Consider the following 72,089-nt stretch of genomic DNA (forward strand, 5'->3'; position numbering starts at 1 on the left):
AGCTATCAATCATCTCCTCAAATATTATGATCCAATTTTATATTTTATGCTAACCTGGAGAACTATAATTGTTTTGTGCTAGATGAATATATTAATATCTGAAAGGGCTACTAAAAATGGTAATCTTGATTTTTGTGAATTGCTTTTTACTCGTTTTTAACACCATTTTATTTATACTGTTGATTATTGTAAAATTTTGGAAATAAAATTCTTATTAAATAAAAGATTGTTATCACTAAACTCTTCAACATCATATAATTTCATCATGGCAATGGGATGATGGAAATCCCTCCATATCTAGAACACATAATGCATTGCCCAGATATAAAAATGAGATACATATTTTAATGATATGTTTGTGTAGAACCAGAGATTACTTGACAACACTCGACAGAATTAACCAACAGAATCCCTTCCAAACTATTTTCAGAGATTTCCAGTCCATATAACATATTTTGCCATGATCTGACAGTATGAAAGGAAGGCACACATTTACCAGAAGAAGGAGAAGGAAAAGGAGAAGTAGGAAAAATGAGGCAAGGATAGTTTAGGTTTATTCTTTCAATCCTTTCAAGAAGGGGGGAAAAAGTATTACTTGGTATGGTGCAACAATGTATATCTAAAAAAAAATTGTCAGGCTGCAAAAGTATAATAAATGATCAAGGGAAGATAAACCTATTTCTCAGCAAAGCTATGGAGTATTCACAAGTTTCAAACAACTATAATTATTTCTATTGCTTTCCAAGGTCCCTGTTGATTTTATCACAACTTGTTTACACGTATGACAGCATATCCTTGTGTAGTTGTATTCATACTATGTGTGTATGTATGTTTGTGTACAGGCACACACATGGACATTTGTAACAAATATATATAAATACAGGACTAAACATGATTTACAGATAGGTTTTGAGTCAGATCATTCCAAACATATGCTTTTTGTGATTTAGTAATAATATTTCAATTTTCATTTAAATCCATCTTTTGTTTTCATGGATGTAGTTATACATGTATTTGTGTTTTAGTTTAGAGGGTCAATTTGTACTTAGTATGTTGATAGTAATAGCATTGTTTGTTCTGCTGCTGCCTTGCGTGACATGCCAGATGAATGTAAAGTGTCGAACTGTGGATCACCATCACATTTTTCACATGTATCTTCAGCCAGGGGATCTTCTCTTTGGTGGCCTTGTTTGTCAAACCTTCTTTGTCTCCAGCTCAAAAACTTTTGATAAACCACCATCTCCAACATACTCTGAAAAATACCAGTAAGGAATTGGGTTTGCCTTCAGTAAACTTTTGCACAGATTGTATGCAGCAGATCAATTTTATTGGTATGATTTATTGCAGCAAGGAATGGAGTAGGTTGTTTTGCTAGAAATCAAGTAAGATTTCAAATCTGATTTTGTTCCCCTGCTTCTCCATAGAAATATTACTTATATAGCCAGTGTTTAAGATATTTTTAATGAAGTCAAAATGTTACAGACTGAATAGTGTTTAGTTAGATTTTAAGACAATTTAGTAAGATTGCTAAAGGTAGCTAGGTAAATACATAAAAGAGCAACATGCACATTTAACTTTTTACTAAGGAATGCATTTCCTTCATTTAGACCAAGATTCTCTTAATTCAACAATTGTTTCAAATTAGAATTCTACTCTGTATAATTGTTTTTGAAATTATCCCTCTACAGGAACCAGAGATGTGTAACAATCTTAAATTAATCAGAAAATGTCTTTAGATACAAATATAAACATACATAAGGTAAAAAGGCAATGTAAATTTTATAAAAATCAGGTTCAACTCCCAAAGATTTCCCATAAGTTTGATGTAACTTTCTTGGTAGAAAGTAATGTATAGAAGGGGTCCACCTCAGCCTTTCTCTTGGACTCTCTGAAAGTAGCATTTTGGGGTGATTGGCCAAAATTGACTAGTGGTCTGAGTAGAGATACATCAATAAGTTACATTTTTGAATTCTAAAATCAACCTGTGAGTGAAAGAAAAGAAGCTTGCATATTAGAAAAGTATAAATCATCTCCTTAATGTGCAAGTTTTGTTTTGTTTTAGAAATAGCCTGCCATAAATGATAAACCTTGAAAAGTAAATCACATCCTTTAGCTTGCTGGGGGCCCTCAGGCTGAGGTAAACTTTTAAAATATCATACCAAGCATGACTCTTAAACTACAGCCTAGAACTCACCTTTATGGCAGAGAATCTTATTTCTTCCAAAAAAGATAAATCCTTAATTTGCCTTACTCTAGAAATTTCACACACATTTTATATAATTTTATTAGAAACTACATAGATGGGGTCCATCCCTGTCTTCCTCTAATCGATAGATCATCTTTGGGGTGATTGGTCAAGTTTGTGTACCAAGTACTATATACCTTTTATACTATGGCATATAAATTAGTCTGACACATAATGGAAATCCCACTGCAGGGTTATGACTCAGAACTACCAGCATATTCTGGCCTTGGTCTTTGCAATAAAGAAAATCAATGAAGATCCCCAGATCTTACCCAACATTACCCTCGGATTCCATATCTATGATAGCCATATCAATACTAGATGGGCCTTTCGTTCTGCAATGCAACTTATTTCTCCAAAGAATCATTTTCTCCCCAATTACCATTGTGATAGTAAAGACAATCTTCTTGCAATCATTGAAGGACTTGGCATTGAATCTTCCTATCAAATCCCAAATATTTTTAGCATCTACAAGATGCCTCAGGTAAGATATATGTATGGATTACAAGCATTTAGTAGTAATCCAATCATCATTTTTTTCTCATAAGTAATTTATGTATTCTCTAAACAGAGATTGATATTATTATTATTATTATTATTATTATTATTATTATTATTATTATTATTATTTCATATTAAGCTTATTGGCGTGGCAACATAGCTAATCTGTCAGCCAAGAGAGTTCTGTCACTTTAGAAGTGATCCAGTTATCTTTTTTAATGCATTCTCTAGGTAGATATGGATTTACTTCCTGTAATCATATCAAATTTATTGGTATGTCAATATAGCTGATCTGAGAAGTTTCAGCCAGAATATTCCAGTGTTAAAAAGGTTTTCAGTGCTGCTGGTATTTTGATATGTTTTATATATTTGCATATGTTGGTACATATTTTAAACATTTTAAAAGTCTGACTTTTGAATGGCTTATCACAATCTGTTTTGCTTCCATGCTCTTTTTATTGAATGATGTTAAATGATAGTCAAAAGAAAATGGAAGTACTTTTTTACCCAAAAGTATTTTCAATATTTTTAGGAAATATAGTTTATCTCTTTAGCATATTAATGAGGTTTGGGTTCTAACAAAAGGATACACTCTATCGTTTTAAATACTGATAGATATGCATTGCAGAATTTTAAATAATGGATAAAGAAAGAGCAGAACTTTCCATTCTCAGCCCCTGAAGCTCTCTAGGTGACATTGGGCTAGTCACTGTCTTTCTGTTTACTATTTTTCTTTTTAGGGGAAAAGGAGGAGAAAGCATTGTAGATATTTCCCTTGAACCTGGAAGAAATGTGAAATAATAAGAAAAAGAATAAGCAGATGGACACAGTAATATTGCCTCATTCCATTTTATTCGTTGTCTCTTCTCTTATTACCAATCTTTATAGCTTTCCTATGGCTCTGCTCCACTGACAATGGATCATACCCATACCACTTACTTCTACCAGATGGTTCCAAATGAAGCCCACCAGTACAGGGAGATTCTCAAATTACTTCTTTATTTCAGGTGGACCTGGGTTGGATTTTTCACTGCAACTGGAATAAATTCTGAATGGATATTTCAAATTATGGTTCCAGAATTTGTTACTCGTGGCATTTGCTTTGCTTTTATAGACACGGTCTACAATATAGGAATGAAAATTGAATATGGGAATATAAAAAAATGGAAATTTAAAGTATGGAATAGAATCATGACCAGCACAGCTAATATATTTCTCCTCTTTGGTGATATTCGCACTCCAGTGTTTTTGGACAGGTTGTTACGTCTAGAAAGGGATACTGAAAGAAGGTACAAGATAAATGGTAAAGTGTGGATTTTGACTGCTCAACTAGAACTTAAATTCTATAGCAATAAACGAGGTCAAAAAACTGCTGAACTAATCTACCCTGGTGATTAGGAAGGTAACAGCGTTCCGTGCGCCTTTGGCGTCTAGTCATGCCGGCCACATGACCACGGAGACGTCCTCGGACAAACGCTGGCTCTTCGGCTATGAAACGGAGATGAGCACCGGCCCCTAGAGTCGGAAACGACTAGCACGCATGTGCGGGGGAACCTTTACCTTTACCTTTACTGCTTTATCCTTGGCTGTTCATTCCAACGGGCTGCCAGGATTTCAAGAATTTATTCAGGACAGAAAGCCTTCCAATGTGAAAGAAGATTTTTTAATGAGGGACTTTTGGTCCTCTGCTTTTGGCTGCAACTTTCCCAAATGGATTCTGAACCATAGATATAGTAAGCTCTGCAGTGGGCTGGAGAGTTTGAAGAACATTTCTGAAAACCTTTTAGAGAAAACCATTACTGGGCATAGCTACAGCATCTATAATGCTGTCTTTGCTGTTGTTCATGCTTTGCATGCCATGTATTCCTACAGATTCAAGCACAAAAGAATGGTGGAGAGATGGAAATGGACATTTCTTACTCAGCACTCATGGGAGGTAATGTAAATTTGAAAGACCCACTGATTCCTTATTCTCAGTGGTGGGGCTAATAATACCGTAAAAACATGCTAGTAATTATTTAAGTAAACTTTAGTGAGCAAACCTGCTAATAGGAATTCATATATTAGTATAATGCTTCCTGTAACAGTGTGGGTACATGATTTTGATCAATATTTATTCAACTTATTACACTTATTAATAAACAGTTCTAGAAAGGTTTTCATAAGATGCAAATCTTTTATTAAGTTCACAATCCATTCTTTAACATAAAATTCTTGAGTAGCCTATATTAAAAAGTTGTTACATGATTAATGTTATATACCGGTAAGCAGAATTTGGGCTAGTTTCTCTTGTTTTTTCATGCTCGGTATAAAGTTAAAATGGTTTACTCACAATTATTTTCTACTGAGTTAAATAGATCTTAATCCCAAGTAAGATGTAGTTTAATTCAGTTTAATATAGCCAGTTCAAGGTAAGCACCTACTTGATTAATTTGAAATTTAAAATTATGTTCCACAATAATTCATTAGTATTCAGGAAACATATTCCTACAAAGTTTAATTTAAATATTTAGGGTTTAGGTGCATGTGGGTTTCTTTGTGTATGTGTCTTCTAGTCAATCCTATCTCCTTGCTACTGAACTTTTCATGGCCAGATTTTTGGAAGTCATTTAACATTGCCTTCTTCATAAGACTGGGAGGGAGAGACTGGCCAAAGTTCACCCACTTCACTTCATGCCTAAGGCAGGATTAGAACTCACAGTCTTGTTATTTCTAGCCTGGTGTTTTAACTGCTAAAATGCTCTTACATGAAGTATTTAGGTTTCAGTTGGAATGAATCTTGTTCTTCAATGAAAACTACACAGTGAAGTTCTCTACAAACTTCAGATCGTTATTGTTATCATTCAGTCATATCTGATACTTGGTGACTTTATAGGCAAGTGCTTTCCATGCTATTCTGTCAAATACAGTTTCTTTTCTTTGTTTGATGTTCATCTTTGTATCATATTTGATGTTATCAAGCCAACGTGTTCTTTGCTTGCTTCTTCTCCTTGTTCCACTAACCACTCCTAGCATTAATGACTTCTCCGATGAATTTGAATGCATGACATTGCCAAAGTAAATCAGATATAATCTTATAATTTCAGCTTCTAGTGATGTGTATGGTTTTATATGATTTAGCACCTCTCTATTAGTTACTTTGGAAGTCCATGATATACGCAATAATTTACCCCAGCACCACAGTTCAAAGGCAAAAATTCTTTGATCAGCCATTCTTACTGGCCAATTCTCACACCCATCCATCATTATAGGGAAGACTATCCCACTCTGGAAGTTTTTAAGAAGAGACTGCATAGCCATTTGTCTGAAATGGTATAGGGTTTCCTATTATTATTATTATTATTATTATTATTATTATTATTATTATTATTATTATTATTATTGTTGTTGTTGTTGTTGTTGTTGTTGTTGTTGTTGTTGTTGTTGTTGTTGTTGTTTGTTGTTGTTGTTGTTGTTTGTTGTTGTTGTTGTTGTTCTTCTTCTTCTTCTTCTTCTTCTTCTTCTTCTTCTTCTTCTTCTTCTTCTTCTTTTCTTCTTCTTCTTCTTCTTCTTCTTCTTCGTATTGATCTTGTTGTTGTTGTTATTGCTGTAACTAGCCTGCTTTTTATATTTATACCAATATCTCTGCATGTCCTGATCTTATAAGTGTTAACCATTGTGGTGAGGCCTAAGTTTGATTTCAGAACTGTCATTGTGAACAACTTTTGATCCAAGGAAGATAAATTCTTGAACTAATTCAGTTTTCTTATTTTTGATTTAAACATCTCACGTCCATCTGCAGCTGTTGTCAATATCTTTGTTTTTCTGATGTTAAGACTCAATCTTACTTTTTCACTTTTGTCCTTGATTTTCCAGATCATTTTTCCAGGTCTTTGTTATTTCCAGCCAATAATGTTGTATCATCTGCCTACCTCAAATTATTTGTGGTTCTTCCCCCCATCTTCACTCAGACATCAAGGAGTTCCAGATCTAATTTCCACACGATCACTTCAGCATACAGATTGAGCAAAAATTGTGATAAAATATATCCTTGTTTAATTTCCTTATTGATCTGGGGGCATCAGAAATCTTCCTTCCTTCCTTCCTTCCTTCCTTCCTTCCTTCCTTCCTTCCTTCCTTCCTTCCTTCCTTCCTTCCTTCCTTCCTTCCTTCCCTCCCTCCCTCCTTCCTTCCTTCCTCCCTTCCTCCCTTCCTCCCTTCCTCCCTTCCTCCCTTCCCTTCCCTCCCTCCTTTACATGTTCCCTGTTTCTTCCCTCCTTTCTCTTTGTCCCTTTCTTTTGCTCTTCCTCCTTCCCCTCCTTCCTCTTTCTCCCTCCCTTCTTTCTTTCCTACATTTTACCTGTCCTTCCTTCTTTTCTTCCTCTTTCCCTCCCTCCCTCCCTCTCTCCTTCCTTCCCTCTCTCCATCCTGGGTTCCCCTTTTGTTGTGATAAGCTTACAAGAAAAAAAATCAGTGAGAAAGTAATAAGTTATACTAGTATGCTAGCTATAGTAGCTACCGCTTCACCATTTCTCCTTAAGACAACCTGATTTATTGGGTTAAAATCAGTTCAGAGGAGACAGAATTTAATAGTGTGAGAGAGACAGTTGGGGCTGACTCTTATATTAAATTATCTCACCCTCCAAGGAAATACTGTATGCAGTACATGTTGTGTCTGGAAGTGGATAAGTGAAACAAATATTCACATCTTTGTTCAGTTCCCTGAGTTGGAACACTTTCTTAGGTATTTGTTTTCCATTTCATCCTCAGCTTCTCTATTTCCTAAAACAAGTGTCATTTAACAATACAATAGGGGACAAAGTTTCCTTTGACCAGAATGGTGTATTTCTAACAGCATTTGATGTTATAAATTGGGTTTTGTTTCCAAACAAGTCTTTTTTGGGAATAAAGGTTGGAATGATCAACTCCCAAGAACCAAGAGACCCAAAATTGACTATGAATGAAAATCTCATTGTCTGGAACAGTTGGTTTAATCAGGTAAGATATAACTTACACTCTTTGGGTACTTGCCTTATTATTAATAAAGATGTAATTATTGTCCTAAAATGTATCATTGCTCATAATGTATCTGCCAAATATAATGAATCTACCAAATATTTTCCTTTTTTTATATCTTCAAATCATACATTTTGGACTTGGTATACACATAAAAATATATTTTCACCTGGACTTCTCTAAAATGCATATTTCTGCAAATCATTTTTTTAATGGGACACACATTATTTGCAGTACTTTAAATTAAATGAACGATATGCGTAGACATTTCTGCTTGTGAATATTTTGCCAGGTGGTCTATGGGAAAAATGCTTTATTGCTGTTAGGAAGACTGCATTGTTACCTGTAAAGATAATATCTACCACTAATATTATCAATATCCTATCTTTCCAACTTTTTCTGAAATTTAGCTGGCTGCTTTCAGGTACTTGGCAGATTAAATTTATTTATTTATTTATTTAAATTTATTAACAATTTAATACATTTAAATTTATTTGGTACTAGTCAGGAAAAGATAATTATGTTTAACTTTTAATTTTGTCCATTTTCAATTTTGCTGCTATTTTATAATGAGTTATAATAATTAGCTTCTTTTAAATACATAAAGAAATAAACTTTTTTTGTCAAAATATCTGAAGAGGTGATACATTTTATAAATTGACAATATTACTGGTGAGAAATATTTAGTAATTTTAAAAATGGACTTTTGAAATGAGCTTAAATTCAAGGCAGAATCAAAATTCTAATGATTACTGAATCATTAGACTAGAAAGCACTTTTGAGAAGAGGACAGAGGCCTTCAGGAGTCCCCAACCCTCAGTCCATGTACTGGTATCAGGCTGCAGCATGCCAGCAACTGATCTGCACAGACAAGCAATGCCCCATCCGTGGGATGTAGGCAGAACACAAAACCTTGTACTCTCAGGTCCATGGAAAAACCTCTCTCCACGGAAATGGTCCCTGGTGCCCAAAAGGTTGGGGACCTCTGCTGTAGATCTTACATTATATCTTGAATTTTTGTGCATGCTTCTCCTCTTAGCAAAAGCATTTTCAGAATGCTTTTGTGAAAAGGCGAGATGCCTGCAAGAAAGAGAGATTTATTGTTGCCTTCCCTACCCAACAATTAACTCTTCTAGTGTAAGTTTCTAGGGACGCGGTGGCTCAGTGGGTTAGGATGCTGAGCTTGTTGATCAGAAGGTCAGCAGTTTGGTGAGTTGAATCCCGAGTGCTGCGTAACAGAGTGAGCTCCTGTTACTCATCCCAGCTTCTGCCAACCTAGCAGTTCAAAAGCACGTAAAAATGCAAGTAGAAAAATAGGGACCACTACAGTGGGAAGGTAACAGCGTTCTGTGCGCCTTTGGCGTCTAGTCATGCCGGCCACATGACCACAGAGACGTCCTCAGACAAGCGCTGGCTCTTCGGCTTTGAAACGGAGATGAGCACCGGCCCCTAGAGTTGGAAACGACTAGCATGCATGTGTGGGGGAACCTTTACCTTTACCTTTAGTGTAAGTTTTGCAAAGCTAATGGGGGGGCAGTAGGGAAGGATAGCATCTAGCAATGAAAGGAAAACAGCTTCACCAGTGTTTAAGAAAAAGACAGGCAAGGGTGAAGATTCGTTCTCTGAGCTTGTGGGTTGGTTTGCAAATGTTTCATTACCAGGCTAGGTAACATCTTCAGCAGTGTTTAGGGGATGTCAGAATCAGTGTACTTCTGCTTAGAAGGGCTTCAGGTGAGACAGGCAATTTTGTACCACGTGGCCCAGCTTGTTCTCCTTTTCTATCCTGACATCTTCAGCTTTGGAGATCCTCAAAAGGTAAGTGAGTGATCAGTGACAGGGGGTTGGTATGGAGAAGGCCCGAAGCAGCAGTGGGAACCCAAGGGGTGGGAAGCAGAGCATAAGGTATATCAGTGGGTGGGGAGAGGCCTTAGGTGGCCAGAAGTAGGTTATCATGTTTATTCACTAGCCTCTCTCCCCATGGTCTTCCCTACCCCTGAGTTACCCATGTGCAATTGATAACCTGTGCATTTGATTAACAAATGCATTGGAAAGAGAAGGGATGGGGGGCATGTTCACTTAACATGGTTTGCTTAACATCCTCCTGGGTGACAAGCATATCGGGCAGCTGCCATTACAGTTGTAATTTGAGGACTACCTGCAATGTGCATAACCACACACAGACACACAAACACACAAATACACACATACAAACACAGTCATATGTGCATGCACATGCATGAGTAAAGTTTTTCATGAAATATATAACATTATATTATATTGGTTGCGGTAAAAGATTACCATCTTCAGTTTTAAGATTTAATAAATAGTGTACATCTCCAAGCGACTTATTCCAAAAGCAATTCAGGGAATAATTGGAGTCCTGAATTGGAACTAATGTTAAAGGACAAGCCTTTTAATAATGAGTGAATTTCCAAGAAGGTTGGATTACCCTGTAACTTCTCCAGTAATATGTGTCCTTTGGACTGTAAGGATTCTAAAGCTTTCCTTGTGAAGGTTTATGTTATCTACTCTCATTGATGAATTAGGTGGAACCTATCTCTGTTTGTAATGAAAAGTGCCAACCTGGTTACAGGAAACAAAAGAAAGAAGGGGAGCCATTCTGCTGCTATGACTGCATTCCCTGTCCAGAAAGCAAGATTTCTGAATGGGAAGGTAAGAGATAAAGTGCTTTTCTCAAAGACATGAGCCATTACTCCAGGGGTGTCAAACTTTCAGCCTACAGGCTGGACGCATCATTGGGAAACCATGCCCACCCCATTGCTGGCAATGGTGAAAAAGCTCTGATAACATTGAGCAATGTTATGTGACGTCATGTGTTTGACATGTCTGCACACTGGACATATAACTTGCTTCCCCAAATTAAAGTTTCTCAGGCTTATAATGGAATTGTTATATCCTCAATCATCTTGTTTTTTATTAATTCATTCTCATTGAAAATAGGAGGCTGAAAATATACTTGATTGTTATTTTGTTAAATATAAGAATTTTCACATGTCAGCTTAAGGAAAATTCTACCCTTTAGCCTATATTTCTCAGTAAATTTCATTTTCAGTTTTAATTTTGTTATTTACTCATGAAAAAACAAAAACAAATGCAAATCAGATTGTTGGAATTCTTTGACATTAGTTTTTGATTGCAGTGATTTTGTTAGCCTAAAGATATAATGGGTGGTACCGTATATAGTTTGACTTAGATAAATGATAGATAGCTGGACAGCTAGACAGATAGATAGCTAAATAGTTAGTTAGACAGACAGACAGAACTACTCTGTACACCAATCATAAAGTTGAATGAATTTCTGTAAAATCCAAATAAGGCATCCAAAATTGGGTTCTTGTAGAAATGATTCATCCATCAAGTGAATGGTTTTTCTTGTAAAAAATTGCTTTTAACATTTTAAAATTAATGTTTATATGAACTACATCAGTATCAAACATTAGGTATCTAAGGATAAGCTTCTGTTTTCTAGATATGCCTGACTGTGTTGAATGCAAAGAAGATCATTACCCAAACAAGGATCAGAATAGCTGTATTCCTAAAATTGTAACCTTTTTATCCTACAATGAAACTATGGGAATGGGTTTAGCCATTGGTGCCATTTTCTTTTCCCTGATAACTGTTGCCTTATTAAGAACATTTATAGTGCACCACAATACTCCCATTGTGAAAGCCAATAACCGGGACCTCACCTATACTCTTCTTATCTCCCTCTTGCTTTGCTTCCTTTCTGCACTGCTTTTTATTGGGCAGCCTCAGAAGATAAAGTGTGTCCTGCAACAATCTGTTTTTGGCATAGTCTTCTCAGTAGCTATTTCTTCAGTATTGGCCAAAACCATCACTGTGGTTTTGGCATTCATGGCTACCCAACCAGGAATGAAGAGGACTAGATGGATGGGGAAAGGGCTGGCCAGTTCCATTGTAATTTCTTGTTCTCTTATCCAGGTAGGCATCTGTACTGTATGGCTATCAACAAGTCCCCCATTCCCAGATGCTGATATGCACTCAGGAATAGATGAAATTACTCTGCAATGTAATGAGGCACTCCCTGTCATGTTTTACAGTGTCATTGGGTACATGGGCTTTTTAGCCATTGCCAGCTTCATAGTAGCTTTTTTTGCCAGGAATTTACCTGATACTTTTAATGAAGCCAAATCTATTACATTCAGCATGTTAGTGTTTTGCAGTGTGTGGTTGTCATTTGTCCCAACCTACCTGAGCACCAAAGGAAAATACATGGTTGCTGTGGAGATTTTCTCTATTTTAGCTTCCAGTGCAGGACTGCTGAGTTTTATATTTTTCCCCAAATGGTACATTATTGTTGTGAGACCTGAATTGAACAACCATGGAAAACTTAAGTGGAGAAACCACTGAAGAAGCAAAGAAACTGTCTCAGCAAGCCAAATACACTATATCCAGGGAAAAAAAATGACATAATGCTTTTTTAAAGGCTACTGTTACACTATTTGAAATAACCTTGGCTAATTCTGGGTTTGTTTAATTTTTTGTGAAGGTAGTATGCAAAATAAAAAAGTTACAATTACAATAGTAAAAGCTAATATGAAGTGAAAAAAATAGAAGAATAAAAAGAAAAAGTAGACGGTACATAAAAGGAAAGAATGTAAAAAAGAGAAAGAAAAATAAAAAAGGAAATTAAAAAAATAATAAAAATTTGAATAGAAATATATAAAGAAATATATAAAGAAACTGTGGTCAAATAAATGAATTGTGTATTTCTTCCTTTTCTTTTTAACAGTGCATTTAAATAAAATCAAGAACTTTATTTCTTTCTATTTTTCTTTCTCTCTTCTCATAAGATCATTTAAAAATTTAGCAAGTCTCTTGTAAATCCAATATAGGAAAATTATCCAGGTCATTCTCTTGGTTTATTAATTGTATATCTCTTTTAATTATTAAAATATCAGTCAGATTTTGTTTTTATCTCACACATTTTGTTTTTTCCATGTCATTTTTGTAGCCTATAATTTGTAAATCCAGTTTCCACTAAGTCTGGAACTTTTCAGAACTTGTTCCCCTTCCATAATCTTTTTTTGATATATAGTCTCTCCATACAGGGAGATGTCTCTGTTGATGCTATGAAAATTAATTGCTAAGTCTGTTCTTTAAAAATATCCTCCAATATGTTCAATATTCATTTTTTTCTTTATTTTGTAATTGTAAGTCAAGATTCTGTGCTCTTCTCTTTAAATTGTAATATTTATTCCCCTCAGTTTCCCTCTAGTGTTTAATGTCAACGCTGCTAACATCAAATGTTCTTGCTTTGACAAAAGATGGAAATGCAGCAATTTTCTCTATTGCTTTTAGAATTAGTTGATGTTGGGAAGGGGAAGAGGGATGAGAGTCCAGCTAGTCATAACAATAATAACTTAGTCGTGGGAACCCAAGGACATTGGGCCCAGAACTGATAGTGTTTTGGCGGGCTGGAGGGCTGGGGAGAAAGCCCATGCTTCAAGCTAATTGGGGATGTGATTTATGACTGTTTATTGGAGGAGGGAATTGCATTTTGCTACTTTGTATCCAGCAGAGGGGAATTTAGTTTCTGGTTTCAATTATGTAGTGCCGATACTTTGTTTCTCAAATAAAAGATTCTTTAAGGTAAACAATGCCTCAGAGTTCTTTTGAAGAGTTTCATTTGTCGGAACCATGACGTTTAATTTTTAAAATCTTATTATGTTTTTTTTTTAAAAAAATAATTCAAAAGCACTTTCTCTTATGAAGTATTCTTTATAATTAATTCCATAATTTTATTTTAAGATTATGTATCTGGGTCCTTAGTCGATCTGTAACTTTCTAAAATCAAAATTTTAACCATCCTTTTGTTGCTTATGCAAATGATTTTTTTTTCTATCAAGGTTTTAAAACTACCCTTCTCCCTCACAGAGGCAATCTGACTGGTGTAGAAATAAAACATTTAAAACATAAAAGCATGTATCAAATTTAAAAGTGGCAAGCAATGTTAAAAATTAACTAAAAAGTGGGGGAGCCTGCTAGAGTGCTAACCAACCTCACAGCTGCATGCTTCTGTGGCATTGCAGCTGCATGCTTCTGTGGCACTGCAGCTGCATGCTTCTGTGGCTAGCTGAAAAGCCAGAAGACAGGAGGCTCACCCCTTTTCTGGAGTCCACAGGATGGTGAATTGCAATAATAGTCCATGAGTGACTGAGCGGAGTGCTTTTCTATCCAGGAAAGGGCACAACTGGTCACAACATGACATTGAGCAAAGGGCCCTCCAAACCATGGCTGCTCCCTGTTCTTTGAGCAAGAGCCAGGAATCAAGAAGGAACCCTATGCACCAGGTCTTTCTGGGGTAGTACATTTTAAGTTCTTAAACTTGCAGTTAAAACATTCTTTTGCTAAGGGTTAGCACAGGTATCAATCCAAAGGTTTCTTATAAAAATAAACTTTTCTTAACTGTGGGCTAATTATAAGCAATTTCTGAAATTCATTAAAAAAGGAAATATGAGAACTAAATATGAGAACTAAAGATAATGGGCAAGATGGTTATTCTCTCGTCTCCAAAAGCTCTAAACCTGCCAGAGACTTGTCTCTTGTGGTCTCCTTACAAAGACAGCTGTTCAGAGCACTTGTGTATGATTTCAAATCCTCTCCTTGTCCATAGAGGTTTCAAAGACATGGTCTATAGACCAGCTCTGCATTCTGGTTGTTGGCTCTGTCCTGCAGTTGGTGAAATGGATTGCCAAATATGCTGTAAAGTTGATGGAAATAAGAACAAAGTTGGTGCAGCAGAGTGTGGTAGATTGTAGGAAAGTCCTGAATGGACAAAACGCAGGCTGCTGGGGCCGGATCTGGTTCGATTTGAGGCAGTGGAAGCCTGCTCAGGCCATCTGCATGGCCCATATCCTTGCCGGGTTTGTGAATTAGCTTAAAGCTGTAAGCCAATAAAAAAAATGGACCATCTTAAAATCCTAGGGGATAAGGTGTGGGGTGTCTGTCTGTCTGTAGTGAATAAACCCAATAGCGGTTTGTGGTCTGTGAAGACCGTGAAGTCCCTGCCATATAAATAGTTGTGGAATTTTTTTACTCCTGCTACAATGGCCAGTGCCTCCTTGTCAATTTGTGCATATGTTTTTTAGCTGGTTATTTTAAGGGGTTAGGGAGGGGGAGGAATAGTGGGGAGGGGAGGGAACTAATAACCGGCACTCAGTCTGGGTCCGTTATGGGCTCTGGTGGAATGGGGTTGGGGGTGGAGGCTGCTGGCTCTGCGTGTGCTGGGGTGGGGTGTCAAATCCCCACGACGATAGGGAATGGCAGCAGGTGGTTGCACGGAGGGCCACATCAATATCTGGGATCGCGCCCTCGCTATTTTCAAGTGGTGGCGCGCTCCAACCCTCCGGTTAGCACCCTTTTGCCTGGGGATGAGGGTGATCAGGTCCCTGAGCTTAGGCTGGTGTATTTTAATGCCAGATCCATTGTTAATAAGGCTCCCCTCGTTCGTGATTTGATCAAGGAGGAATGCGCAGATCTGGCATGCATTACCGAAACCTGGTTGGGCTCGGAGGGAGGGGTCCCTCTGACTGAGCTATGCCCCCCAGGTTTCTGTGTGCTACACCAGCCACGGGCTCAGGGTAGGGGCGGTGGGGTGGCGGTGGTTATTCGGGAGACTTTATGTCCGTGGGAGACCACCATTGTCCAGATAGGCGGGAGTGAGTCCCTCCTCCTGAGATTTGGCCCTCAGGACCAGATGGGCTTGTTGCTCACATACCTGGCACCCAGCTGTGTGGCAACAGCCGTGCCTGGGCTGCTCAACACCCTCTCAGGGTTGGCGGTGGAGTTCCCCAGGATTATAGTGCTGGGTGACTTCAACCTGCCTTCCCTGGGAGGGTTGTCAGAGTTAGCTCGGGAGTTCATGGCTTCCATGACGGCCATGGACCTGACCCAGGTAATTCAGGGCCCAACTCACATGGGGGGTCACACTCTCGACCTGGTGTTTTTATCTGGGCAGTGGTTGGAAGATCTGGGAGGGGGGTTGCCAGCCATTTTCCCCCTGTCATGGTCCGATCATTATCTCCTGCGGATGGTCTTCCGCTATGCCATCCCCCGTCACTGGGCTGCAGAGCCGACCAGGTGGTTCCGCCCCAGGCGCCTAATGGACCCAGAACGGTTCCAGATGGCGCTTGGGTCTATACCCATCGCCCTCATTCACAGCCCAGCCGATGCCTCGGTGGATGCCTGGGAAAGGGCGGCCACTGAGGTGCTCGACCATGTTGTACCCTTGCGACCCCTGACCCAGCGCAGATCCCATTGGGCTCCATTATTTTCTGTGGAGCTCCGGGAGATGAAGCATCGGAGACGGTGTCTGGAGAGCGGTTGGAGGTCCAGTCGATCCAAATCTGACCGATTGCAGTTAAGAACCTTCATAAGGTCTTATCTTGCGGCGATGAGGACAGCGAAGGCTAATTATTTTGCTTCCCTCATCGCGTCCTCAGATAATCGCCAGGCCACCCTGTTTAGGGTGACTTGCTCCCTTCTTAACCAGGAGGTGAGGGAGGATCCCTTGCAGGGTTGGGCCAAGGAGTTTAGTCATCATCTGATGGACAAAATCGCTCAGATATGGACCGGTTTGGACTCGGACTGGGCAGAGTCTGATGTGGAGGAATAGGACGGTCTTGAGCATGCTATCTGGACTGAGTTCGATCCTGTTTCCCCTGATGATGTGGACAGGATTATGGGGAGGCTGATCTCCACCACCTGTTTATTGGACCCGTGCCCCTCCTGGCTGGTTTTTGCAGCCCGGGAGGAGACATGAGGCTGGTTCCAGGCAGTAATAACTGCGTCCTTGAATGAGGGTATCTTCCCCTCCGCCTTGAAGGAGGCGGTGGTGAGACCCCTCCTCAAGAGTTTTGCCCTGGACCCGGCTGTTTTAAACAACTATCGTCCAGTCTCCAACCTTCGTTTTCTGGCGAAGGTTGTTGAGAGTGCGGTGGCGCATCAGCTTCCCCTGTTCCTGGAGGTAACTGATTATCTGGACCTGTACCAATTGGGTTTCAGGCCCGGGCACAGCACAGAGATGGCATTGGTCGCGCTGGTGAATGATCTCTGGCGGGCTTGGGACAGGGGTCATTCCTCTGTCCTAGTCCTATTAAATCTCTCAGCGGCTTTTGATACCATCGACCCTGGTATCCTACTGCGGCATCTCAGGGGGTTGGGAGTGGGAGGTACCGTTTTATGGTGGTTCTCCTCCTATCTCCTGGGCTGATAGGGGTCGGTTCTCTCTCCCCTCCTGTTCAATATCTATATGAAGCCGCTGGGTGAGATCATTCGTGGTTTTGGGGTGGGGTATCATCAGTACGCTGATGATACCCAACTTTTTTTCTCCAACCCGAACCAACCCAGTGATGCCCTCACCGTGATGTCCCGCTGCCTGGAGGCGATCCGGGTTTGGATGGGGAGAAACAGGCTTCATCTCAATCCTGCCAAGACTGAGTGGCTGTGCATAACGGCATCTCGGGTTAACCAGACTATTCCATCATTAACGATGGGGGGGTGAGGTGTTACCCCCCATTGATAGGGCTCGCAACTTGGGTGTCCTCCTGGATTAGTGGCTCAGTTTTGAAGACCATATAGGAGCCGTGACCAGGGGTGTTTTTGCCCAGGTTCGCCTGGTGCACCAGTTGCGACCCTACCTGGACCGAGATGCCCTACGTACAGTCACTCATGTGCTCGTGACCTCCCATTTAGACTACTGCAACGCTCTCTACATGGGGCTGCCCTTGAGGACCACTCGGAGGCTTCAGCTGGTGCAAAATGCAGCCGCACGAGTTGTGATGGGGGTTTCCCGTTACTCCCATGTAACACCTCTGCTCCGTGAGCTGCATTGGCTTCCGGTTGCCCTCTGGGTGAGATTCAAGGTGCTGGTGATGACCTATAAAGCCCTAAATGGCTTGGGTCCAGGATATCTGAGAGAACACCTGCTGTCAGCATCAAGTTCCCTTCGTCCTGTGCGCTCCCACAGGGAGGGCCTTCTGAGGGTGCCGCCGGTAAAAGATTGCCAGCGGACAACACCCAGGGGGAGGGCCTTCTCTGTGGGTGCGCCAGCCCTTTGGAACCAGCTGCCCGTGGAGCTGAGGACTGCCCCCTACCTTCGATCATTTCACCAAGACCTGAAGACCTGGCTCTTCGAGCTTTCCGGCCCAGGCTGAGTTTTAATTGGGGTTTTAACTAGGGTTTTATATGTTTTATATTTTTTAGGGATTTTGTTTAATCTTTTTAATTGTACTTAATTTTTGTATTGATGTTTTTTATGCCCTGTAAACTGCCCTGAGTGCTATGGGAAAGGGCGGTATATAAATTTAATAAAATAAAATAAATAAATAATAAAAATAATTACGCTGTGTGGAGGACAGTGTTCTGGAGTAAAAAGCAATAGGAACTTGAGTTCCATCACTCTCCCCCACCCCTTCTGGGGATGCGTTGCATGCTAGGCATACTGGCATTAATTCCTTGAAATGAGTGATCGTTGAACTAACAGATAATAGAGCCTTCAATTCCTGAAAACTTTTTTTGTGAACACTAGTCCACTTCCATGCAGTATTTTTGTCCAAGAGCTGATTTAACAGCTCTTCCACTGCAGCCTTGTTAGGAAGGAACGCATGGTAAAAATTTAGGAGGCCTAGGAATGCCTGAAGCTCTCCCTTCATTTTGGGGCTGGGTGCCATCTGAATCGCTTTTACTATGGACTCAGCAGCATCTATACGGAACCCCAGGAATTCAGTTCAAGGGACTCCAATACTACACTTTGCGCAGCCTTTGAAGGACGGCTCTGAGCCTCCTTGCTAGCACCTCAGTGGACTTACCAGTGATGAGCACATCATCAAAATAGGGGCAAACCCCTGGAATGCCCTTGAGCGCCCGCTCCATAATGCCTTGAAAAATGCCGGGGGCTACGCTGACCCCAAATTGCAGGCATTTTACTTTAAACGCCCCCCTGTGGGTTACAATTATTTGTGCCGTGGCTGTGGCCTCATCAACAGGAAGCTGTCGGTAGGCCTGAGCCAAATCTAATTTTGCAAAAATTGTAAAGGTAAAAAAGGTAAAGGTTCCCCCGCACATGCGTGCTAGTCGTTTCCGACTCTAGGGGCCGGTGCTCATCTCCGTTTCAAAGCTGAAGAGCCAGCGTTTGTCCGAGGATGTCTCCATGGTCATGTGGCCAGCATGACTAGACGCCAAAGGTGCACAGAATGCTGTTACCTTCCCACCGTAGTGGTCCCTATTTTTCTACTTGCATTTTTACATGCTTTTGAACTGCTAGGTTGGCAGAAGCTGGGACAAGTAACAGGCGCTCACTCTGCTACGCGGCACTCGGGATTCGACCCACCAAACTGCTGACCTTCTGATCGACAAGCTCAGAGTCCAAACCCACTGAGCTTGTACCACCTTGCAAAGACACCAGGATGTGGCTTACTACTGGTACCGGGTATGCATGATGTTTGAGTGCACAGTTAATTGTGCATTTGTAATTGGCACAGATTCTGACCTCACCATTGGCTTTTAGTGGTGTTATGATTGGGGTCTCCCATTCACCCCCATCTACTGGCTGAAGTACGCCCTGTTCAACAAGTTTTTCTAAGTCAGTGTCTATCTTGTGTTTAAGAGCAAATGGCATGCTACGTGGTTTAATCCTGACCAGCATTACAGTAGGATGTAGTTTAAATGTTTTTGGCGGGTCCGTGTATGTCCCCAGAGCTGAATCAAACACATCTGCGAATTCCTTGCATACTGTCGCTAGACTCACGACTTGTGTCTGGTTGATTCTGGTTACTTGGATGCCTAGTGCATCAAACCAATTGAGCCTGATCAGGCACGTTCACTGACCCCCTACTACAACAATGTCCAGGTGTCCAGAAAACCCCTTAAATTTAACAGCTAATGTGGCCTCGCCCTTGACTGCGACTCTGGCATTCTGGATATCAGTTAGTATAATGTCAGATGGCCTCAGCTTGGCCCATCTCTTACTGCGATTACAGATGAAATTAAATGTCTCAAGTGAAATAATAGATATGGCGGAGCCTGTGTCCAGCTCCATCTTGCAGGGGACCCCTTGCAGCTCCACCTGAAGACTAAACCTCAGCTTAATAGGGCGGTAAGCTTCTGTACGGCAAATGCTTCTGTGGCTGGAGCAAAACCCCATGCTATACTGTCCTGGGGCCCCGGTACCTCTGCTGGTCAGAATGTTCGACTGGCGATTTGATGGCCGGTCCCTCTGGTGACCTCTGCAGACAGACACAATGTGACCAGTCTTTCTGCAGGCCCAGTACATGGCTGTCCGGAACTTACAGTTCATGCTTTGGTGGTGGCCACCACACCCTGGGCACCTAAGGAAGGGAGCTGCCTTGTAATTCGCCTCTTGTTGCTTGTCGCTGTGACGCTGTTGGTCGTTGTGTCTTTGTAGCTTGTCGACTTCTGTGTTGACTTCGGGGTCTTCAGTGTGTTCAGCATCATCGTGGTGGATGGCTTCCTCATGCTGTGCTCTTTTGGTGGGACACATGGCTCAAACTGCCCCTCCGGCAGCTTTGTCCACCATAATTTCTTTCAGTGCATCTGGGAATGACAGAGTCTCTTTGGCGAAGAGTTTTTGCTGTAACTCTCAATTCTGGAGACCACATACAAGCTGGTCTCGTAGCCTCTCCTCGATGTCAGAGAACTGGCACAGGTGTGCAGCCTGCCTCAAAGCCGTGATGAATTCAGATGCTGTTTCACCTGGTTGCTGGACTCTCTGTTCAAATGCATGGTGCCAAGCGATTACTGACAGCTTGGGCTGAAAGTGATCTCTGAGCTTCTTCTTCAAGTCTGTGAACGTTATGGACTCCAATGCCGTTGGCGCAAACAAGTTCTCCGCGATGTTGAACATGGCTGGGCTGCACACACACAGGAGCTTAGCGGCCTTCAAGCCGTCCTCGGTGACTTGATTCACCTGTAGATACTTCTCGACCCTGGATAGGTACGAAGACCATCTTTCCGGGTGAGCTATGTCAAATTCTTCCAGCTTTCCAACCTTGGCCATTTCTGCTGGTCTTTGCATCTGGGGCTCATTTTCTTCTTGTCCTGCTCCTCCGTTGCCCAGGGACTAGTCCTCTGGGTGCATGGTCGCTAGCGTGGCTGTGCTAGGCCGACTGTGGGGGGGGGAATTGCTTTTCCCACCAGGCATGTTCGACCTCTCCCCTAGTGACTCTTCAGCTCAGTTGGAGGAGTAGGATCCCACCTTCATTGCCAGTGTTAAATACTGGGTTCGTTGCTTCAATGATGAGACGAGGCAAGTGAATTCAGCAAAGATCATTGTTTATTTAGTTGCAGGAACTGAACTGAGAAACAGGGCTGCGAATGCAGCAATTTATACCCTGGCCTCTAGGTGGCGGCCAATAAGTTTAAAGCAACCTATTGCCACCCTAGAGGCAACCAATGGCAGCGCTGGAGATGGGTTGTCTGAGGAGCTGGGAGTCGATAGCCAGCTTCCCTGCTTGAGCAACCTTCCAACAATTAACCCACGTGATATTCCTTTAGCAAGACAAAGCCCAATACATTACAGAAACATTTGCACATTTCTTTCTGGAATTAGATCTTTTGAACTTATTTATTTTTTAAAATTTCAGTTTCACCCAAAGTAGAGAGAAAATACTTCTTTCTGAAGAGTAAAAAATTGTAACACAGCCTAAAATCACAGTTTAATTATTGCAATTAGTGATGCTGCTTTTTAAATTGGCTCTGGATTTAAAATAGAGAATAACAAAACATCCATTATGAATGGTTGTATCAATGCAATTCCCTCACCTATCATTCAAAAATTGCTAATAGGTGTTGTTTTTCAGAGATGGAAAACGAGATTTTAGAAATGATAGGACTTTTATTATTAGCAAATGTTCATTACTGAAATCTTGTCTTCAAATAAAAGCATCTTCAAATAAAATCATCTGCACTGAAAATGAAAACTTGTTCTGCATATGGACTATTAGTGATATTTCTACTGATGCTACTTTGCTGGATATCATGTAAGGCTACTAAATGTGGATTCCAAAACCTTCCTCCCATTCTTCATCAATATTATCAACTAGGAGACATTATAGTTGGTGGCATCATTTCTCAAAGCTTCATCTTGTCTATTCCAGCAGACTTCAGCCAACAACCTCTTCCAATATCATCTGAAGAAATCATGTAAGATTTTCCCCACAACACTTTTTTCAGCAGATTTGTACATTTGAAATGGCCAGTTGTGTGTCCAGAAGAGTGATGCAGGAATTGAAGCTGGAGTTGTGATTGTTAAAAGTTCTGTTCATTTTATTGCTGCATATCCATTCCCTGTGTTTAGAACACTTCACAAAGGTAGCACAGCATTGCCCTTACCTAAAATCAACATTGTTCATTTACTCTATGCACCCAAGAAAGCAATTATTTGAATTAGAAAAATGTAGTGAATGCCATTTTGTTTGAGATCAAAAGGCACAACATTCAGTTCTATTAGCATTGAAGAGGTCTTTATTTATCTTAAAAAGTCCATTGTAAATGCCATTTATATACTGTTATATAAAGTGGAAATTCAATAAATGATTCCCTTTCATTGGCAAAAAACAAACCAACCCACCTCAGAATATGTTACTTTTATAATGCTGTCTTTTCTTCAAACATTTTCCCTCAGTTTTTCACTTTAACTTCTTTCCATTGTTTTTGCCTTTTCATTTTGTTTTTTTCACGTGTTCAAATAAATACCATTTCATATTATGACATGCGTATTCTTTTTTAAAAAATTCTATGAAATATTCAGCTTTGCATTATGACTAAGTGGAAGAAAGAAACCTCGCCCGAACAATGCATTTTAAATCAGAAAATATTGCTTAAAAACTTTTCTTACACATGTTTTAAAGAATTTCACTTTTTATTAGAAAGAGCAATAAATGTATTTACACCTCTCTTTAAAAATTGCTGTAAGAGATCATCATGAGGATTACCTCAGGAAATATTGCATTTTTAAAATGATGTAATGTATGAATTGAAAAAGTAAATGACCTAATTTATGAAGCACGATATATCCTTGTAACTGATGGAAATCTTTTTGTAGTGTGGTGACTAAGAACTATCAGCACGTCTTGGCTTTGGAATTTGCAGTAAAAAAGATCAATGAAAATCCCTTCATTTTACCCAATGTCACCCTGGGATTCCACATGTATGATATCTACTCTGATGCCAGATTGACTTACCAAGCCACAATGCAACTTATTTCAACAAAAAACAAATTTATTCCCAATTACGAGTGTGGCCTTAAGAATAAACTAAGTGCAATCATAGGGGGACTTCACTCAGAGACCTCCCACCTGATAACAAATGCTTTGGGTATCTATAAGACTCCACAGGTAGGATGCATGTACAGAATGTGGAAATAAAACAAAATGGGGAGTTCCAGTTTACCCTTATATTATATAAATATAATTGCCCAATAGCAATGCATTTTTATGCAGGCAGAAATATCTTCTAATTAATGTCATAAGTGTTTTTATGAAGTTGTTTCAACTCAGTTCAGATCATATCACGTGCTCTTCATGAACAGGTAAATGAGAGGTTAACACCATCTGAAAAATTTTTCTCATATTAAAAAACTACACAGAATTGTGTAGTTTTAAGTTGGGATAGAGGGACAAAAAGTAATGTTTGGAAATGTATGTAAAGCATAGGATAATTAAGTTTAAAAGAATATATGAATGAGGAATCTGGAAACAGTATAGGAAAATAAGTATAAGAATTATTATTATTATTATTATTATTATTATTATTATTATTATTATTATTATTATTATTATTATTATTATTATTATGTTTACAATTAAAGATTATCATCATTTTTTTCATTAAAAATCCCAAAAATATGATTAGACAAATATTTATCTATGTGTTGCTTTGCTTTGCCACTTACTTGGAGTAATGTGCTTAATAATTCCATTTCTATTTTCATCAAGCTCTCAATAGCTATCACCCACTGATATCCCCACACCACCATTAGGTTATCATTTATTCTCAACATTATTGCTATTGTAAATAAAAACACCTTTCAATAGCACAATTAATAAATATCCATATTTTCTATAATGCTATAAAGCAGAATTAAACTTTTGGTCTCATCAGTTATTCCTTTTTAAGTGCCACATCAATGGAATTAATGTAAAAAAGTTGTAGAAAAGAAAGCAGATTTTTTCCCCTAAAAACATTCTTTTAGTTACATTTATATACCGCCCTTTCCCTGAGGACTCAGGGCGGTTTACAGGGAATTAAAAAATCCAACATACAAAAGTTAAAAACCAAATTAAAAAATATTAAATTGACCCTGTACTCTTAAAAACCCCAATTAAAAATTTCTCCTCAGCCTGGGCCCGAGAGCTCAAAGAGCCAGGTCTTCAGGCCCCGGCGGAATGATCGGAGGTCGGGGGCAGTTCTCAGCTCCACCAGCAGCTGGTTCCAGAGGGCAGGCGCTCCCACCGAGAAGGCCCTATCCCTGGGTGTCACCCGCCGACAATCTCTCACCGGCGGAACCCTGAGCAGACCCTCTCTGTGGGAGCGCACTGGGCGAAGGGCGTTTGATGCCGGCAGCAGGTGTTCCCTCAAATAACCCGGACCCAGGCCATGCTATAGAAAAAAACAAAGAAATAACCATTGGCCTCCTCAATCATATTGATATATCAGGCAATAAAGCATGGATTTATAGGTATTAGTTCCCATGGCAAATTGCTAGAAATATTTAGGTTAATAATTTTATCTTAGGACAAAACAACAACAATAATAATGCACTGATTCACAATACTTCACAGAAATCAACACTTTATTTGACATTTCTATACATCACCTCACCTCATTCCTAAATCTGTTTGTAGCTCCTGTATGGTTCTACTCTAAAGAGGACAGGTAAAACTGAATTCCTTTCCCCTTATCGGATGGTTCCAGATGACACCCTTCAGTATCTAGGAATTCTTCAGTTACTCCTCCATTTCAAATGGATATGGATTGGATTCATTGCTGATGATAAAGATAATGGAGAAATGTTTCTGAAGCTCATGCTTCCATTATTTTCTGAGAGAGGTATCTGTTTAGCTTTCACAGAGACATGCCCTGAGAATGTAAGCTTCGAGGATTATAAGGAAGATATAATAAGGAAAGGGTCTGAAATGTATGAAAAAGTCATGAGCAGTGCAGCCAATGTGTTGGTCTTCTATGGAGAAGCTGATTCCATCATATTTTTGAGATGGGTGCTACACTTTCCAGAAATAGAAGTCAGTTTATGCAAACCAAAGGGTAAAGTCTGGATTTTTACTGCCCAGATGGAGATAAAATCACTTGTTTATCAATGGGTTTGGGATATTCAGGTCCTCCATGGTGCTTTGTCTTTTGCAATCCATTCTAAAGATCTGCAGCAATTTAAAATGTTTATTCAGGGAAGGAAACCTTCCAGTGCAACAGGAGATGGCTTAATCATAGATTTCTGGGAACAGGCCTTTCGCTGTGTTTTCCCCAATACTTTTTCAGGTCAAATTGAGGGTGATATCTGCACTGGAGAGGAGAGACTGGAAAGCCTTTTGGGGCCCTTTTTTGAAATAAGTATGACTGGTCACAGCTACAGCATCTATAATGCTGTCTATGCGGTGGCCCATGCCTTGGGTGCATTGTTTGCATCAAACTCCAGACGTAGAATCATGATGAAAGAAGAGAAGACAATAAAACTGAATTATCAACCATGGCAGGTAAGTCCTGTGAGAACTATGTAATCTACCACTATAAGCATATGCCAACAGAAAAATTCCATGTCCTGAGAACAATAGGTGTGTTTGTAATAAATACAAGCAAAGATCAACAGTTTAGCAACACTGTCAAAATGATTAAAACCTCTCTCATTAGACCTCAAATCATTTGTGAAAGGCAGGAGGGGAGGAGGTGACAGTTTCATAAGTGTGCTAGTCATTGTGGTAGTCATCAGTAAACAGACTGAAGATTTAAGATTTCTAACATGATTGAAATTAATTGATATAAGGGCAGATGTTTAACTTTCTAGAAAAAGATTGACCAAGAGAGATGGAGAGACTATAAACAAGTTATTTCCAGCTTTTGAAATTAAAAACAGATTATTCTGGGCTAGATTGAATTCATCCCCAAAAACAAATCTGTAATCTGAGGAACTCCTAGTTCTAGCCTTGCCACTGACTTCAATGGCTAATGGTGTCCATTACCAGCTTGGTAAACTTGCTCTACTTGGAACAGTTTAGCCTTTCTGAGTTACGTACTGGTTATGTCAAACCTGGATTACTACAACTACTTTCTAGATCAGGGGTGTCAAACTGCCAGCCCACGGGCTGGATGCATCATAGTAAAACTGCACCCACCCTATTGCTGTCAATGGCAAAAAAGTTGTGATACATCATGACACATCACGTGACATTGTGAGTTTGACACCCCTGTTCTAGATGGTAGCTTCTATTTGGAAGGCGGAAATTCAGAAGGCTAAATTGCTGACTACTCAGTTTTATCCTGCATTTATTCCCACTAATGCTAAGACTTCTGCATTGAAAGCCAATCTGTATCAAGCCAGATTCAGGAATGTCAATAAGTATAGAAAGGTTTGAATATCATATGACCAAATTAGTTTACCATTTATATCAGCTCTTCATTCCACAGACATTGTGTTACTTCTGGCCTGACTTGCAGATTCACCACCTTGCCACAAAATAGAGATAAGATTTCTCTCCTGTGGTGTCAGTTGTAAATAATGATTTTTTTCTCTTGTATGCAGCACTGGTATCTGTTAAGCATTCTTTCAATCTGTGCTCTATATGCAGCCACCAACTCATACTATTAACCTTAAATTGTAGATTATTTTATTTGATAATGCTATGTATAACCACTCCAAGATTTATAGATTTTAGAAGTGATATAGGCAAAACTAAATAAGCGTCTTTTCATCCTAGCTTCACTCCTTTCTGAGGCAAGTCTCATTCAACAACAGTGCAGGAGATGAGATCTCTTTTGACCAGAATGGAATGGTAGTAGCAGGATTTGATGTCATAAATTGGATTACATTCCCAAATCAGTCCTTTGCTAGAGTAAAGATTGGAAGAATGGATCCACAAAATCCTAATCTTAACCAAGCATTTACCATCAAACATGATGCTATTGTGTGGCACAACTGGTTTAATCAGGTATAACTTAAATGCATATCTGGAGCAGTACCCACATTTTGAAATAATGTAAAGAAATTGGAACAAAGGAACAAATTCAGTATTTTCAGTGCATTTTAATTTTGAGAAGCATACAAAAATTGTTCTCTAGAGGTCTGACAGTTTATTTTTATCTTGGAATAATTGCATGATGGCCTCTGATCTTTCCCAACTTTGAAAAGAGATGCAGATGAATTCTCCTATTTTTCTTTCTTTCTTTCTTTCTTTCTTTCTTTCTTTCTTTCTTTCTTTCTTTCTTTCTTTCTTTCTTTCTTTCTTTCTTCCTTCCTTCCTTCCTTCCTTCCTTCCTTCCTTCCTTCCTTCCTTCCTTTCTTTCTTTCTTTCTTTCTTTCTTTCTTTCTTTCTTTCTTTCTTTCTCTTTCTTTCTTTCTTTCTTTCTTCTTTTTACTTTTTACTATATATTTTTACTATATGTGACTTGAACAGTTATTTCAAACCTGTGTGAAATATTTCTGAAGAAAAAATACATTGTTTTATTTTTACTTTTGTATGATGGGATATAAATGTTTCAAAGGAGGGGAAATTGGGATGACTTATGGTAAGAAAATAATAGTTTGCATTTTTGTGTATACTATATGCTTACTGACTTTACTCAAATGTCATAGGAAATGCAACAAGAAAGAAATTGTACTGGGTATAATTGTACTGGGTATAAATAAATAATCTTCAGTTCTTTAATTCAGATTCAGTCTTGGATTTAGAATATTAATTTAATTTAATTTAATTACATCCCTAATGCAGTTTTTTTGCCACAAAAGCAAAAAAATCCTTCTGTCTCTGATACTAAAGAGTCTAACCATTTCTTATTATATTTATTGATGCATTAGACACAGCCTTTTTCTGTCTGTAATGACAATTGTCATTCTGGATATAGCAAGCGAAAAAAGGAAGGGAAGCCCTTCTGCTGTTATGATTGCATTCCATGTTCAGAAGGGAAGATATCTACAATAAATGGTGAGAGTTGTGTACTGATCATCAAAGAGGAGAATTACATTTTAAAGAAAAATATACACTGGTCTCTGGCAAGAGGATAAAGTGTCATGATCACATGACATTTTAGTAATTTCCCTTTTTTTCCAAATTTCATTTTTGTTGATTTTGCATCTTTAAAGTTTATATATTTAAAATCTCAAAGAATTTAAAAATATGTACAAAATGGGTACAAAGCCAGAGTGGAGCAAGTTTAAAGATGCAGTGTGTGTGTGTGTGTGTGTGTGTGTGTGTGTGTGTGCATTCTATGTACTGTTTTCTCCTTTGTTTTATGAATATAGAAAAAGTTAACCCTTAAATGTCAGCTTTAATAAAGCAAAAAGCAAAATCAGCATCAGCATCAGCATTTTCATGAACATCATCATTATCAATAGAAATAATCAGAAATCATCCAGAACATTTATAAGAAAATTTGTATTCACTGATTCTGTAATACTTTATTTTAACCAGTGATGTTCCTGAACAATAATGTTCATTTGTGCGTACATTTCCCTAATAGTCAGAATTTTATATTCATTTTTGTGTGATACCCCAAAATAATTTCTTCTGCATATTTCATTTCTGAGAATGTTAAACCTATACTTTTTCTTGACTCTCCAAGCATTTTGAAATTCAAAGTGGAGTACAGGGAGCGTGCTAATGGAACTCTGAAGATAATGTAGAACAGGGATGTCAAACCCACAATATCACGTGACATGTCATGAAATATTGCAACTTTTTCCCATTGCTGGCAATGGGGTAGGTGTGGTTTCATTATGACGCATCCAGCCTGTGGGCCGGCAGTTTGACACCCCTGATATAAACAGTCCCACTTTTATAGAAAGTAGCACTTGTGAAATTTTTGCAGAACAACCATGAATTTATTAGAACATCTATATTCTGATGTAATCTGCATGAAGAATTTAGAGTAAGCTGTTTTCCTGATTCCAGCATTCAATTGAAGAGGTCTTAATTTCAAAAGAGAAAGTAGACTTTGGAGAAATCACAGCTGTTCTTTTTTCCTCCAGATGCAGCTGATTGTTTTCAATGCCAAGAAAATCATTATCCAAACAAAAATCATAATTTATGCATTCCCAAGAACATAGACTTTTTGTCCTATGAAGAACCTCTGGGGATTGGTTTAATTCTTGGGATACTTTCATTTTCCTTAATAACCATTCTGGTTCTAGGAATATTTCTGAAGCACCATAACACCCCTATTGTCAAAGCCAACAACAGGAATCTCACATACATTCTCCTCACCTCACTCTTATTCTGCTTTCTTTGTGCACTACTCTTTATTGGCAAACCTACTCAGGTGACCTGTCCTCTCCGACAAACTACTTTTGCCATTACATTTTCAGTGGCTGTTTCTTGTGTGTTGGCCAAAACCATGACTGTTGTTTTGGCTTTTATGGTCACCAATCCAGTATCAAGGATGAAAAAATGGGTAGGGAGAAAACTAGCCACTTCTACTGTTATTTGCTGTTCCCTTATTCAAGCAAGTATTTGTGTTGCATGGCTGACAACCTCTCCCCCATTTCCTTCTGTTGATACACATTCAGTGTCTAATGAAATTGTCTTGCAATGTAGTAAGGGATCCGATGGAATGTTTTACTATGTTTTTGGTTATTTGGGTTTCTTGGCATGTGCAAGTTTCACTGTAGCTTTCCTTGCCAGGAAGTTACCTGATAGTTTTAATGAAGCCAAGTTCATCACTTTCAGCATGTTGGTTTTCTGCAGTGTTTGGCTCTCCTTTGTTCCAACATATCTGAGCACAAAAGGGAAATACTTGGTGGCTGTGGAGATCTTTTCCATCTTAGCCTCCAGTGCTGGGCTGTTGGGTTGTATTTTCCCCCCCAAATGTTATATTATTTTGCTGAAACCTAAGCTAAATACACGGGAACAATTAACAAGAAAAAATCCCTAAACATTATAAACTTTTAGTTTCAGACCTATAACATATTTTATCCTTGCACAGCACTTTTACCTGCTCTTCAAATAATTCTTTGTTTAAGAAGTCATTTGCACAGTAAGATGTCCTTCAAACACAAAGGTGCTTTTTCCAAAAAGCAACTATATTTTCTTGTTTTTTTTCCTTTGAAAGCATTTTACTTCTCATCCAAGAAGTTTCTTCAGTTTAGGTCTTCAGCTTCTTGAATGAGAAGGGAAACTTTTTCAAAGAAAAAAACCAAGAAAGTCCAGTTGCCTCTTGGAAAACATATCTTTCGGACAACCAAGACCTGGATGATTGAGAATCTCCACAGACATAATCTTTCAAACCTTGCCAATCTGTGCTTTGAAGACAAGATGCTGTGATATTATTCTTTATAAACAACATTCTGAAATACTGTTTTACATTATAAGTTGTCTTTTAATTTAAAAAAATGCTTTATATTTAGCTCTGATAGCAATAAGTTACTGGGAAATTTAAAACTTGTTTGGAGGTCATTTGTGTATTTTTAGATGATAATGAGTACATAATTCTTTGAATGATAAACACATGATTTATGCCAACCCAAATTTATTTATGTATTTTTTATTGGATGGATGGATTGATGGATGGATTTGATTGATTCGATTTGTTAAAACCATTCAATACCAAGAAACCTCAGGGAGGCTAACAATAAATCTAATGCATAGATTTAAAAAAAACACATTAAAGTCACAAAAGCTGACTGAACCAGAACAATAGCATGCTGAAAATAACAGGGGTTCTACAACCATCCCATCTGTAGATCTCAGAAAAGAGCCTGATCTTAACCAAGTTCCAGAAAACAAGGAGAATGGGAATCAGAGATATCTCTGGGGAGAGCAGAGAGCAGAGGCTGAAAAAGAAAACATGATTTCTCATTCCCATCAGATGACATTTGATTGAGGATACCTGGAATACACCTACTGTGAACAGAGTGGACTGGCAGAAATAGTGGAGACCCTCCAATAAACAGGTTGTATGCCATGAAGTCTTTATAGGTGGTGACATTCTCCAATTTGCACACTAGTTTCAAATAGGAAAGTGCAAACTCCCCCAAATCAAATATAAAAATGTTCTTTGTGTGTGGAAAGGATCAAATACTTTTCTCAAGATTGAGTCAAAGTCTTTCTCACACCCACTCAGACCTGAACAGTACCAGACACTGGGTTGATGTATTGACAGCATCAACTACATAATCTGGGGTTGAGAAGTACAATTGGGTATCATTCATATACTAATTACGCTAAACGCTGAAGTAAGGATGCTCTAACCTAGCAGTTCCATGTAGATGAGGCGGGATGATTTCTGACATACCTTACAAGTCAGTCCACTTCATTAAGGTCAGTCCAGATAACACCATAAGGTGATATCCGAAGCAAATTATCTGGACCTGTCCAAAGTCCAACTCTGAGTGAACGTGAGCAACTGTAGCCACCAGATAGCATGTATACTTTTCTCTGTAGCCCCGAAGAGGTCAGATCTTGTGGCCTCTCCCTCCACAGCAAAGAAGAGATCACCCTAAACCAGGCCACCAATTGTCTATCAGATAACATAATAAGCACAGAGATAGTATGATGTTTTAGCACTCTTATCACCATGATATATCCCTGAATGCAGAATTTGAATTATGTTTAATAAGATTCACTCCTTTCCTCATCCAACCATACTCCAGATGTCTGTTCTGCCACTTCATTTCCTGGAGATCATTGGAAAAGCAAGAACTGATGCACAGAGAAAGCCTGCACAGAATAACAATGTAATGTGACAAATAAATCTATCCTCAAAATTATACCCAAGTAATGTGTGTAATACCGTGTGACTAAAAACCCTATTTTTCATTATAATCTTGTGAATAACTGACAACTTTTAATAACATGACTCTAGTAGCAGTAAAAATTTCTAGAGATTCTTTTGAAATAATCTTACAATACCTACATTCCATAATTGCTAGCATACCTAATAGGACACAGCTCAAAGAATAATAGTCAGGAACAATTTAAATGAAATACAGAATTTGTTAATATTTTCTCTGTGTGAGTAGTTCTCTCTGATTTAACTCAGGTTTCAAGAGAATTATATAGCATTTTGGTAAAAATATGCAACTGAGTAACCCAGCACTAGAGGCTAAAATAGAAAAAATCTCTACAGCTACCACATATTTTCCTTTAGTGCTCAAATAGGCTGGAATGAAAACTAACCACACACTGCAAAAGACTAACATGCTGAAAGTGATCAGCTTGGCTTCATTGAAAGTGCTGGGGAGTTTTCTGGCCAGAAAAGCCACTATAAAACTGCCCACCGCCAGGAAACCCATATAGCCCAGGATGCAATAAAACATGAACACTGAACCTTCATTGCATTCTAGTATAATTTCTTCAGTAACAGACATCATATCAGCATCTGGGAAAGGGGGAGTCTTTGCCAGCCACAATATACAAATGACCGCTTGGACAAGAGAGCAGGAAAGTACAATAGAGTTTGCCAATTTTTTCCCTACCCACTTTTTCATTCTGGATCCTGGTTTGGTTGCCAGGAAAGCTAAAACCACAATGATGGTTTTGGCCAAGATGCATGATACAGCCACTGAGAAGATGAGTCCAAAAGTGATCTGTCGAAAGAGGCATATTATAGCCCCAGGTCTAAAAAGAAACTGCAATGCACAAAGGAAACAGAGCTGGAGAGAAATGAGAAGAGCGTAGGTGAGATCCCGATTGTTCGCTTTGACAATGGGGGTGTGATGATGTTTCAAAAATGTTCCAAAAATCATAGCTGTGAATAAAAAAAAGGAGAGGGCCACAATAGTCAAAACAATGCCCAAAGGTTCTTCATAAGTCAAGGAAGTTACTCTCTTGGAAATACAGGAAGTTTTGTCTTTGCTTGCATATTGATCTTCTGGGCATCCTGAACAGTCAGCAGTATCTTAAAAAATAGAAAAGATTCATTCTCATTGTGTTTTCATTGATATTTCTATCCTCAGTAGTACAAAATTATTATGATTATTGTGATTTAGAATTATATTTTAGTTTTAAACCCAGTTTATTACTGCTTATTCTAGAGAAATCCTAGCTATATGGTCACTAAAGATGACCCTTCCTTGATGGCATACAATCAATGAATTATTTATGGCATTGTATTAAAAATTCTAACAATTTGGAAATGAAATGTTAAGCAATCTAAATATTTCTTTCTTTTTATTTAATTCAGGCTTTAGAATATCTAAGTAAGAACAGTAGACTTCTAAACCACTATAATGTTCCTAAAACAACATGAAGAAAAGCATCATTTATAGGTCTTCACTGAAATGTGCAGATTATTAAAAAAAAAGTATATGGAACTGTACTGTTTTGCTACTAATTATTTTAGGTTGATTTTTTAAACAATATTTAAAATAAGATTACTATAGTTCAGCTAACTTAAAATTTCACATGTGAAATCTGAATAAATATATCTTAAGTTATTAATTGCAGTAGTGTCATTATATGTAATTGACATTGCTTTATTGATGTAACAAAATTCTCTGATGAAATTTATTGTTTTAAACAATGATGAGTTAAATTAAAACAATAAGTTTGAATAACTCTGGCACTCTTTTTCTGCCATCAACTTTGTGTATGTGCATAGATATTACCATCATACAGAAGGAAAGCAAATTAGGGTTACTAAGAGTCGAGTGATAGATCTTACCATTCGAGCCTGACCATTTCCCTTCAGGACATACAGTACAGTCAAAGCAGCAAGATGGTTTCTCCTCTTGCTTTTGCTTGAAATAACCAGGATGGCAGCTAACAGAACAAACGGACGTGGGTATAGTCTAATCCATAAATGAGAAAAAGTAAAGCTTTACTCTTCAGGAAAAGTATTTGAAAACATTCAGAACATAAGTTTAGATTTTTCAAAGGCTGATATGTCTACAGAAGTTTCTGAATTGCCCATATGGATACTAGCTAAAATATGATTTGGACATACTTATGGCATGTATTTACATTACATTATATTTACATTGAGTTCATACTGAGTTTCTGTAACATTTATTTCCTTAACATTTTAGGATTGTAGAAAACTTCAAAGGGATATTTTGTTTCAATCAAAGCTCATACAGAGTATCCCTTAAATATGCTCTATGAAATGAAATGGCTGTCTTCCTTGATATTGCTCTCTTTGGAAGCCCATCCAGAAATCCTTCACTCTAAATTCTTCAGTTAACTGTGCCTGTCCATACTTGTAGGTGGATTGGGCACCTACATCTAATACTCAGGCAATTAATACAGGCACCCCTCAGGCTCTGTGCTCTTTCCATTGCTCTTCTTTCTTTATACTAATGAGTGTATCTCTAGGGTTCCCTCTGTTAAAGTACTGAAGTTTGAAGATGATACAACAATCATTGATCTCATTCAAGATGGTGCTGAGTCTGCCTGTAGATGGGAGGTTGAACAATGGCCCAATGTGGTGCAGCCAGAACAATCTGCAGCTCAACATGCTTAAAACTGTAGAGATGAGAGTGGATTTTAGCAGGAGCCCTTTCATTCTACTACCTCTTACTTAACAGCCCAGTTTCAGCAGTAGAATCCTTCCAGTTTTGGGGTTCTATAATCTTCCAGGATTTGATATCTAATATTAAAACCATCACTATGAAAGCACAACAAAGAATGTTCTTCCTGCATCAGCTCAGGAAGTTCAGATTGCTTCATGAGATGTTGATATAGTTTTACAGAAGAATTACTGAGTCTGTCATTTGTGCTTTTATAATTGTATGTTTTGGTACAGCAACTAAACAAGACAGATACAGAATCCAATGGATTGTTAACACTGCAAAAAGAACCGTTGCAACCAGCCTGCCTTGTATAGAAGACCTCTATATTGCGCAGGTCAGAAGGAGAAAATATTCACAGACCCCTGAAACTGTTTCAACTCAGGACAGTGCTATAGGGCAGGGCTTTTCAACTGGTGGTACGTGTACGTGTACGTGGTACATGTACCACCAGTGATGCTTTAGCACCTGGCTGGTGGTACATGAGCACTAGCTAATTGTAGTGGGGGAGGGAACAAGTTAAAGCAGAGCTGCACAGACCTGAAGGAGATCAGCTGGAGCTGCAGAGCTTGGCAGAATCCCCAGGATCTGCATACATGGCGACATAGTAATTGGAACTGCTGGTGCACCCAGAAGAGAAAAAGAGGGGGAGGGCAGAGAGAACAGAAGGTACAAAAGGGGCTGACTAAGAAAAGAGCCTTTTCTTACCTAAGCGGTGAGGGAAGACAGAGTGAGCGGCCTGTTTTTTTAGGAATAGTGAGCGAGTGGCCTGTTTTCGGAGGAAGGGTGAGTGAGAGAGCAGCATGTTTTTTGGGGAAGGGTGAGCAAGCGAGCAGAGTGTTTAGCAAGCACATGTTTTCAGGCGAAGGTTGAGTTAGCGAGTGGCGTGTTTAGCAAGGATGTGTTTTCAGGGAAAGGTTGAGTTAGTTAGTGGCTTGTTTAGCAAGCACGTGTTTTCAGGCAAAGGTTGAGTTAGCAAGCGAGTGAGCTGGGCAGGGCAGGAGCCCAGGAGCTCAGCTACAGCTGATCCATGCTTCTGTGGAACTGCCCAGAAGGGTGGATCAGCTGGAGCCTAGCACTGATCCTGGCGCTTCTGCTAAGTTAGTAAGCAGTGTATTTTCCGGCCAAGTGTGAGTGAGTGAGCTGGGCAGGATAGATAGATAGATAGAGATATACAGAAATTATAGACATAGGTATTGATATACTTGTTCATGCAAATTTTGATATGCCTCCTACCACCCCGCTGGGTCCTAACTTATCTGACTTCTGTTAATTTAAATATTTTAGTGTTTAATGTTTTAATGATTTGTATTTTGTTTTTATTATATTTTAAGATACCTAGTTACCTGACAGTGAGATGGATGATATATAAATAAAATAAATAAATATATATGTAGATATGTATGTGATTTTGTAATATTTTATAATTTAATATTGTTATTTTTGATTCAATTAATTTAATTTTAATATATAGTATATGTAGTACATTATATATAATACGTAATATTCATCCATCCATCCATCCATCCATCCATCCATCCATCCATCCGGCTATCTATCTATCTACCTATTTATCTAGCTATCTAGCTACCTATCATCTATATACTGTATGTATATATCCTGATTGACTAAGGTATTGGCCTAGAAACTAGCAGATTGTGAGTTTTAGTCCTGCCTTAGGAACAAAAGCCAGCTGGGTGGATTTGGGCCAGTCACACTCTGTCAGACAAGCCATCTTATATATGCATATGTATATTATATGCAGTGCTATTTTTGTAAAAAAAAATGCTGGAAGTCACACGTCATACAACTCGCCTTTCCTACCCTACAAGGTTTATCTTTGTAGTTGGGGGAAAAAAACCCTTCAATTTTTAGTGTATCTAAAAGACTAGGATTTTGTTCAAGTTAAGTTAATACTATTAATGTTACCATGCACTGTGTGGTTTTAAATTACAAGAAGACATTTCATCAATATTTTGGGACATTTACCACTGGCACACCCATTTAGTTTAATGAGTGTAAATCTAATGAAATTGGCACAATAAAACAAAATTTGGTTGCTTGTAAAAGATTGAATTATTTTTAAGAAGTTGTCAAAAAAGGTGAAAAAATTTACATTTGGAGTTTAATATGGATATTGACTTGAAACAAATAAAAGTTGAGACTTTGTCAGTCAACAGATTACTTTTAATTTACCTTTAAGTTAAACCCAATTTAATAAATAGATCTGATTAAATCTGAAATTGACCAATACATCTGACCAATACATAATTAATATATTGTTGATGTTGTTGTTAGCTGTGAAGTTGTGTCCAACCCATTGCAACACCATGGACAACATTCCTCCAGGCCTTCCTGTCCTCTACCATCTTCTGGACTCCATTTCAGCTCACTCCTACTGCTTCAGTGACTCCATTCAGCCACATCATTCTTTGTCGTCCCCTTCTTCTCTTGACCTCAATCTTTCCCAGCATTAGGCTCTTCTCCAGTGAGTCCTTCCTTTTCATTAGGTGGCCAAAGTATTTGAGTTTCAACTTCAGGATCTGGCCTTCTAAAGAGCAGTCAGGGTTGATCTCTAGGACTGACCGGTTTGATCACTTTGCAGTCCAAGGGACTCGCAGGAATCTTCTCCAGCACCATAGTTCAAAGGCCTCAATTCTTTGGCGCTCAGCCTTTTTTATGGTCCAACTTTCACTGCCATACATTGCAACTGGGAAGACCATAGCTTTAACTATATGCACATTTGTTGGCAGGGTGATGTCTCTGCTTTTTAGTGTGCTGTCTAGATTTGTCATGGCTTTCCTCCCCAAGAGCAAGCGTCTTTTAATTTCTTGGCTGCAGTCCCCATCTGAGGTGATCTTGGAGCCCAGGAAAATAAAATCTGTCACTACCTCCATTTCTTCCCCATCTATTTGCCAGGAATTGAGAGGGCCAGATGCCATGATCTTGATTTTCTTAATGTTAATTATCAACCCAACTTTTGCACTCTCCTTCTTCACCCACAACAAGAGGCTCTTTAGTTCTTCACTTTCTGCCATTGGAGTGGAATCATCTCCATATCTTAGGTTGTTGATATTTCTCCTGGCAATCTTAATTCCAACTTTTGATTCATCTAGCCCTGCCTTTCTCATGATGTGCTCTGCATATAAGTTAAATAGGCAGGGTGACAGTATACAGCCTTGCGGAACTCCTTTCCTAATTTTGCACCAATCAGTGGTTCTGTGTCCAGTTCTCACTTGTTGGTTCCTGGCCCGCATATAGCTTTCTCAAGAGACAAATAAGATGGTCTGGTACTCTCATCTCTTTAGGAACTTGCCACACTTTGTTGTGATCCACACAATATAAGGCTTTACCATAGTCAATGAAGCAGAAGTAGATGTTTTTTCTGGAACTCTCTAGCTTTCTTCATGAACCAGCATATGTTGGCAATTTGATCTCTAGTTCCTCTGCCTCTTTGAAATCCTGCCTGTACTTCTGGTAGTTCTCGATCCACATACTGCTGGAGTCTAGCTTGTAGGATTTTAAGCATAACTTTACTAGCATGCGATATGAGTTCAATGGTGCAATAGTTTGAACATTCCTTGGCACTGCCTTTCTTTGGAATTGGAATATAAACTGATCTTTTCCAATCCTGTGGCCACTGTTGAGTTTTCCAAATTTGCTGGCAAATTGAGTGTAGTACTTTTACTGCATCGTCTTTTAAGATTTTGAATAGCTCAGCTGGAATACTGTCACCTCCACTAGCTTTGTTGTTGCTCAGTTTTTCTAAGGCCCACTTCACTTCACATTCTAAAATGTCTGGCTCAAGGTCAGTGACAACCTCATCGTGGTTATCAGGGATGTTAAGCTCATTCTTGTATAGTTCTGCTGTGTAATTTTGCCACCTCTTTTTAATCTCTTCTTCCTCTGTTAGGTCCCTGCCATTTTGGTCCTTTATCATGCCCATTTTTGCATGAAATGTTCCCTTCATCTCTCCAATTTTCTTGAAGACATCTCTGGTCCTCCCTATTCTATTGTTTTCTTCTATTTCTTTGTACTGTTCATTTAAGAAGGCATTCTTATCTCTTCTAGCTATTCTCTGGAATTCTGCATTCAATTAGGCATATCTTTCCTTTTCTCCCTTGCCTCTCGCTTCTCTCCTTTCCTCAGCTATTTGCAAAACTTCCTCAGACAGCCATTTTGCTTTCTTGCATTTCTTTTTCTTGGGATGGCTTTAGTTGCTACCTCTTGTACAATGTTGCAAACCTCTGTCCATAGTTCTACAGGCACTCTGTTTATCAGATCTAATTTCTTAAATCTATTTGTCACCTCTACTGTATATTCAACAGGGATATGATTTAATTCATACCTGAGTGGCCTAGTGCTTTTCCCTACTTTCTTCAGTTTAAGTCTAAACTTTGCAATGAGAAGCTCATGGTCTGAGTCACAGTCAGCTCCTGGTCTTATTTTTATTGACTGTATAGAGCTTCTCCATCTTTGGCTGCAAAGCACATAGTCAATCTGATTTCTGTGTTGACTTTCTGGTGATATCCATGTGTAGAGCCATCTCTTGGGTTGTTGGAAAAGAGTGTTTGCTATGACCATCGTATTCTCTTGACAAAATTCTATCATCCTGTGCCCTGCTTCATTTTGTACTCCAAGGCCAAACTTGCCTGTTATTCTTGTTATCTTTTGGCTTCCTACTTTAGCATTCCAATTCCCCATGATGATAAAGACATCCTTTTTTGGTGTTAGTTCTATACAGTGCTGTAGGGCTTCATAGAACCCATCAATTTCATCCTCTTCAGTACCGGTGGTTGGGGCATAGACTTGGACTACTGTGATATTGAATGGTTTGCCTTGGATTCAAACTGAGATCATTCTGTCATTTTGGGGATTGTATTGTATTGTATTGGGGACGCGGTGGCTCAGTGGGTTAGGACGCTGAGCTTGTCGATCAGAAGGTTGGCAGTTTGGCGGGTCAAATCCCGAGTGCCGCATAGCAGAGTGAGCGCCTGTTACTCGTCCCAGCTTCTGCCAACCTAGCAGTTCAAAAGCACGTCAAAATGCAAGTAGAAAAATAGGGACCACTACGGTGGGAAGGTAACAGCGTTCCATGCGCCTTTGGCATCTAGTCATGCCGGCCACATGACCACGGAGACGTCCTCGGACAAGCGCTGGCTCTTCGGCTTTGAAACGGAGATGAGCACCGGCCCCTAGAGTTGGAAATGACTAGCACGCGTGTGCGGGGGAACCTTTACCTTTACCTTTACCTTTTATCCCAGTATTGCTTTTTCTACTCTTTTATTGTCAATCAAGGCTACTCCATTTCTTCTGAGAGATTCTTGCCCGCAGTAGTATACCTGATGTTCATCTGAATTAAATTCACCCATTCCAGTCCATTTTAGTTCGCTGATTCCTAAGATGTCGATGTTCAGTCTTGTCATCTCTTGTTTGACCACGTCCAGCTTGTCTTGATTCATGGATCTTACATTCCAGGTTCCTATGGAGAAAAAATCTTTACAGCATCGGACTTTCCTTTCACCACCAGACACATCCACAGCTGAGCGTCCTTTCGGCTTTGGCCCAGTCGCTTCATTCTTTCTGGCGTTACTAGTACTAGCCCTCTGCTCTTCCCCAGTAGCATATTGGACGCCTTCTGACCTGAGGGGCTCATCTTCCAGCGTCATATCATTTTGCCTTTTGGTACTGTCCATGGGGTTTTCATGGCAACGATTCTGGAGTGGGTTGCAATTTCCTTCTCCAGTGGATCACATTTTGTCAGAAGTCTCTGCTATGACCTTTCCGTCTTGGGTGGCCCTGCACGGCATAGCTCATAGCTTCATTGAATTATGCAAGCCCCTTCACCACGACAAGGCAGTAATCCATGAAGGGGAATTAATATATATTATTATTAATAATAATACCTCCAAATCACAAGACTTTGACTTTATTCTTATTTTACCCCTCTGCATTTTGAATATAAAGTATAAAAGACTAAAAAGAGATTTTGGTAGTCATCCCAGCGTTTGAACTACCCAAGGAACCGAAACAGCAAAGTTTCGCTGTTGGGCAAGCTTCCATGCCAGTCACCTTTCCTTCATCTCGCTTTACCTCTTTTTAACCTCACACCCCACCTTCTGTAAGGGAAGGCACACCTTCTCACACCTTCTCATGAACGATGGCCTCCATATTTATGTGTCTCCCACTGCCACCATCTGCTTCCACACCACATGGTCTCTGACCCAGCCAATGAAGTCACGCTCTGGCTGTGGTGCTCTGGTGCCTCATGGCTCCAGATCACAGACAGCGCCAGAGGGGACCCCACTCGCACTATACTGCCAGCGGGGCATTTTCAGAAACAAATGAGGATAGGAATGGAAACAATAGGAAAAGAACCAATTCTGGAAAATCTGTTGGAAAAAGGTGCTGGAACTCCCTTCCAGTGCGTTCTATGAAAAAGAAGCCCTGTATATATGTATATGTATATGTGTCTGTGAATGTTCACTCTCTCTCTCTCTCTCTCTCTCTCTCTCTCTCTCTCTCTGTCTCTCTCTGTCTCTCTCTGTCTCTCTCTGTCTCTCTCTCACACACACACACTCACACACACACAATATAGACAAATAAATTATGTACATAATGTTAAATATGCAAATATTTAAAGTAGTTCAGGTCAATCTTGAATGCAATTTAAACTGAATTGCCTAATTGGTAGGCAAACAAGCCATCTGACAAGCCCTATTTTATACAAATACACAATTGTATTTTTAAAGAATATTGCATTCTTTTAAAGCTTGCTTGTACTCTTTGTCAGCCATCTTTGTATGTTAATAGTTGTGCACATTTGTATGACAAGGGATTTAATATTGTCAAGTGAAAATCATAGAAGATAAAAATTTGAGGCTACCGGGTTAATGCTACTGTGCCAAGTGATGGCATTATCATTAATCGTAAGCATCTTCTCTTGAGGAGCCCAAGGATCGAGTTTCCCAACTTTCCTTCGATGAATGGATTGGTTTGGGAATGTTATCCAGTTTATAATATCAAATCCAACTAACAATTTCCCATTCATGTCAAAAGAAATTAAATCTCCAGCACTGTTATTAAACGAGACTCTTTTCAGATAATAGTGGAGCTGGACATGAAAGAAAAAACAAACAAGCACATATAACAGGATGACTTAGAGAAAACATGAAATTATTTCAATCCGAGTATAGTGAACCCCCAATACTTCCAGCAGCCCTCATCATTGGCTTCAATTATTAATTACAATTATAATCCAGCTACTAGGCTATTGAATGTCCATTCAGTTGACTGTGAGGCCTTCTGTGAGTCTCTCGATACCACAAAAGAGAGGTTTAAGGAACTGCTTTTTATCATGTTAATTTTTCTCATCTGAGTGGAATAACCCTTTTAATTTCTGTGTGTATGTCTTCAAATCAATGCTGACTCCTGGCAACTGCCAGGATATGTACAGTTTTCTTGGCTTGGTCTCAGAAGTGGTTTGTCATTGCCCACTTCCTAAGGCTGAAAGAAAGAATGACTGGACCAAACTCACCTAGTTGGTTTTGTACCTAAAGCAAGACTGGAAATCACTATCTCCCAGTTTCCAGACTGCTGCCTTAATCACTATACCAAACTGCTTCTCAACCCCATTAATACATTTAGGCTTTGTGCCTAAAGCAGGACTGGAACTCAATGTCCTAGCCTGATGCCTTAACCACTACATAAAACCGATTCTCAATCTCATTGCCTTAATTTTATTTAAATTTTATTTAAAGATCTGTCTGAGAGCTAGTCAGTATTCCACTAATATCTTGAGATGGAAACAAAAATAGATTCTTAATCATGTCTTTTTCATCTCCTGGGAAAAGGTGAGATATCAAATACATGAACAAATAAATGAATGAATGAATGAGCACTTATTAATAGATTCTTAATCGTGTCTTTTTCATCTCCTGGGAAAAGATGAGATGTCAAATACATGAACTTGGGTGTCCTCCTGGATTCACGGCTCAGTTTGGAAGATCATATAGGAGCCGTGACCAGGGGGGCTTTTGCCCAGGTTCGCCTAGTGTGCCAGTTGCGGCCCTATCTGGATGCCCTACGTACAGTCACTCATGCACTCGTGACCTCCCGGTTAGACTACTGCAATGCTCTCTACATGGGGCTGCCCTTGAGGACCACTCGGAGGCTTCAGCTGGTGCAGAATGCAGCCGCGCGAGTAGTAATGGGAGTGTCCTGATACTCTCATGTAACACCTCTTCTCCGTGAGCTGCATTGGCTTCCAGTTGCCCTCCGGGTGAGATTCAAGGTGCTGGTGATGACCTATAAAGCCCTAAATGGCATGGGTCCGGATTACCTTAGGGAGCACCTGCTACCAGCATCAGCTTCCCATCGTCCTGTGCACGCCCACAGGGAGGGCCTCCTTAGGGTTCCGCCAGTTAGAGATTGCCGGTGGGTGATTCCCAGGGGGAGGGCATTCTCTGTGAGTGTGCCCGCCCTTTGGAACGAACTGCCGATGGAGCTTCGGACTGCACCCGACCTTCGCTTTTTTTGCCGGGACTTAAAAACCTGGTTGTTCGAATTGTCTGGCCTGGACTGAGGGATTTTAAATTTTAAACTATTTAATTAAATTATATTAAATTAATTTTAAAATTTTAATTTTACTGTTATTATGAATTGTGGGCCTGTACTAATTTAATTCCATTTTATTCTCTTTTTGTACTGTTTTAACTGCCCTGTGAACCTCCCTGAGTCCTTCAGGAATAGGGCAGTATATAAATCCAACTAATAAATAAATAAATAAATAAATAAATGAACAAATAAATGAATGAATGAATGAGCACTTATTTGTATAAAACAAAAAGCAATTATTCCTTATTGTTAAGAAATCTTTTAATTCATATTCTTGTACTTTCATTGTTTATTTTGGCTTTATTGCTTTACTATTGTTATGTTTACATGTTTTATCATTTGTTTTCCATTTTACTGTTATAAGCCACCCAGCGTAGCCGCACAGTGAGATGGGCAGCAAATAAATTTAACAAATAAATAAATAAAAGAAAGGTCTAATAATAGACAGACAGACAGATGCACTACTTAACTGCTTAATGTTTAGATATTCTATTCCTCTAATCTAATTGAGGGGAAAAAGGTAGATGGACAAATGAATCATAATTTTTTTGTAAAATATATATTCATGCCACATATAATTAAACATTTAAATTAACTGTCCCAAACATAATGCTTTTATTTTTTTTTATATAACTTCTGCTTTACCTTCCATGCCTGCTGATCTTGAAGGTGCAATTTCCCTCCCTTCTTTAGCATTCTATATTTTTGTAGACTTGACTGCATGTCATGTAAAGCATATCCAACAGCAGAGACTGAATTGTATATACTGTAACTATGGCCAGTCATGCTCATTTCAAAAAGAGCTGCTGGAAGGCTCTCCAATCTCTCTTCCCCAGTGCAACTGCTATCTTCATTCATGGATGAACTGGGATAGTCACAACCAAATGCTTGTTCCCACACTTCTCTCACAAACAAATCTTCTTTTATGAATAAATGATTCCTATTTCGAAGGAAAGTTTGAAATCCTGGAACTTCATTGGAGTAAGCAGCAAAGGAAAGAGCACCATGGAGGACTTGCATATCCCATTCCTTTTGAAATATGTAGGAAGCAAGATCCAACTCAGAGACCAGGATCCACACTTTAGCTTTAGGCTTTGTAAGTACTTCTTCCATATGAGGTAAATATAATAACACCCTCAAAAGTAAAACATTTTGGTCATAGACTACCACTACGTTGGCTTTGCTGTTCATGATTGCCTCATACACTTCCAACAATTGTTTCATGTCATCAAAAATAGTACTGATGAAAAAAGGCTTAAGTTTTTCTGAGAATTCAACACAAACATTATATTGAGAAGACATGGAAATTATGTTTTGCTGAAAGCCTTCTATTTCATCTTCTTTAACCAGTACCCCGATCCAGGTCCATCTGTAATGCGACAATAGCAGAAGAATCCCTTTGTACCAATGTTCCTGATTTGGGACCATTTCATAGAGAGGAATGATATGGATTTTCTTCTCCATTTTTGGAAGGGAACTATACACAAACTAGAAATATAACAATTAGATGGGAGGTTAAAAATAAGAGACACAAAAATGGAAAATGGTAATTCAAGTACTGGGTGGTTTAAAAAATTAGATTGCTTTATCTATTAACTTATCTAAGATGAATTGTATGAAAAGGAATTGGTGTGTCAGATGTTTTTAATTTACTAAAGGGTTATTAAGGTAGTATTCAGGATTCCTAAGGAGAAATATAGAAATGACAATGAAGCTATTGAAGTGGCAGATAAACTCCTGCCTTTTAGGACTGTCAACAGTAAAAGAAAAACAGTTAAGAAATATACTATACACAAACATTAATTAAACATAATGAAGGCCTTTGAAAACACATTCAGATATCATGATGCACTTATATTCACAAGGATTACAATACTGCAACTAAGAATTTTATATGAATTTTGAAGAATCAAGAATGGAAAGATGATTTTTAACTCTGGAGTTCGGGAACTCTTGAAAATAGCATGAACAGCCAAAAACAATGAAATAAATTAATTCGAAATCATATGGAGATTCTGAAACATCCCAGTCATTTTTTTAAAGGCAACTGTACTTTCTTGTTTTTTAAAAAACGTTTTGCTTCTCATCCAAAAAACTTCTTCAATTTGCCTTTTGAAAAAGCAACTTTGGGACAATGCAAAATTCGTGCTTGAGAATGAATGAATCATATTTTGGACACATTATTAGATGAATCAGCTTCCTTAAGAAGTTATTACGGTTACTGAGAGGAAGGAAAGAAAAAAAGAGGAAGGACAGCAGCAAGGTGGATTAACTCAAATACAGCAGCAGTGGGGGCACAATTAGAAGACCTGAAGGCTCAGATTGGAGAATGATCACTTTGGGGAAGATATAGCTGTGGGGTTGCAAGGAGTCAACCCAGGCTTAATAAAATAATACATCAATCAGTCAAACTATACAGAAGTTTCATTATTTTGAAGCAGAGTTCATAGTTGTCTCAACCTAGAGGCATAAAAAAATGTTCCCTGAATTCTGCCTTTCCTGTTTGTTTATTTTTCCCCATTGAAAGGGGGGGGGGAAGGTTATCCAATTATTTGTACATAAAAATGTAAAAAAATACTTTGAACTATAACACATTTGTTTTATTATTAATTTCTAAGCAAATATTTGAAAATCACTTAGTTGTACACACAGGAAGGAAGGAAGGAAGGAAGGAAGGAAGGAAGGAAGGAAGGAAGGAAGGAAGGAAGGGAGACACACACACACACAGAGAGGGAGGATTGTAACTTGTAGACAGCCTCTATTCTAAAATAATTACCAGCAATATATGCTACTGATACAAACTGGGAGCAAATAAACCTATCTTCTCTAAAAAGTCAGGATCTATGATCCATCTAGTAATAGTTGTGGAATATGAGACATTGAAACTTAGTAATAAGTAAAAATAAATAGTAAAGAGGGAGGAAGGGAGGAAGGAAGGAAGGGAAGGGAAGGGAAGGTGATACATACCAAACCCCCAGGAGCCTTCAAACATCCTGGGGAAGCCCCGACCTGGCAGCCGTTGACAGTTGACAGCTGTCAAAAGGCTGCCGGAAGAAACAACGCATGCGCGCAAACCCGCAGGCAGCCATTGACAGTGACAGCTGTCAAAAGAACTGCCGAAAGCAAACACGCACGCGCCAGGTCTGATCCAGCTGACAGCCGCCGGAGCTGTCAGCTCGGCAGTCCCCAATCAGGTCCTCCAGCTGAGCCGACCGCTCAGCTGAGAGGATTTCCCCTAGCAGCCGACAACAGCCCCAGAGCTGTCAGACTGCCGCAAGACGATTGGCCGCCGCCCTAGCGGCGGGAAAGCACGGTTCACTGATTGGTTATAATGTTTGACAGTTCTCTATATAAGCCGGTTTGTGTTGCCTGTCAGCTGTCCGGAGCTGAACTAAATAAACGTATGAACTTTGCCTACGGTCTCCCTCTCGTCCTTCGTGAGACAATTCACCTGGCAACGAAGGTGGGATCCCGGTACTACAGAGCTGCCTCTTAAGCTAAGTCACGTCTTGAAGGAGTTCCGATCCCTCCTGCTGATAAGTCACTGCTGAAGTCGCTTTGAGGGCAAAGGAACTCTTCTGCAGCTTGGACAGTACCGTGGACCCACACCATGGCAAACCTAGGACACATCAGGGAGTTCGACGTCCGGCATCCCGAGGGATGGGAGTCGCACTGGGGGCAAGTCGAGGGCTACCTCGTCGTCAATAAGATAACGGAGGACCGCCACAAAGCCGCAGCCCTACTGTGCCTCAGTGGCCCTGCTGTCTACGACATCGCTGTAGGGCTCTGCAGCCCGGACCCTGTTGCTACCATTCCATATGCTGAGCTGACCGACCGCCTCAGCAAGCACTTTATGCCCTGACGGTCCAAACTGTATTGGCGCCTCCACTTCACTCGCCGCCGCCAGCAACCGGGCGAAGCATCCACAGCCTTCATCGCGGGGGTGCGTCACGCCGCCCGCAGATGCCAATTCCCTGACCTGGAGGACCGCATTAGAGACCAAATCATCGCCGGTCTCTCCAACGAACGGCTCCAGCGGAAATTGGTGGCCAAGCCCACAATGGATCTCGCTGAACTCACACTAGAAATCATGGCCTATAAGGACAGCCATCGTGAGGGCTCCCCTGTGTTCAGAGGCAGCCCCAACGGGTCAGTCCACCAGGCCTGGGAGCCTGACAGCGAGTCCCCGGAGGCCAGCACCGGTGTCGACAACATCATTTCTCGCTTCAACAAAATGAGCGCGGACCAAGGAAGAAACCGGAGACCAACCAAGCCAGGGGGTCCCGGCTAAAGAACCATCACCACCGGGCCCAAGCCAAAATGTGCCAGCTGCGGCAGAGCCCACACCAGAGCTACTTGCCGTTTTAGAAATGCCAAATGCCACGGATGCGGGAAGACCGGGCATATTCGCTCCGCGTGCCGCAGCCAGAACCGGGAAACCCTCCACGAGCTTGAGGAAATTCCGGCAGGTCCCCTCCCTGCCAAGAAAACCTCCCAGCCCTCAGTGTTATCCATCCTCGCCAAACAAAAAACTTTGGCCATCCACCATTTACAGCCCAAAATCAAAATCTGGGTTAAGATCCAGGGGGTCCCTTGTGAGATGGAGGTAGACTCAGGGTCCTCCGTCTCAATAATGTCCTGGGACACTCTCAGAAAAATCGGCTCTAAAAGCAAACGCCGCATTTCTCTTCAGCCCTCCAAAATACTACTTTCTGATTTCCAGGGAGCTGCCATACAATTAAAGGGACAGGCCAAACTGAGGGTGGAATTCAAAAAATTCCAAGGGCATCTTACGGTCCAGATTACAGAAGGACCCAGGGCCAGCCTCATCGGCCTAGACTGGTTCGAGGCTCTGGGCATCCGCCTTAAGGGCACCAACCGCATCCAGTCACAAACCTTAGAAAACGTATGCCAAATGTTCGCAGATGTTTTCGATGGGACACTTGGCAAATATACTGGCCCCCCATCGACCTCAAATTTAAACCAGAGGTCGGTCCCATCCGCATTAAAGCTAGGAGGGTCCCCTTCGCCCTGAAACAGAAAATAGAAGCCGAATTAGATTGCCTAGTAGCCCTAGGGGTCCTAGAACCAACAGACGGGGGAACCTGGGAAACACCCATCATAACTCCAGTCAAGCCAAACGGGGACGTGAGGATTTGCGAGGATTATAAAGGGAAGGGAAGGGAAGGGAAGGGAAGGGAAGAAAAGAAAAACAAAAGAAAAGAAACCAGACTATGATCTAGAGATGAATTTTAAAAAGATTTTAAAAACCTGGAGATATTTTTTCTGTGTGCCTCATTGTCTATGTTCTCATGTATAATATTGTGATTACTATAAGCAGAAAATACGTTCTCATCAATTTAAAAAAATGTAATAAATGTATGATTAAGTAGAAGTGAAAACACCACCTATATGGATAGATATCAGCATCATGTGGTACAGAAGTGATCTATGCAAAGGAGTGAGAGAAAACAGTAGTGTTTGAGAACCTTGTAATGAGCACTATTGGACTCGGAGTATAAATTATAATTGAGGGGAAAAAATGAAGATTTCTGCCCACAATTGTTAGCTTAGAGAACATCAGCATGAATCCTTTGTAGAAGAAGAGCAATCCATCTTTTGCCTTTTTCAAAAATGAATGCTCCGGTTTTCTTCTCTTTAGATTCCTTATGTCATGGAGGCTCTTATGTCATTTGAAGAGTCAGCCTATGTCAAGAGTTCTAGGGCTATTTTGGACAGCTATCTGTGAGGAAAGGCTTAAAAAGGGCACTGTTTGAATCACAAAAGCTGATGCTCAAAGCTTTCTGAAATCTTATTATCTCAACTATAAAGCCTAAAACTTTCACTTAAAATACTCCAGTCTATAAGAAACTGCATTTATCTAAAAGGTAAAGGTAAAGGTTCCCCCGCACATGCGTGCTAGTCGTTTCCGACTCTAGGGGCCGGTGCTCATCTCCGTTTCAAAGCCGAAGAGCCAGCGCTTGTCTGAGGACATCTCCGTGGTCATGTGGCCGGCATGACTAGATGCCAAAGGCGCACGGAACGCTGTTACCTTCCCACCGGAGTGGTCCCTATTTTTCTACTTGCATTTTTACGTGCTTTCGAACTGCTAGGTTGGCAGAAGCTGGGACGAGTAACAGGCGCTCACTCTGTTACGCGGCACTCGGGATTCGACCCGCCAAACTGCCGACCTTCCGATCGACAAGCTCAGCGTCCTAACCCACTGAGCCACCGCGTCCCATCTATTTATCTACTGAGATATTATTCTAAAGAAAATATCAATAAAAATGTCTTTATTTTTAATAGAATAAAAATGTTGGAGAACATACTGTAGGTGACCATGAAGTTTTATAACTCATCAAAATATCTTACCTGTGGAACTTTGTACACTGCCAAAATATGTGACATATCAAAAGAGATTTCAGGATACAGAGCTCCAATGACAGAAATAATGTTGTCCTTGGTATCACATTTATAATTGGGAATTAATCTGTTTACAGGGGAAAAAAGTTCCATGGTGGTATGATAGGTCCATTTACCACTATATTTGTCATGGATTCTGAATCCCAAGGTGATATTGGGTAAAACCTTGAGATTTTCATTGATGTTTTTCACAGCAAATATGAAAGCCAATACATGCTGATAATGCTTAGTGAGAACCCTGTAAGAATGATATGGCACATTATAAAAATGTGATTCATAAACAAATTCTTTTTTGAAGTCAACCATTGATTCATAATTTAAATAATATCTCTCAGCATTTTTGACAATGCAACAATTATCTGAAGTGAATTTCTATTCAATTCTTTTCTAGTGCACATGCGTATGGTATGTTGATAGGAAAATGAATAATTTAAAAATCCACTTTTATATTTAAACTAATTAAATTGGATTCCACATCCCCACCTTAACAGATCTCTACAATGGATGTGCAACTCTTTCTCTTATTTTAGCAAAATATTTTTATTCTTTCTGTCTTAGCAATAGTAGTCTAGCATTGAAAGTTAAAATAATAGGGAAGAACAATGACACTAACAATATCAATATTATCTACAGTAAAATCCATTCATTTAGAAATGCAAAACTCAAATGTTTGCCTACTTTATTGTATAAATCCATGCTTTAGGATTAAATCACATATTTAGGATGTGATTTAACACACATAATCTTGTCAACTAGAATATTATCAATAAATATATTTGGACTTTGTGCTGTGCAATCATTGAAATGTTTCTCTTTTTTATTTATTTATTAGACTTATATGCCACCTATCTCACCTAGAGATGGTGTTTTAGAATTGAATGGTTGCATTACTGAACTTAATTTACCAATTGCTCAAAAATAATTTTAATAAGCATGCATGAAAAAGGCATTATTACTTACAGAGGTTTATCAATACTTGAAAGAATGGGGTTTTCTTTGAAATAATGCTTATTTGTAGATATAACAAAAACTGAAGTAATGGCACCAATGATGACATCTTCAGTTTGGAAGTACCTGTAAGGAGCAATAGGAAGATCGCTAAAAGTGCATTGCATTATCTCTGTGCGGCATGCTATGTTCGGAAACACCACCAGAAGAAGAATCAATATCATTCTCAAAGTATATTAAGTGCTGTAATAGTTGGCCTTATTCAAGTCTGAAGCACCCCTGAGATGACCACTCACACTTCGTTCTCTTCACATTCTAAGCCAACACTGTTTATTATAGTAGAAAGCATCCTGGACCATTACCCATCTTTGTTTCTAACTCAAATCATGAATTTACTGGGGATATTTATATTATCAACCAATTCCCACTTCACAGTGGGGTTAATCAATATTTCTCCAGAATGCAGAATTAATAGTCATTCATGATAATTACAGGGGAAGAAATATAATTCTATATTTGGATGTTTGTCTTGCATCATGAGGAACATACTTTGTCTATAACTAGTTTAATATCAGGAGACATGCCAACTTTAAATCAACTAATGGTAAAAATATAATAGAGATAATTTTTATGAAAGAAAAAGAAAACTTTTTAAAATGTATACTTTGGGGAGAGTGATAGAGGCATAGATGTGTTGAATCACTTTGATGTGGTGGTTAGAGTAAAAAACAGAAGTTCTAGTACTGCCTTAAGCATAAAGCCAGCTGGGTGGTCTTGACCCCATTACTCTCTCAGCCCTATGAAGAAGGCAAAGGCAAATCACTTGCCAAAAAAAAAAAAACCTGCAAGAATTAGTCCAGTCAGTCTCCAGGAATCAAGACTGACCTGAACCCAAAGTGTTAATCTGAAACTTCCTAAGGTTGTGTGGAAATCATTTCACCACTTTCAAATATTGGATTCAGAATTTTCACAAATGCTTCCAATCTTAACAGAAAGGCTTGCAAAACTTTCATCAAATAAGACTGAAATGAGTATCTGCTCTTATGTTTTGAAATATATCTTTTTTTTCTCACAGTCTCCAGCTATATATGTACAGTAACTTTAAAAATTTCCCTAAAGAAATTTATGATGAGAACTGTTAAGGATTTTCTAAATAAACCTACTGCGCTTATTCAACATGATACACCTAGAGAGAGTATGCCCAGTATTGTGATATTGTGACACATTTGTGCAGCTGTTTGGATGCAGACTTGATTGAAAAACAGCTGTTTTGAAAATTAACTTTCTACTTCAAACTATTTTTTTTAAATGAGGCCTGTTCCACTATCCTGAAGACATTCTATGAAAACAGATCCATCCATTAATCCTTGCATCCATCTTATCATTTTTCAAATTACTGTGGCATGTCTAAAATATGATACTAATGTACTAAATCTATATCATAGAAGCATATTTCACAGCAAAATTTATCCTATTCTTTATTACTAATTCTGAAACAATTTCACAATATCCTATTGTAAAATTATGAATACAGAATAATAGAGTTGGAAGGGACCTTGGAGGTCTTCTAGTCCAACCCCCTGCACAAGCAGGAGACCCTATGCTATTTCAGACAACTTGCTCTCCAGTCTCTTCTTTAAAGCCTCCAGTGATGAAATATCCACAACTTATTAATGCAAACCATTCCATTGGTTAATTGTTCTCACTGTTAGGAAATTTCTCCTTAATTCTAGTTTGCTTCTCTTCTTTATTTGTTTCCATCCATTGTTTCTTGTCTTGCCTTCTGGTGCGTTGAAAAATAGATTGACCCCCCTTTTTTGTGGCAGCCTCTCAGATATTGCAACGTCAGCTCCAGTCCTTCTTTCCTCTAGACTAGCCATACTCCATTCTTGTAACCATTCTTCATATGTTTTAGTCTCGAGGCCCTAATTATCTTTGTTGCTCTTCTTTGCACTCTTTCAAAATCCTTTTTAATAACGTGGTTTCCAAAATTGGAGGCAGTATTCTACTGTAGATGTGGTCTTACTAAAGTGGTTGTCAAACCTGACTTGACTCCATGGCTGCCTGCACTCGCTTTCACTCTCAGGTTACCAAACGGTGACTGGAGGACTGTCACACAATGGTGAATTCCTGGGGTGTGTGTGGCAAACTATGGAATGCATGAGAGCCTTCTGTTGCTGGTGAGACTTATCCACCAAGGTCAAATTATAAAAAAATATTTGAGTGGTGCAATTTTTCCCCAAACAAAAGAACTGCACCCAATCGGTGCTTTGTGCGGCACCGATCGGCTGGCTGTCGGAGCTGCGGGAACCCAGTGAAGTCTGGAGGAGTTTGGTGGAGGTCTTGGAAGATCTTGGGAGACCCGCGCCCCGCGCCCCACGCCCTGCGCCCCACCAACCGGCTGACTGTGGTTGCCGTTATGCTGTTGTGGGAGTCTGGTGGAGTCTTGCGGAGCCTGGGATAACTCGACGGAGCTTGGCGGCTCTGGGGAGAACTTTCCAGCTGCTTGAGGAGCCGGATGCTGGTCGATTTATGACTGTTACTATGAACCACGGCTTGGAGCAGCATCAGCATTTGAAGTGTTGGAGTGGTGGAGATGATCCTGGTTGGCATCTGAGACGGTTGGCGGTGTGGGAGTTGGAGTGCCGCGGCCGCTTTGGTATGGTGACCATGGCCGGGTGGTGGAGTGTGGACGTTTGCCTGGACATTTGGAGGCATGGACTACTGTAGCTGACTGGACCATGTCTTTCGGGCCCTACTGAAGTACTATGGGGCCCTGGTTTCCTCCCTATCGGTCGACTATCATCTGGTCCCTTCCATGACACGAAAAGGAACTTGAAACCGGAGCTTCTCTTACCACCCCGTGGCTTTATGGGTTTTTAGCCCTAATTCATCTCGCTGATTTGTTTGCCCTATTGTCCCCCCTTTTTTCTTTCCCCTTGGGTTCTGGAAGGTTCCGGGTGTATAACCACTGTGGGAGAGTGGTTAAGAGTTAAGAGTTTCCACCTGTTACCGTCCTAGAGGTGAGAGCTCTAGGCGGTATCTCTTTCCCCGGTTGTATATTCTAGGCTGCTCCCTGGTCCTGACCGTTGTGAGAGGACAGGGATTGTTCCGGGGTTACCCAGCTCTAGTGGCAGCGGAGCTGGGTTTGCAGTCTGGATATTTTCCTTCCACTTTAAGATCCTCCCATTTTATTTATTCTGATCTGGGTCTGCTTTTTGCTGGATTTCTAATTATTATCATGGGCCTGAGTTACCCCAGCACAGTTTTGTTTGCCCTCAGGGGTGCCCCCGCATCCTGGGTGCGACCTGCCTTACCTTCCACTCTGCCTCTTGATGACGGGCCCGACTGTCGGGACCCTGAGGGATGGCTGGGCAGGAACAGGGGCCTCAGATATAAATTTAACAAGAGGCCCCTGGTTACTTTTTAGCCAATTTTTTTTGTAGGGTTAGGGAGGGGGGAGGGTTGTGGTTGGTTGGAGATGGGGGGTAATCCACCAACTGTTGTTCAGGCCAGGTCCAGGATAGATCGTGTAGAGAGGGAGCCGGGGTCGGCCACCTCCAGAGCTCATGAGCGGGTCGTGGGATTGCCTATTCCCACAACGATAGGGAATGGCAGCAGGTGTAAGATCAGAGGGCCGTACCGACCTCCAGGAGGGCATCTCTGCTATTTACAAGCGGTGAGGCGCTCCGACCCTCTGCCTTCGACCCGAGGTCCCGGGAGCGGGGACGTGCAGCCACCTGAGCTCCGGCTGGTGTACCTGAATGCCAGGTCCATCGCTAATAAGGCTCCTCTTGTCCAGGATCTGGTCAAGGGTGAGCATGCAGACCTGGCCTGCATTACGGAGACCTGGTTGGGCATAGAGGGTGGTGTCCCTCTGGTTGATCTTTGCCCACCAGGCTTCCGGGTGCTACACCGGCCTCGGACTCAGGATAGGGGTGGGGGAGTGGCTGTGGTTATGAGGGAGACCTTATGTCCGCAGGAGGCCACCGTTCTTCAGATAGTAGGGTGCGAATCTCTCTTATTGAGGTTTGGTCCTAGGGCGCAGTTGGGCTTGCTGCTCGTGTACCTTTTGCCTAGTCGCGCAGCAGCAGCCCTGCCTGAGCTTCTCGATATCCTCTCAGGGCTGGTGATTGAGTTTCCCAAACTTATGGTTTTGGGAGACTTCAATCTACAATCCCTGGGAGGAGCATCTGAGTTAGCTCGGGAGTTCATGGCTTCCATGACGGCCATGGACCTGATGCAAGTAATTCATGGACCGACTCATGAGGGAGGCCACACCCTTGACTTGGTTTTCTTATCTGGACGGTGGTTAGATGATCTTGGTGGGGGCTCCCCAATTGTTATGCCCCTGTCATGGACCGATCATCATCTCCTGCAGCTGGACTTCTGTTTTGCCACTCCCCACCATGGGGGTGTTGAGCCAACTAGATGGTTCCGCCCCAGGCGCTTAATGGACCCTGAGAGGTTCCAGGCAGCACTGGGGTCCCCACCTGCCTCCTCTGCTCACAGCTCGGCAGATGCCTTAGTGGAAGCCTGGGAAAGAATGGCCATGGAGGCACTTGACCGAGTTGTACCCTTGCGGCCCCTGACCCGGCGCAGATCCCAATGGGCTCCATGGTTCTCCGCGGAGCTCCGGGAGATGAAGCGTCGGAGACGGGGCCTAGAGAGTGGTTGGAGGTCCAGCCGATCTGAATCCGACCGATTGTGACTAAGAACCCATATTAGGTCTTATCTCGCAGCGATGAGGGTGGCGAGGTCTAACTACTTCGCTGCCCTCATCGCGTCCGCAGATAATCGCCCGGCCGCCCTGTTTAGGGTGACCCGCTCCCTCCTTAATCAGGAGGTGAGTGAGGAACCCTTGCAGGGGCGTGCCGAGGAGTTTAGTCAACATCTGTTGGACAAAATCACTCGGATTCGGACCGGTTTGGACTCCGACTGGGCAGCATCGGACGATCAGGACACGAGCGGTCTTGTCAATGTTACCTGGGAGGAGTTTGATCCTGTAACTCTGGAGGAAGTGGACAGGATTATGGGGAGGCTGAGCTCCACCACATGTTTATTGGACCCGTGCCCTTCCTGGCTGGTTTATGCAGCCCGGGAGGGGACACGGGGCTGGTTCCAGGTGGTTATATCTGCCTCTTTGAGTGAGGGTAGTTTTCCTGCCACCTTGAAAGAGGCGGTGGTAAGACCTCTCCTCAAGAAGCCTGCCTTGGACCCGGCTGTGCTAAATAACTTTCGTCCGGTCTCCAACCTTCGCTTCCTTGTGAAGGCTGTTGAGAGTGTGGTGGCGCATCAGCTCCCTCTGGCCCTGGATGAAGCGGATTATCTAGACATGTACCAATCGGGTTTCAGGCCCGGGTACAGCACGGAGACGGCATTGGTCACACTGGTGAATGATCTCTGGAGGGCTCGGGACAGGGGATATTCCTCTGTCCTAGTCCTATTAGACCTCTCAGCGGCTTTCAATACCATTGACCATGGTATCTTGCTGCGGCGCCTCAGGGGATTGGGAGTGGGAGGCACGGTTGTTCAGTGGTTCTCCTCCTATCTCCTGGGATGCTCGCAGTCGGTGTTGGCAGGGGGGCAGAGGTCGACCACGAGGTCTCTCGTTTGTGGAGTTCCTCAGGGGTCAGTCCTCTCGCCTCTCCTGTTCAACATCTACATGAAACTGCTGGGTGAGATCATTCGTGGTTTTGGAGTTGGGTATCATCAGTATGCTGATGATACCCAGCTTTTTATTTTGACCCCAAACCACCCCAGTGATGCCCTCGACGTGATGTCCCTATGCCTGGAGGCGGTCCGGGTCTGGATGGGGAGGAACAGGCTTCGACTCAACCCTGACAAGACTGAGTGGCTGTGCGTACCAGCATCTCGGGATATTCAGGATATCCCACCCCTCACTATGGGGGGTGAATTATTACCCCCTGTAGATAGGGCTCGCAACTTGGGAGTCCTCCTAGATTCACAGCTTTCCCTAGAAGACCATATAGTAGCTGTGACTAGGGGGGCCTTCGCCCAGGTTCGCCTGGTGCACCAGTTGCGGCCCTATCTAGACCGGGATGCCTTACGTACGGTCACTCATGCGCTTGTGACCTCTCGTCTTGACTACTGCAACGCTCTCTACATGGGGCTATCCTTGAAGACCACTCGGAGGCTCCAACTGGTACAGAATGCAGCCGCGAGAGTTGTGTTGGGAGTTTCCCGACACTCCCATGTCACACCTTTGCTCCGTGAGCTGCATTGGCTACCAGTTGTCTTCCGGGTGAGGTTCAAGGTGTTAGTAATGACCTACAAAGCCCTACATGGCTTGGGTCCGGAATACCTTGGGGAGCACCTGCGGCCGGCATCAACTTCCCTCTGCCCAGTATGCTCCCACAGAGAGGGCCTCCTCAAGGTGCCACCGGTCAAAGAATGCCAACTGGTGGCCCCCAGGGGGAGGGCGTTCTGTGTGGGTGCACCGGATCTTTGGAACCATCTTTCAGTCGAGCTCTGGATGGCGCCTGATCTCCGCTCCTTCCGGCGCGATCTTAAAACCCATCTCTTTGAACAAGCTGGCCTGACCTGATGGGACGGGGTTGGATTTTATTAATGAATTTTAACTGTTAATCTGTATTAATTTATTATGGGCACTGTTTAATTACTTTTTAATAATTTTTAATTTTTGTATCTTGTTTTTATGTATTGCCCTGTTCACCGCCCTGAGTCCTTCGGGAGAAGGGCGGTATACAAATTAAATTAATAAAATAAATAATAATAAAACTATGAACTGTGGGTGGTCCGGAGGGGGCAAAGGGTTTTTACTTATGTGGGTGATCATGGGAAAATCCTAGAATTGACTTAGCTTCTGCTATGCCTTGATGGATCTTTCAATAAAGCTACACTCCTGTAACTCAAAAGAGCCAGGAGTTTCTTTTTGTTGAATATGCCAAACGGGATGATTGAAAGCGGTACTAATACTTCTCGTGATCTTGACTCTATCCCTCTGTTTATGCAGCCGAGAATTGTATTAGCACTTTTGGCTGCTGCAGCATGTTACTAGCTCTTATTTTAGTAATTGTCCACTAGGACTGCAAGATTCCTCTCACAGTTACTACCTTTGAGCTAGGTTTCATCTAATCTGTACTTGTACGTTTGATTTTTCCTCCCTAGGTGCAAAAATTTACTTTTCTATATATTAAATTTCATTTTGTTGGATAGGGACCAGTGTTCAAGTCTGACAAGATTCATTTGGATCATGAGCCTATCTTCTGGAGTGTTGGTTATTCCTGCCAGTTTAGTGTCATCTGCAATTTTGATCTGTTTTTCTTTTATTCCCTAATCTAAATCATTTATGAAGATACTGAAGAGTACTGGGCCAAGATGGAACCTTGTGGTACTCCACTGCTTACTGCCCTCCATGTAGATGTAGTATCATTAAGAACAACTTATTGAGTACATCTGGACTGAGATGCTCTACGTACAGTCACTCATGCGCTCGTGACCTCCCGGTTAGACTACTGCAACGCTCTCTACATGGGGCTGCCCTTGAGGGCCACCCGAAGGCTTCAACTGGTGCAGAATTCAGCCGCGCGAGTTTTGATGGGAGCTTCCCGATACTCCCATGTAACACCTCTTCTCCGTGAGCTGCATTGGCTTCCGGTTGCCCTCCGGGTGAGATTCAAGGTGCTGGTAATGACCTATAAAGCCCTAAATGGCTTGGGTCCAGACTATCTAAGGGAACACCTGCTGCCGGCATCATCTTCCCATCGTCCTGTGCGCCCCCACAGGGAGGGCCTTCTCAGGGTACCGCCGGTTAATGATTGCCAGCGGGTTATTCCCAGGGGAAGGCCGTTCTCTGTGGGTGCGCCTGCCCTATGGAACCAACTACGCACAGAACATAGGACTGCCCCCGACCTTCGCTCATTTCGCCGGGACCTGAAAACTTGGCTCTTTGATCTGTTTGGTCCAGACTGTGGGGTTGTTAATTTAACTGGGTTTTAGATTTACTCTTGGGGCTTGAATTTAATTTGTTTTAATTGTTTTTAATTTTTTTGTATTCATGGTTTTAACTGCCCTGTAAACCGCCCTGAGTCCTATGGGAATAGGGCGGTATACAAATCCAATAAAATAAATAAATAAATAAATAATACAGTTTGTCACTCAGTTACAAATCCATTTGGTGGTGATGCTATCTATCTCATTTTTTTCCTAGCTTACCAAGAAGTAAGTTGTGGTCCCCTTTAATTTAATTAGAAGATTGGTAAATTAGAGAAGAAATTGTGAAATATATCAAACAAATAACTGTTGTAAAAAACCCCATATTAAAAATCTAGCATAAATGTCTATCTCCAACATGTTTATTTGTTTATTTATTTACCACATTTTTGAATTGCCCATCTGTACCCAAATCAAAGTGATGCTTGCAATGAAAGCATGCTTATGGGTTATATGTGTCTTCCTCAGTCTTGGGTCCTTTACTAGAAGCCTTGGATTTTGAGAGTTCTGTGCAGTATCTTAACTGTTTCTAGCACTGAAATCTTCTGGACAAAGAGTTCTGACGTTGTTCCTGGGATCTGTTCAAATAACTCTCTTAGCTTAGGAGTCGCAGCCTTTTTTAAAAAAAAATAAATGTTTTATTAATTTTCTATGTTCACAAACAAGGGCTCTTCCAACTATGTCCAATATTACACCCTCCAGTACATCCTCTCTTCTTCTAGTAATAACCATTTTTCTGCACTAAGCAAATACAATTCTTATTATTGTTAGTAAATATACAATTGCATATCAACATTTGTTACATTTTTCTAATGACAATAATATCAGTTTAAAATATCTTTTCTAACCAAAGCATATCTTAATTGCATTTGCACTCAATTTACATTTATGTAATCCATATCGTATTTTCACTTGTCAATTTTAGTTTCCCATCCATGCTCAAAATATCCCAATCATTTATAATTTCAAAACAAGTTATAGTTGGGCAACCAAAAGCTTCCCTTATTCAAAGTTCTTAGCATATTCTTATTTCCCTTTTCATACCAAGATATAATATTCCAATTACAAATCCTAACTATCTAGTTATAATAATACTTCTGTTCCTAACAATCTATTCTTAACCATATTCAAACATCTAGTTAGTAATATACCATCACCTCTAATAGGTCAAAGCTTTTATTTCCTTTAATCTTACCCTAGCTTTCTTCCTTTGCCAACTAACTTTCCAAGTCAGTGCATTTGGATCATCAAATAATTCTTCCTCTATTTTTGTGTATATTATTTGAAACAAGAGAAACAATCTAACTACTTTGCTGCCCTCATCGCGTCCGCAGATAATCACCCGGCCACCCTGTTCAGGGTGACCCGCTTCCTCCTCAATCAGGAGGTGAGGGAGGAGCACTTGCAGGGTCGTGCTGAGGAGTTTAGCCAACATCTGGTGGACAAAATCTCTCGGATTCGGACCAGTCTGGACTCCGACTGGGCAGAGTCTGACGGAGGTGACACGAGCACCTCTACCCTTTCCAGGTTCCCCAGCAGGGCGAAAACAAACATGAAAGATGGATCCCCATCAGATGTTTATGTCATCTGAAGCTTCACTCTATGTTAAGAGTTCTAGGGATATTTCAGACCATTAGATGCTTGTGAAGGAGGAGTTATAAAAGAGCTTTAAAATTTTTACTTACATCTGTTCAGTCTACACAAAGCCACCTTTGATTTATTTAGTGAGACATAATTCCAAATAAGATATTAATAAATACTTCTATACCTTTGAAAATGAATAAAAGTGGTGGGGTGATCCTAGTGCACATGATAATGTTACTTTATTTATTTAATGGACAGTATTTAATATTCATTTGTTATGTATATGTAGGGGTGTGGGTCTATGTTGTACATAGTATGTTTAGGTGTGTGTCATGTGTGTGTTTCAATTTGAAACCAGGCAACTAAATTTCATTTCTGATGTGTGCCATTGTGCCCACAATAAAAAAATGACAATAAAGTTTATCTTATCTTATCTTATCTTATCTTATCTTATCTTATCTTATCTTATCTTATCTTATCTTATCTTATCTTATCTTATCTTATCTTATCTTATCTTATCTTATCTTACCTTACCTTACCTTACCTTACCTTACCTTACCTTATCTTATCTTATCTTGGATAATGAAACGTCTGCAGGAAAACAACCAAGCTCTAAGAGCATCAAGTCCGCTCCCTTTTAAGTCAAGAGACGGGAGAGGACCCCCTACATGGACGGGCTGAGGAATTTAGTAAATATCTGGTGGACAAAATTGCTCAGATTCGGGCTGGTCTGGACTCTGACTGGGCAGTATCTAACGAGAGGAAAACGATGAAGTTGGCCAAGTACATTTGGGAAGAGTTCGATCCTGTGACTCCGGATGAAGTGGACAAGATCATGGGGAAACTAAGTGCCGCCACATGTTTGTTGGACCCGTGTCCCTCCTGGCTAGTCTATGCTTCTCGGGAGGTTACACGAGGCTGGCTCCTAGCAGTTATCAATGCCTCACTGAGTGAAGGGTACTTCCCTGCTGCCTTGAAAGAGGCGGTGGTAAGGCCCCTCCTCAAGAAACCGGCACTGGACCCAGCTGTTTTAAACAACTTCCGTCCTGTCTCCAACCTTCGCTTCCTTGCGAAGGTCGTTGAGAGCGTGGTGGCACGACAGCTCCCTTTGAACCTGGAGGAAGCTGAATATCTAGATCCGTACCAATCGGGTTTCAGACCGGGGCACAGCACGGAGACGGCATTGGTCGTGCTGGTGAATGATCTCTGGCGGGCCCGAGATAGAGGTTATTCTTCTGTCCTGGTCCTATTAGATCTATCAGCGGCTTTTGATACCATCGACCATGGTATCTTACTGCGTCGTCTTGAGGGGCTGGGAGTGGGAGGCACCGTTCTGCGTTGGTTCTCCTCCTACCTCTCGGACCGTTCGCAGACGGTGTTGGCAGGAGGGCAGAGGTCAAGCCCTAGGCCTCTTAATTGTGGAGTGCCTCAGGGTTCGGTGCTCTCGCCCCTCCTGTTCAACATCTATATGAAGCCGCTGGGAGAGATCATCCGTAGCTTCGGGGTGAAATATCATCAATATGCTGATGATACCCAGCTATTCATCTCCACCCCGAACCAACCCAGTGATGCCCTCGATGTGATGTCCCGTTGTCTGGAAGCGGTACAGATTTGGATGGGAGAAAACAGGCTTCGACTCAACCCGGCCAAGACTGAGTGGCTGTACATACCGTCATCTCGTTTAGTCCAAGAGGTTCCATCTCTGACTATAGGAGGAGAGATGTTACCTCCCATTGATAAAGCACGCAATCTGGGCGTCCTCCTAGATTCACGACTCAGTTTTGAAGATCACATTGGAACCGTGGCTAGGGGGGCATTTGCCCAGATTCGTCTTATATACCAATTACGCCCCTTTTTGGACCGAGATGCCCTACGTACAGTCACCCACGCACTCGTTACCTCCCGTATTGATTACTGTAATGCTCTCTACATGGGGCTGCCCTTAAAGACCACCCGGAGGCTTCAGCTGGTGCAGAATGCAGCTGCGCGGGTTGTGATGGGAGCTTCCCGATACTCCCATATTACACCCCTCCTGCGGGAGCTGCATTGGCTACCAGTTGCCCTCCGGGTGAGATTTAAGGTGCTGGTACTTACCTTTAAAGCCCTACATGGCTTAGGTCCGGGATACTTGCAGGACCATCTGCTGCCGGGAACAAATTCCCATCGTCCAGTACGCTCACACAGAGAAGGCCTCCTCAGGGTACCGTCAGCTAGGCAATGTCGGCTGGCGACCCCCAGGGGGAGGGCCTTCTCTGTGGGAGCACCAACCCTATGGAATCAGCTCCCCCCTGAGCTTCGGATAGCCCAAAACCTCCAATCCTTTCGCCGCGGCCTCAAAACACACCTGTTCCACCAAGCTGACCTAGACTGACAGGCATCTTAATTAATTTATATTTAGTATTTTTAATTCATTTTTAAATTCTCTAATTTTTTTATTGCACTGATGTTCTCAATTTCATTTATCTTGATTTATGCACTTATTATATGTTTTATTGTGAGCCGCCCTGAGTCCTTCAGGAGATAGGGCGGGATATAAATCCCATCAATAAATAAATAAATAAATTTCAACCTTTAACTACAAATATTCTCCTTTATTGATCAATAACAATCAGTAACTAGTCTCACAGCTCATCAAAACTTCATATGAAACTGTATATTGCCAAGATATCTGACATATCAAGAGAGATTTCAGATACAGAATCCAAATGACAGAAATTAGATTGTCTTGGATACCACACTTATTATTGGGAATCAATCTATTTACAGGGAGAAAAATTCCATGATAATATGATAAGTCCTTTTACTGTTATATTTTTCATGGATTCTGAACCCCAGGATGATATTTGAAGTTTTCATTGATATTTTTCATAGCCAATATGAAACCATAGCCAAAAGCATGCTGATAATACTTAGTGAGTGTGTAGAAAAATTATATATACTAAATACATAAATAAATATATAAATATCAGCACATAAAAGAGACATTGGAAATAAGCTGTGGTTCTTCAAAAAGTTCTGTTTTATAAGATAACACATTATCCATCAGACAATATAACCCACTATTTTGGACATTCCAATAAAAGCTTTTCTTAAATCAAAGGCTGACCTTAATACCAGTACAACTTGCAGAACAGAGCTGTTCCTCAGGTGAAACAAGGTGTTCTCATAATCATTCACACCACAGAATTCTGCCCAGTCAAACACTGCAAGCATTGAAATAGAGAACCATAAAGTAAATAATGAATGAGTGATAAAGTGGGGTCTCCTAATCTAGAGAAAGGCAGAACTGATGCACAAGCAATATATGAAGGACCAGATTAGTCACAGCATGTCAGGGAGAAAAGCTATCTTTGACGTTGTCAAGAATCAACAAGGACCTGATGATAAAAATCCATTGATAGGTGGCATTTTAGTAACTAAGACTATAGTTTAAAATCTTGACAAATAATACATAGCATTAGCTTAGAAATTCTAAAATTAAAGGTAACCTAATATTGTTTTATATTCTTAAAATTGGAATGATTCCAAAATTTCTAGCTCAAGATAACTCAAATAGACTTCCTTTGGAATTCAAAATATTTAAAACATGTATTGATTAATTCAATGATTTTATATGCTGCTCCAGCCAGAAATCACTCTGAGTGGTGTATAATTAGGAAATGATAACAGAGAGCTATCAATATGCCTTCTTTCAATGTTTTTTTCTTATTAACTCTTCCCTGACATTTAAGTTCGGCCTCAGAAAAATTAAGAAACATTTTGGGAAAAAAATGCAACTCAATAGTGCAGCACTTGAGGCCAAGATGGAAAAGATCTCCACAGCCACCATGTATTTTCCCTTGGTGCTCAAATAGCTTGGAACAAATGACACCCAAACACTACAAAAGATCAACATGCTGAAAGTGATAAATTTTGCTTCATTGAAACTGCTAGGGAGTTTCCTAGAAAGAAATGCCACTGTAAAACTGGAAGCTGCCAAGAAACCCATATAACTCAGGACAGAGTAAAACATAGTTACTGAACCTTCATTGCATTGCAATATAATTTCTGTACTTTCTGAATGTAAGTCCATATCTGGGAAGGGAGGAGATGTAGCCAACCAAATTGTACAAATGGCTGCCTGAATAAGAGAACAAGAAAGGACAATGGAAATGGCCAGTTCTCTCCCCACCCACTTCCGTACCCTGGATCCTGGTTTGGTGGCCATGAATGCTAAAAGCACAATGATGGTTTTTGCCAAGACACAAGATACAGCCATAGAAAAGACAATGGCAAAGCTGATTTGTCGGAAGAGGCAAATTATATTCCCAGGTGGAATGAGGAACTGAAATGTACAAAGGAAGCAGAGCAATAGAGAGAGAAGGAGCATGTAGGTGAGATCCCGGTTGTTGGCTTTGACAATAGGAGTGCTGTGATGTTTCACAAATGTTACTAGCACCAAAAGAGTGAGGAGAGAAAAGGAAATGGCCAAAATAGCTAAGCTCATTCCCAAATAACTTTCATAGGATAAGAAAATCAGTGTCTTCATAATGCATGAATCATGCTTCTTGCTTGCAAATTGATCTTGTGGACATTCAGTGCAGGCATCCATGTCTAAAGGTGAAAAAGTTGGTTCAGCTATGATTACCATTTCAGGATGTATTCCAGTTTAATTAGTAATTATCAATAACACAATCCCTCCATGTAATTCATAAATAGATGATATAGAGAAATAGAGATGATAGAGATAGAGAATAGAGATAGATAAGTATAGAAATGATACACATGATAGGGTAGGGATAGGGATAGGGACAGAGACTGGGAGTGGGAGGAGAGATAGAAAGAGAAATCCCCTTATCACACTTATAGTACTCTTGGAATTTATGATTCTGTGCAGTTTCTAGCTCTGTACTCTTCTGGACAGAGAACTCATATGTTGTTCCTGGGATCTATTTAAAACATTTTCCCAGCTTAGGAATTACAATCCTGAGTGCTTCTTCCGCCACATGGGCCTTTACTTTGCACACTCTCCCTAGTTCCTTCTTCAGATCCTGATACTTCTCCAGCTTCTCATACTCCTTCTTCCGGATTTTGTTGTTGTCACTTGGCATTACTCAATGTATTACCACTGCTGTCTTTTGATAAATGTCTACTATGCATAAATATTTAATGTATGCTATTTAAATAATGTTATACTATAGAGATATGCATTATATAATAAAGAAGAAAAGATTAGTTCAGCTGTGACTGTGAGCTAATAAATTATCCCTTCATGACCAATAATTATCAAGAACACAAAACATCAAATTAAGATTTTAAAAAATCCATTGCCTAAAATTAGCCTGCACTGTTTATTCCATTTATGACAGAAACTCCTACTGTATGTGAAAGTCTGCTGATGTTACAGTTCACAAGAGCAGCAAAATGAGGGAGGTTTAATTCCATTCTTTGTTGGTTGCATATGATACTTCTAAAGGATATAGGCAATATTGTAGATATACATTTCATGACAAAAGAAATAATTGGTAAGCCCCAAAATCCCAGTACAGAAAAAGAGAATCTGAATACAGTTAGATGCCCTGGATTACTTATAAATTTATTTCATGAAGAGGTTGGCATCAATTCCTATGGCCCTGAAATAATATTTGAACCCTTTTTATCTAAAAATTAAAAACTAATGAATATTTTTATGTCTGCTGATGTAGTCTTTTCATTAGGTTTCTTCTGATACTACAGAAATATCAAATGCTAATTTTGTTGGAATAAAAACTTTATTCCATCATTGCTCAGTGTTCCTCAATCTTTCTCTTAAGTAACTAGAAATAAAACAGTCACTTGTACCTAAAAGCTCTTACCATGATGGCTTGAAATTCTCCCTTCAGGACACAGGGGGCAATCATAACAACAAAATTGCTTCCCTTCTTGCTTTTGTTTGAAATAACCAGGGAGACAGCTCTTTGTACATGATGAAATGGGCAGGGCCTAGTAAATGAACAGGAAGGAGAATTAACCACTGCTATTTAGGGTTTAGATATACAGGTAGTCCTGAAGTTATGACCACAATTGAGTCCAACCTTTATGTTGCTAAGTGAAACATTTGTTAAGTGAGTTTTGCCCCATTTTACAACTTTTTTGCCACTGCTGTTAAATGAATTATTGAAATTGTTAAGTTAGTAACACGGTTGTTAAGTGAATCTGGCATTTCCATTAACTTTACTTGTCAGAAGGTTACAAAAGTTTATCACAAGACCCTAAGATTGCAACTGTCATAAATATAAGTCAGTTGCCAAAACTCTGAATTTTGATCATGTGACTATGGGGATCCTGCAATGGTCATAAGTATAAAAAACTGTCATAACTCACTTTTTTGTGTCATTGTAACTTTAAACAGCCACTAAATGAACTGTTGTAAATCGAGGACAAACTGTAGAAAAAATCTGGACATATCTTGGGAAAGAAACATATCCTTTAGGGGTCAAAAATTTAGGAAAAAGAGAGGTTTGCAACAAAGATAAATTCATATAATTTTGCAAATATTTTACATACTCTAAGTTTATAGCTTTTACACAATTCATTTTATTTGGGGGTGTGATATAGTCAAAAATAGATTCAGAATTATAGTCAGAGATGTATAACACAATATCCTTGTTTTTGTTGTTGTTGTTTGTTCTTTGCTTTTTGTGCTTGCAAGTCAGTCTTGGCTTCTGGTGACTGCCTGGATAAGTCTCTGCAGTATTCTTGGTAAGATTCCAGAACTGGTTTGTTATTGGCTATTTTCTAAGCTGAAAGAGAGTATGTGGCCCAAGGTCTCCTATTTGGTTTTTTGTCTAAGGTGGGACTAAATTCAAAATCTTCTGGTTTCTAACCTAGTGCCTGTTCAACTTCATTAATACAATCAGTCAGAATAGAACTAGAAGGGACCTTGGATGTCTTCTAGTTCACTGTTAGGAATTTTCTCCTTAATTCTAGATTGCTTCTCTCCTTCATTAGTTTCCATCCATTGTTTCTTATCTTGCCTTCTGGTGCTTTGGAAAATAAGTTGATTCCCTCCTCTTTGCGGCAGCTCCTCAAATATTGGAATACTGCTATCACATCACCCCTAGTCCTTATTTTCTCTAGACTACCCGTACCCAATTCCTGCAAACCTTCTTCATATGTTTTTGTCTCCAGGCCTTTAATCATCGTTGTTGCTCTTGTCTGCACTTTTTCCAGAGTCTCAACATCTGAGTCCTTCGGGAATAGGGCAGTATATAAATTCAAATAATAAATAAATTCAACTAATAATCTGCTTTGTAATGTGGTGACCAAAACTAGATACAATATTACACGTGTGGTGTAAGTAAGGATTTATAAAGCAATACTAATACTAATAATTAATAATTATAATACTAATAATACTAATAATTACTAATACTAATACTAATAATTCAAGCACCTGAAAGCAGGACAAGAAGCAATGGATGGAAACTAGTCAAGGAGAGAAGCATCCTAGAACTAAGGAGAAACTTCCTGACAGTTAGAACAATTAACCAGTGGAACAACCTGCCTCCAGAAGTGGTGAATGCTCCAACACTTGAAGTTTTTAAGAAGAGACTGGCCAGCCACTTGTCTGAAATGGTATAGGGTTTCCTGCCTGAGCAGGGGGTTGGACTAGATGACCTCCAAGGTCCCTTCCAACTTATTATTATTATTATTATTATTATTATTATTATTATTATTATTATTATTATTATTATTATTATTATTATTATTATTATTATTATTATTTTGTGTGATTTTGATTCTATAACTCTGTTTATACAACCAAGGATTGTATTAGGTTTTTTTTGGCTGCTGTCACATACTGCTGGCTCATGTTTAAGTGATCATCCACAAGGACTCCAAGGTCCCTCTTAGAGTTACTATTTTTGAGCCAGGTCTCACCTAATCTGTACTTATATCTTCCCTCATCTAAGTCATTTATGAAGATATTGAAGAATACTAGGCTTAGTAACTATGTCAAAGAATGAAATAAGATTTGTTTGGCATGATCTGTTTTTAGCAAAACCTTGCTAGGTTCTAGTTTTTCAATCCCATTAACATATACTCGATTATTTAATGCTAATATCTGTAATAATAAAGATGCATAATCTTTTGAGAAATGTTGAATTTATGTAGATTCACATGCAAACCAAAAGTGTGAGAGATAAATAAAATATATGCGTACATACACATATTTATACAAAATACTTATTTTAAAAAATATTTAAAAAGTGAGCACCCACTAAACCCACCTGGTTAAAACTGCTGTGCCATGTAATGGCATCATCCTGGATATTAAAATTGTTGCTTGAAGAAACCCAAGGCACTATCTTTCCGACTTTGACATGATGAATGGATTGGTTTGGGAATGTGACCCAGTTTACAATATCAAATCCACTTGCCAATTCTCCATTCTGGTCAAAAGAAACCTGATCACCTGCACTATTGTTAAATATGATTTTTTTTAAGAAAGAGTGGAGCTGCAAGCCAAAGAAGAGCACAAGTGTTTATAAAAACGTTTAAGTGAATTTAAGATAATTCTTAAATCCCAGCTCCTATCACCATTATATATTATTTCTGTTTTCTTCATTTTTTGAAACTGATTGCAGAATATTTCCACAATGAAAAAGGATCTCTTTTAATTTAAAAGAGGAAATGGGTAGAAAAAGCAGTAATAAATCACCAATCAATGATGCTCATGTTTGTCAAATTTGATTGAATGTAAGACATTTCAAATGGTCCATTCAACACCCTCCTATATGGACAAATCAGCAGGTAAGTCCCCATTGCAAAAACAAAGTCAAAAACGGAAATAGAAAAATTTGATAAGTCATAAAGATGGATGCCAGGAAAGTAGGGGACAGTTTCTCCATGAGATTTCATTAAATGTAAGTAATTCATAAAAGAATTAAAACATAACCATGTAAAGGGCACAGTAAACAAATTGTCTAGAAAATTGAAAATATCTTAATCGAGAAATTCCCATGGAAAGGTTGTGAGTCTTGAAAGATATAAAATATTTGAGCAATATACTGCATTACCTTCCATGGCTGCAGATCTTGAAGAAATGCCTTTTCTCCATTTATGGTTCTTCTCTGTCTGAAGAGACATGACCACATGGCCTGTATAGTATGTGCTACTGCATACACTGCATTATATACACCATAGCTATAACTACTCATAGTCATTTCAAAGAAAGCTCCAGGAAGTGTCTCCAGCTTTTCCTGCCCATTACAAGGGTCATTGATTTCTTCAGTTAAAGGCAGTTTGGGAAACACACAATCAAATGCATGTGCCCACACAATTTTGATAAAACCATCATCTCTTGATAAGAAAGGGTTTATAGTTTGAAGAAACTGTTGGAAACCTGGAACCTCATTTGAATTAACAGTGAAGGACAGAGCACCATAAAACATTTGGATATCCCACTTTCTTTGATAGAAATATGATGCAAGATCAGCCTGAGCCACTATGATCCACAGTTTCCCTTTTGGTGCCTTAGACACTAATTCCATTTGTGGTAGATAAAGTAACACTCTCAAAATCATCATAGTTCTTTCATAAATTATCACAACATTGGCATTACTTGTCATCAGGAAAAGGTACATTTCCACTAGCCAATCCATGTCATCAAGAACAGTGCTTAGATAAAATGGCTTAAGTCTTTTCAAGAAAGCAACACAGATTCTGTGAGGAGAAAACATGGAGGAAATAGTATGCACAAACCTTTCTCCATCTTCCTCTTTAAATAGTATTCCAATCCATGTCCACTTGAAGTGCACAAGCAGCTGGACAATTGCTTTGTATTGGTGGGCTTCATTTGGGGCCATCTGATAGAAAGAATGTGCTTCAGAGTCGTCATTCTTATGTAGAGGAGAACCATATGTGATCTGTTCAAAGAAAAGTTGAAAAATTGAGATAGGAATAAAAATTGCATATTTTTGGATCATAGGCATTTATAGGGAGAGGCAGAGGCTAGAGAAAGCTTTATTGGCTCTTTATCACTATGTTAACTTCTAAATATATTATTTAATAAGATTAAACACAGTATGTCTTCAAATTCTGTGAGATACCTATAGTTTCTACCAGTGGAAGTTTGTAGATACACAAAATAAATGCCACAGTGAACAAGATTCCAGAATGAAATTCTCCAGTGGCTGAAATGAATTTGTTCTGGATGTCACTCTTATAACTGGGGATGAGTTTCTTTATACAGTATATTAGTTATTGTAACAATTTGACATTATTCTTTGGGCTTCATAACAAAAAATCAAATTCACCTAGAGCTACAAAACTCAGGTAATTAAATTCCTATAAGTTTCCTTAAATTCGCACCTGTGGTACTTTGTAGATGCTCAAAATACGTGCCATCTTGAAAGAGATTCCAGAATAAAGTGCTCCGATAACTGAAATGAGTTTGTTCTGGGTTTCACACTTAAAATTGGGGATAAATTTCTTCTGTTTGGAGAAAAGTTTCATTGTGGCATATGATGTATATGTTCCAGCATAGTTATCATACATTCTGAATCCTAGAGTGAGGTTTGGCAAGATATGAGGGCTGTCGTTGATCTCCTTCACAGCAAATATCAAAGCCAAGATATGTTGATAGTACTTGGTAAGAATGCTGCAATCAGGATTAAATATGCATTGAGGGAAGTTCTGCATCTAAGAATGTCAGTTTAACATTTTTGTGCTTCATTGAATTTCTTAGAAGTGAACACTTGCTTTGCCATATTATGTCATTTTATTGGAATTGAAATTATTTCAGAGTGTTATTTCGTGCATTCTTTAAATGATGTGCATAAGGAGTACATTAGATACTCTGGGAATAATTTTTCAGTGGGATTATCATTGGCTTTTCTTGGACTATTTTTAAAAGATTTTCAGTGAAATAAAAGCAAGGAGGTTTGCAACATCTTAACTATACATTGAAAGTAATGCTTCAGGTAATGTTTTAATAAGACTGCTCTCCTATTCTTATATGGCTTGGAAACAATTTATGAAACATCCTTTTGAGTCCATGACTAATTTTTATTTTCTGTTAAAAGGAAATGCTCTGATTCTTTTAAAAATATAAAATATATTATATTTTTATCTTGCACTCCTATGATAAAAATGGCATTGCATCAAATTAAGTTTACTACAGAAACACACTAATATTAGAATAATGTAAGAATTTTATTTCTATAAGTAAACTAAAAATATACATTTTTAACATTACCTAGCAAGCTAATGGTATGTGTACATTTTCCTTTTAAAATCTTTTCTCCTAAGCATGGTTTGTTACAATTAAATAAAAAACAGCCATTATAATGTTTAAGTTCACTTAGTTATCTGCTAGAGACAACCAGACTCAATATCAATTGCTTTAATCCCAAACATTATAGTACCTGATTGCTATTTAAATAATTGACTGATGTACTAGACTGTTTTCTTTCTTTAGTTCATCCCTCAAAGATCACATGCAGTACAAAAAATAATGTTTAGTTTATGTGCATAATTTCAATATGTATCACTTTCAATAATTGTGATAAATATAATCAGTTATTGTATATGAACACTCACATGCATACAGATAGAAAAAGGAGAGGGGAAAAGAAAAAGAAAAAGATTTCTCACAGAAAGTCATCATTAAATGAATAGTGGGGATCTTCACAAAAGGTTGGAGGAACTGTAGGGATGGTGATAAGAGATGTGATACCACCAATAATGAAATCACCAGCTTGAAAATAATTGTGTGCAGTGGCAAGTGGTTCGTGGCTAGTGCATTTTGCTATTTCAGTCATACATACTGTCCATGGTAAGAACAGGATTAAAAGCAACAATTGCACCATTGTTATCTCAGTTCCCAGTTATTTACAAATGATCCAGTTTTTATCTTATTCTGAAGTTTATCCGCTGTTGCTCAACATCCACTCCTTTCTTTGAGGGACCCACTTTCCAATGAAGCTGAAAACACTTGTGCATTTTATCTTCTCTCATACTTTTGCTAGTATTTACTAAGCTTCCAGGAGAGTTTTGTGGGATTAGAATTAATCACAGTCTTTTTAAATAATTACGGTTCAGATA

At 39.9% G+C, this 72,089-nt stretch overlaps 1 protein-coding gene across 1 annotated transcript; it reads left to right on the forward strand.

The window, feature by feature from the left end:
- Positions 1–9,433: 9,433 nt before the first annotated feature.
- Positions 9,434–29,899, forward strand: LOC308678708 (vomeronasal type-2 receptor 26-like; the record flags this gene model as incomplete). Its single annotated transcript, XM_081345945.1, has 8 exons — positions 9,434–9,556; positions 10,288–10,414; positions 14,400–14,540; positions 21,687–21,783; positions 22,848–23,139; positions 24,649–25,512; positions 26,731–26,961; positions 29,069–29,899. The coding sequence occupies 8 exons, from the start codon at positions 9,434–9,436 to the stop codon at positions 29,897–29,899; spliced, it is 2,706 nt and encodes a 901-aa protein (XP_081202071.1).
- Between the last annotated feature and the right edge of the window lie 42,190 nt (positions 29,900–72,089).

Source organism: Vipera berus, assembly GCF_964194415.1.
Source record: "Vipera berus genome assembly, chromosome: Z".
NCBI classification, from domain to species: Eukaryota; Metazoa; Chordata; class Lepidosauria; order Squamata; family Viperidae; genus Vipera; species Vipera berus.